Source organism: Cyprinus carpio, chromosome B22 (assembly GCF_018340385.1).
Source record: "Cyprinus carpio isolate SPL01 chromosome B22, ASM1834038v1, whole genome shotgun sequence".
Lineage (NCBI taxonomy): Eukaryota > Metazoa > Chordata > Actinopteri > Cypriniformes > Cyprinidae > Cyprinus > Cyprinus carpio.
The window spans coordinates 11360056-11417571 of NC_056618.1; the positions used below are offsets into that span (position 1 = coordinate 11360056).

The following is a 57516-nucleotide window of genomic DNA, read 5'->3' on the forward strand; positions in this document are numbered from 1 at the left end:
ATGAGCTGCCATCCTTTAAAAATGGAAACCATGGTTATCTGGGGATAAAAAAAAACAAAAACAAATCATAAATAACACTTCATAAACCAACTATGCATTAAACACACCTAACGTTAAACATTTTTGGCTTTAGAACATTTGAATACTAAAATGTAACCTTGTGCTATCATCACTTCAATCCAGCGCATGCGTCACAGTAAACATAAGCGAGCGCTGCACTGCAACTGTCTTTGCACAGTTTTTAATAGCCTGAACCGTGGCCAGAAGTTTTTGACTTTAGCGGTGTCCACTTTCCTGCTGAGTTTAGCTCCAACCTGAAAAGCACACCTGAACAAGCTAATCAAGATCCTCGTCTGTGGTCGCAAGGTTGAAGTTAAAAACTGCACGAAAGTATCTTCGGGCCAAAGTTAAGAACTTCTACACCTGTTAACATAGGCCTGGGAAAAATACTCACTGCAAAATGGAGGCTGGCCTATATGTGAAACTTCGACACACTTTCACATAATCATTCACCTCCGTCTTCCACCGGTTCACTTTTATTTGAATGAGCCATTTATTGAACAACGCGGCGCTTAATTGAGAATGAGCGTTAAAATTCCAGCTTCTGACTCGGCTTCGTCTCCTTATAACACAACTATCTTATTGTAGTTAACAATTCCATTAACATTAACAAGAAGGAAATAAAGGGAGACTGTATCTTAATTAATTTAAAACCGGAGCAAAATTAATTTATGAGGTTTGAACCGATGGCTGTGAAGCCGATGGTGCTTCACACCAGTGTTTTGAGGTAAATTTTGCTTCTAGTATCAGTGTTTGCTTACAAGGGCTACTCTAACAAATATAAATATTAACTGTAATACAAAAATATTTCCAGTGGAAATCATTTCCAAAAATGTTAAAACTTAACACCTTAGGGTATGAACGAGCAGAAATGGCGGACTCCTCAGTTAAAAAAATTAGCATCACTTGTCTCGACTCCTCCTGAGAGATTCATCTTCCTTAATCCACCAATGGGAATTCAAGGATGACGCAGCGCGTATATATGCCACCGGGGAGGGGAGGATGCTTTATGATTATTTGTTTTTAATGTTCCCTTCGGTAGATTCTAAAACCATCACAATATGGTGCCTACAAAATAAAGAAAAACTCCTGGTTAGTTTATGTTTTTCTTCACAAAATTGATTCGTCCAAAAAAGGTAAACTATAATGTAAGTAATATAAGTTTTCATGGCTAATGTACAGCTCAAATCATACATTGACTAGATATTAATATTTTTTTGACTACAGCAGTCATTCTCATGGGTCTTGACTCAAAAAGCTTTGTGAATGTATTTAGCAGGTAAAGACCTATAATTATAGTGTAATCTTTAGTTTACACTTCAGTCATAAAACATAGTTATAGAACCATTTAATAAAAAAGGTTCTTTGCATGCAGGGTTCTACATAGAACCATTTTTTTGGTAAAAGGTTCTATTGTGAAGCTACGGAACCCCAGGGTTCTATATAGAACCTTGAGGAACCCTTTTTTTTAAGAGTGTATACTCTGTTTGATGAAAAAAAAAACTCTTACTTGCATTGCATGCACTTTGTTGTTTCTGATGAGAGAATTTGCGAGAAGAGGCAGAATTGGAGTCAGCGGCGCACCATACTGAACAAAACACCCGGCGTTTCCTACGATGACGCCCGTGAGATGGCCTCTGCCAGGCCATTGCATTCATAAAGTCAATAGGATTGTGTCTGGTTGCGTATGATAACCTCGTACATGCTGGTCAGTAAAGTTTAAAAAGATGCCAAACAGAGTGCGACTTAAATTTAGAGTGCTCGCCGTCACTACTTCTCCTTTCCTTGTCATTTGATTTGCCATTGCCATAATGGACTTCTTTCTCTGAGTGGCAGCTCTCCGTGGTTTCTTCACGTATTCACGGCGCTCGTGCACAGTTTGCGGCTCTCTAAACTTCCTCAACCGCACCAGTTCGTCAGGTTCAGATTTCATTTGGTGTAGCGCCTCTAAACTCTCCTACACTCGGCTATTTATTGTCCTTTCATGTGGAGGTAGGTTCACTCTCTACAAGGTCCGCTGGCTGTTTTCCTGTAACGTAACCCCATGAGCAAAGCCTCTTTGAATATCCTCCTAGGGATTCAGCATGCTGCAAGAGCCGCCGCGCAGCTCGCCGCTGGCCGCTAACCTGGATGGGGGGTTCCGCCGGCCGTGGGTAACACGTGCGTCCGGCTAAAGACGTCATCACCATTTCCCGGGCCCATCTCCCCCGCTTCTTCCGTGCCATGTCAGATCAAGCCCCTCATACAATGGATGATAATGGCAGAGGCCTAATCCACAACGTTCTACTTATGTCGTTTGTATGCATACTTATCGGCCCCCCTGCTCAAGCTATTACTCCATTTGATGCGGTGCCCGACACGCGGACAGCTTTGACTGCTTCTCTATCACGAGGAACAGCGCCGACGTTCTGTTCACTGGGACTGAAGCCTTTGTTACTCAGCATCCTTACCCAGTGTGTTATCCGAAGGATTAACCAGACCTCGGATTCTCGGCCGACTGCCCAATCAAGAAAGTCATACACCACATACCTCCGAGGTCTGAGCAGCATGAAATAGGGATAACTGCTGGCGGCGTTTTAGTTCCCCAAGCATACCGCTCCAGACTTTGTGCTACTGTTACTTTTCGGGGGGACCGCCTGCCAGGTGTGGTAACCGTTTTAGGTATCACGAACCCCCTGTTACTTAACAGGCGGCCCCGCTATATGGGCTCTACGGCAGTCACACACTTCTGGGGGGGACCGCACAGACTTACTGTAATTCTGTCTTGCTCATCAGATAATCTATTGTATTATTTGTATATTATTTACTATTTATTTAGGTATCTTGTAAAGACCTAGTGTGAGAACACAGCAATCATTCATTATCATCATTGTTCAGTCATCATGTACAAGCAGGCGGGTGTGTCATTGTACATCATGGCAGGTGCCGTTGGCTGGCGCTTTAGTCTCACCACCTATCTTGCCCATATGCAATTGGTTAGCGTAAACATTAGTCTCACCCCTCTGCCATTGCAATTGGGTTTTGCGGACCTACTAAAAACAGTGATGACATTGATAAGCGACCAACGACCTCTTCAAACTACTCACCAGTGAGAGGAAAAAATCTAAAAAGAGAAAAAATCTAAATGAATCAGCAACCTGTAATGCTTCATGCCATTTTAATAAAAAGATGATTGGCAGATTCCCTTTGAAAACAATTAAAAAAATATGTTAGCCTAGCTCAGGGGACAAAAAAAATGACTTTGCGTAGCGACATGACACAACTAACTTGCGGTAGTGGACAGATGGTCGACAGTAGTTAAAATCATCAGGGTGATGCTTCCCTAAACCAGAAAAAACACCATGGTAGTGAGACAGGCTCTGGCCTAAAATGACTTTTAGAACGTGAGAGCTGATCTCTCTCAAACCATCCTTAGGAACTATATGTAAGTTAAAGTACTTATATTAATGTAGATGCCCTGTGTATTAATATAGAGCCAAGTAGTGAACACGATGCTAAAATCAAATTATGTATATGCTGAGATACATATCTGAGAAAAAAATTTAGTGTTGGCCGGAGGCCACCTGCCCACCCCCCTAGGCATGACAATGGCATTAATTAGCAGAAGGGCAGATCAATCGACTTTATTAGCTCTGTGGTGAATGAAAGCAACATTATAGTCAGCTATTCGACCTCACTCTTTCAAATCGCACTCAAGTCTAGTGTTGTTGAAACATGTCGTTACTAGTAGCCGCCATCAGATTAGCTTTTCCACTGCAGTTTAGCTACGCCCTTCAAATGTGGCGTGGAGGCGTATCGGACTGACTCGTTATATGTTGCCACGCGCCACTACTCATTAATGACCATGATATCAGCCATATCTTTTGCCAAGTGGCCTTGACGGCGGTCGTTTTAAATAAAGTTGTAGATGAAAAAATTGATACTGTGTTGGCCGGCTCGTTGCTGTACTTACAATTGACCTAAATATTAGTGCGTGTTAAGCTTGGTTGTCTGCTGTAGTCGCGTTAATCCAAGTGATGATGCTGGCCAGTAAGTCCCAAAGGCTGAAGCAGTTCTCTATGCCAATCAGTGATCTGCATTGCTTTAACATAGTCACATGTTTAGCTATTGAGACGCGCGCCCTTGGAATACTCAACCGAGATGGCGTGCCACCCGGTACCTAAAAACAGCTACCAGGAGGAAATTAGGTACCTGTGCCACAGTTTGGGAAAACCCCCACAAAGTAAGCCAAACCATTGCCATAACCATGCACGTTAGTTAGTTGGAAAAGCGCCATTAGACAGCGGGATAGGAACCGACAAGCAGAACACAAGACTGGGCAAATATCACACTCATCCACCATGAGCACTACAGCGAGGTGCATCTCTTTTACACTTCACAGCACTGTTTTTATAATTTTAAAACATGACTGATTTGTGTTGGCCACCCACCCCACCAACCATATTTTGTAAGCCCGTTTGCCCCAGATGACGACTGATTATTGGGCTGATCAACAAACAAGTGAAAACAGCATACAGTTACTATGGTTATCACTGTCAACTATCGCAGTTTACCTCCCTCAGTAGGAAAATCTCCTTTCCAGGGGGTGGCTGGTTTCCCCCTACTTATGTTGAGGTATATCTGATCACAGAGCGCCAAACACAAATTACACATGGGGAGCTTTAACATTACATCAATACTCACCATATTCTCTTATTTTTATGTTGACATGAAACGATGGATTGACATGGAAAGCTATGTTGCTGCCAGGTTTAGAATATACTGAATGATTTTGTTATGTTCAATTTTGTATACATGCATTTCAATAATATTAAGGTGCTCTAACGTGAAGAAACAGAGCGAGCCATATAATCATGGTAGACTTAGTCATTTTCATTGTTCAGAGGACTTTGCGACGTTTGTATGTTCCTTTTTTTAATTGGTCCTATCAGTATGAGATCTTCTTTTGTTCCCCATTAAGTCCACAGTTACTGATTCACTTTCACTTTACTGCTTAGGTTTAAGTTCTTTATTATGACTCGTGATATTTAATGGCCCAAGTCCATTTCTAACCCTAAGCCCTTCCCCTTTCCCCTACACCTCCTTGTTCGGTAGCAGCTGTTAACGTGGAAGCGATTATGGAAGGGAGTTTATGGGGCGTTGTATGTTATGTTGTTTACTCGATTCTCTTTGGGTGCGAAGGGTATTAGGGGGGAAGGGTGAAGCGCGCCAAAGACTTTGATAACCCTTCAAATTAAGCTTTTTTCCGGGATCACCACCTTTCAAACGAATAGGGAGTCTTGAATCTTTATCGTCGATCATAAAACTGGCTACCTAGCGCGTCAACATAGGCCTCCTGCCTGAGCAAAACAAAAGAACCAATAAATGCTAAGCACTATTTGGCATTAACAAATATTTCTAATGAAAGAGTCAAGATCATTTGTTTTATGCTTACATTCAAGTATGTAAATTCACTATTCCTACGACGTCACTGTTATTCAAAGGAATGTTTGCAAAAAAATAGAGTTGCTAAATGTCATATCATTACAGACTGCCCACGAACAAGCCAGGGGCATTAACCACCATAGACATTAGAGGCCCGGGCGGCTAGTTTCACCCCACGATATAGTTAGAAATCCCTAAACCACTTTTTACAAATAATTGCTAGATATTATAGAGATGCGGATGGAGAGCAGGAGGAGAGAGCTGAGAGATGAGTGTACTGTACTGTGCAGTCTCTTTTACAATAGTCGAGTTTATTTCCAAACACGCGATTTTATCCTCTCAGTTGCTGGAAATTTTATAATGTAGCTGATTCAGATGTATTTAAAACTGTTATTAATAGAAAATCATAGGCAGTTGTTTTGTGACAAGTTTCTTTGCATAGGATGTGTGCAGCAGTGTGATCTCTGATATGTGTGTTGGTGACGGGAGAGGGCTAAGGGGGTAGGAAGGGGAGTGGGACTTTTATTATAAAATAGTAATGTGAGTTAGGCAGAACACAACAATAAATGCACTAAATTATCAAAAGCCAACTATAAACCCAACCTCCACTTTTCATTTACAAACTTAGGTTGCCCTGTGGTCAATGTCCTAACCCCTATTCCCCAAACTCTCAATTTTTCCTATCACTTGTCTCTACATCGTCCTATAATAATATAAAGGCAAAAAGCCCCCCCAAAAGTTTTTGTACATTACCATGCCCCTTCTTTTAATAATCATGATAAGGCACAAACATGTTTCTAAACTTTGGACATGCAAAACAATGTAAATTTTCACAAAATCTAATGCAACTGGTTTAAAAAGTCTTGGAAAAGAAAAAATGTTGATTATTATCTATTTTTATCTAAAATTAATTATGTTAATTATAAAATCCATTTCAATCCTGTGGTTGGTTATTGGGTTTTAAAATAATTATGTGCAAATGAAAGGTAAGCCAAACAGTTTGGATGTTTTGTGTTCCACAAAATGAAACAACATAACAGTGGAATATAACAATGACAACATTTTTATTTTGGTGTGAACTAATACTTTAACTGTTACAATATTGTGCAATGATAATATTATTCACATAACTTTTATATAATTTAAGAGATTTACTGTTGGTTTATAAACGGAATGCACAAATGTTTCAAGTTCATTTTTGCACAAAATGGTGTTTGCCAAATTACTCCTGTCTATATAATTTAAGAGATTTACTGTTGGTTTATAAAAGGAATGCAAACATGTTTAATTCATTGTTGCACAAATGTGTTTGCAAGTATCTATTTAGATTGAGTACACAACAGTGGCTGTAATACACAATCACACAAATTGGTGAAATTCTGCATTTTCCTTATATTCAGAATAATCTACCAGTGTCAAAAATTAACACTTTCAATTCACGTGTAATGATCTAAAGCCTCAATACCAATATTAATAAATCGATGAAGAGGGGGACAGTAGTGAAAGTATGTTACTCTGCAGTAAAAGTACTTTTAAAAGTGTCAGTAATTTTACACTGTTAGTAATTTTGAAACTGAGTGTGTTTTCTTTCGAAAAATTAAGTAAAACTTTAATTTCATAACATAAGATATTACTTTTTACTGCAATACATTTCATATTCAAATATACTTATAATACTTAATGACACATTAGAATATTACTGTTTCACTGTTTTCAACTTTTGACTCTTACAAAGTACTACATTTTTTAAAGTGTCTTAGTTTATTAAGGTTTATTAAAAGGTTAAAAACAACCAACCAACAAACAGCTTTAATTTTATGAAAATGTAGTTGCAAGTAAAAAGTAAATGCACATTATGCTTTTGGAATGTAGAGAAGGGTAAAGTTTTACCCAAAGGAAAACACTCTTGAGTGAAATTTACTTGAGTAAAGTAAAAATACTTCACTACTGTCCATCTCTGATAAATAGGCCTATTTTCCACAAATCAACCAAAGATACCTGGAAAGAATTTTTCAGATTAAAAGAGGAAGCCCTCACAAAGGAAGTTTACGTTACAAAAGTTTAGGTTTCAAACAGATCCTGGTGTTCAGTGCACTTTGAAAATGTAAATTGTAAGAGCGCAATGAAATGTCATTTATTTAACCAAAAAAGAAGTAACAAAAAGTGCCTACTGTTTTGCCTAAATATTTCATAAATACGTTAAATAAATCAATAAGAAACGTGTTAATATTAGTTATGTAATTATATTCTACTCATTATATTCTTACCTGATTGCCATTTAACACATAGGCCCTTGAAATATAAAAATTCAAAAAGACATAAACTCTGAAAAGACGAGAAACTAATCAGCGGAAGGTTGGAAAAAGTGATTTTGTATTTGTTGAAAATGAAAAACTGCTTGCATCCATTCATTTTCTTTTCTTTTTAAAACAGAAAATAAAGAGGATGAGGGAAGATGGTGTGTGGTTTCTTCTTTAAGTGTGTATCTGATGAATAAGAGATACAAAGTCATTGTTTCATTATTTACAGCAGGTCTAATCCTATTATTATTAAAAAGACTCACAGAATATTATTTGCAACTTGTTTATGTAAATATTTTGTCTTATACTGACCCGGTTGGTCCCACCCTTCATTACACACATCTCTGAAAGTGCGTTATGGTTATTGTTTAGGATTTATTTTTTGATTGCATGCAAATAAAGAGCAGTAAGATAGAAAAGTGGTAAGTTTTCCATAGCTCTGCTGCTTCTTAAAGGTGTTAGTTCACCCAAATATGTTAAAATTATGTCATTAATTAACTGCACCCTCATGTCGTTCACAACCTGTAAGACCTCCGTTCATATTCGGAACACAGTAGTCTATAGATATTTAAGATTTTAGTCCGAGAGCCTTTCTGTCCCTCCTATTGAGAATGTATGTACACGGTATACCGTCCACGGTCAGGAAGGTAATAAAAACATCTTTCACAGTAGTCACAATTTGTGACATCAGAGGGTCCCGGTTAGAATTTTTGAAGAGCATCGAAAATACAAAACATTTTGGTCCATCAAGAAATATCAAAACTACGACTTTTATTCAGCGTGGACTTCTCTCCCGGGTCTTGTTATGAGCGCTGTTCACAGCAACATCCGGTTCTTCGAGAACGAACTCATCTCGATTGTAACAGATCTTTCTTGAACCAGTTAGTTCCACCAAATCGAACTGAATCGTTGAGATGAACGGTTCGCGTCTCCACTAAGCATATAATCCACAAAATGACTTAAGCTTAAACCTTTTTGTAATTCTTCTGGGCTGACACTCCTCTTGAGTTCAAAAGTAAACCAGGTATCCGGGGAGTACATTCATTTACTCAAACAGTTACACTGACTGAACTGCTGTGAAGGGAGAACTGAAGATATGACCCACCGAGCCGAGCACAAATAACGAATATGAAAAAGAAAAGAGTAAAGAAGTGGAGGATTCCAATTCTTCCTGGCTGCGCCTCATCGACTCCGTCCCACCGGCTCTCTGTTGGGATCCTTCCTCCCGCCAGCTCCACCTTGGTCCTCTGTCGCTCCGGCTCCACCGTGGATCTCCACCTCGGTCGCCAGAGCCGTTGTCTCCACCCTAGACCCCAGATCTTTGGCATCCCCCTGGCTCGTTGGCTCTCCGTTTCCGCCTCTGGCTCCTCCTCCTTGACTCCTCCCTCCTTTGTCACCCTCCTGGCCTCCTCCCGGATATCCGTCCTCCTCCAGACCTCCCTCCCAAGTTCCAACCCACGCTCCCTCTGTTGTTACTACAGTGTGAGGAGGCACACCTTTCGGGGGTGGGGGGGGGCGATATGTCAGGACTATGGACTGTTGTCTGTGTGTGTTTTTGCCCCCGTTGACCAGTTCTGTCTCACACTGATTGTTGATTTGATCCCAAGTGTGTGTCTCCTTAGTTCCCTTGCTTATCCTGGGTTTAATAGCCCTAGTTGAATTTATAATTTATGCATTTACAGACACCCATTTTTTATCCAAAGCGACTTGGCTGAGGTGCGCAAATAAACGCGGTCACTGGGACCTGCCCAGCTACAAGTGGATGATTATCTCCACCCTAAATTCAATTTAATGGAAAACATCTCATAATACGAGAGGCAGGAAAGATGTGTCATTTTAACGGGATAAATTATGTCGTTTTAAACAAGAAAACATCTCATATTATGAGAAAAGAGTGGGAGTTTTAATGACAAAACATCTCGTTTTACATGAAACGATGTTGTTTTTTAACAGAAAAAAATCTCGTTATTACAAGGAAAAGATTTTAACAAGAAAAGATGGTCTTAAAATGACGCATATCTCGGTTATTACGACATAAGAATTGAGTGGAAAAAAGAAATATTGTGTGTGGCAGCAATGCATCATCGTAGTCAATAAATCTTGGAGAAAGTATTATGGACTCCTCCGCAGTTTCTGAACAAAGCAACAGTTTGTACATTTGCAAAAAACACAAACTACTTTCCTTCATAAAAGAGCAAACAAACAGAAGTGTAGTATATTTGATAGAAAATAGACTACATTAGATAATACTCATAAGAGCACACATTAATAGATAAAACATCACAAAGTCAAAAACACATAAAAATTGATATACATATATATATATGTATATAGATATATATATATATATATATATATATATATATATAATTCTTGTATATTGTTCTTTGGTTATGAAACTTCATATTTGAGTTGATCTGAATCAGACAGATGAAACTGGTGGTCTTGAAGATGAACTTCATTAACTGTGAAAACAACAGATGATGTTTATTTTCCCTGTCAATTAAGCTCTCCTATCAAAATGCACTATTACAAGATGTGAAAACGCAAAAAAAAAAAAAAAAATCAAACTGATCCGAATTTTTTATGACAGACCAAAGTTTCGGAAGCAGTGTGTGTAAACGTGATTGACACAAACTGAGGTGGTTTTTTTTTTTCTTTTTCAAAATGAGTAAATTTTTGGACTAAAATTTTTGACTCAGTGTGCAATGGCCAATATGCTGATTAGGACTGATTTGTAAAGAAGCAAATGTATAGATCAACACATTATTGTGTCATGTTTGGTTGGTGAGTGATGTGGGACCCTTCAGACCTGAAAAAAATGCTGAATCTGAAGATAATCTATTTAGTTACTGTGATTTTTTTTTATTTTTTTTTTATGCTTGTGTAGAGAAATTAATTGAGTGAGTGAAACTGTTCCCTTATCATCAAAGCTACACTCGATGCTTGCGCTCAATAGCGCTAATGGAGAACATTCTTTTCTAGCTCTCCTCTCGCGATTAAAAGCACATGAGGAGTTACTAGGTGGTGACTCGTGTAGCGACGACAGATAAAAGCCTTAAAATGAGGTTTTGTACATATGATTTCCTAGGTGAGAGAGACGCTAGCAGGCTATCTCTCCCCTATAGGAGCAACATCGGTTCAAAAATAAAATAAATAGATAAAAATTTAAAAAATAAAAATAAATAAAAATGAATTAAATAAAAAAAAAAATAATATATATATAATACATATACAAAGACAGCAATTGCTCCCTGCAAGCTATGTAGCAACATCTACACTTGGATGGAAAGCATTTGCATGCTGTGGGTCAGACACTAGTTGCTGCCCTGCACACCACGGGTTTCTCTGCAGGCACATCAGGGTGATCTTCTTAAAGATCTGAGCGCCAGCAGGAAGGAGGACTTAATACGTTTCTCACTCACTGTGCTCAAGTGTTGTACGGGTGGGCTGCTGTGTGGTCAAAAAAAAAAAAAAAAAAAAAAAAAAAAGAAAATCCGGCTCAAAGAAAGAGTGTGGCGAGTTGTGCGCCCCCTGTAAGACTGGGGAGCCGCTTGTAGCACTTGGGCAGCCGCAGATGGAGCTGGACCAAAGTATGGTCATTACGACCAAAGCAAGGGCCTTAAGCTGTGCCCAGGACAAAGGGTGTGTTCCCCTCAGGGAGGGCCATGGAAAATTCCAACAGAAGTGTAGGGCTCCTTCCTGGCACCCTTAGGGGATCACTGAACAACCTCCGCCACCACCGGTGATTCGGAGGGCAGTGGCCTCCAATGAATTGTTACATGCTCTGTTGTCTCCTGCCACGTACCAGGACACCAGACATCTAACAACTCCCCCCCCCCAACAAACACAGTGTCAAAATTAGTGCCCTTTTCGGAGAAGCTGGCAGCGTGGAAGCTACTGCCAAATATCTCTCCCATGAGTGGAAAGAGCTGTTACGAAAGGTTACAGGATTCAGTTTGCATACGTCCTCCGCGTTTCAACGGCGTGGTCTCCACTTCTGTGGAAACCGGAACATGCATATCTGTTGACACAGGAATTGCAGACTCGGTTGGTCGAAGGGGCCATAGAATGTGTTCCCCTGCCAGACAGAGAGTCAGGCTATTATAGTCGGTATTTCTTGATTCCCAAGAAAGACGGGGGGCTGCGTCCAATCTTAGATCTTCGCGGGTTGAACCGCTGCCTCAGAACATACAAGTTCAACAGGCTGACAATCAAGATGATTGTTTTCTCAGATCCAATCAGAGGATTGGTTTGTGACAATTCATCTAAAGGACACGCATTTTCATATAAAAATATTGCCACAACTCAGGAGGTTCCTGAGGTTTGCTTTCGGGGGCGAAAGCTTACCAGTATCAGGTTTCTCCATTCGGCCTAGCCTTGTCATCCCGCACTTACACAAAATCCATGGATGTACTTCTGGCTCCTCTACGACTCCAGAGCATCCACATTTTAAATTATATAAACGACTGGCTGATTCTGACCCAGTCTCAAGAGCTTGCGCTTCGACATCAGGATGTCGTCCTAGCTCATCTTGAATCTCTGGGGTTGAGACTCAACGCCAAGAAAAGTGTTCTCTCTCCTGCTCAGAGGACAACGTATTTGGGGTGTGGTATGGGATCCGATCACAATGCGGGCACAGCTGTCTCCTGCACGTGTCGAATCCATTCTAACCACCCTAAAGAACATCAAGCTAGGCCAGAAAGTCACTGTTCATCACTTTCAGAAAAGTTTTAGGTCTCATGGCAGCTGCATCCCACGGGTGATACCTTTGGGCCTCCTGCACATGAGATCGTTTAAGTTGTGGTTCAGAGCCAGGGGATTTCATCCAAGGGCCAATCCCCAGAGGCAAAATAAGGGTTACGCGCCAGGGGCTTCGTACCCTATCTATGTGGTTCAGACCCCGGTTTCTGACTTGGGTCCCACTCTAGGTCCGTGTTGTTGCATCGCGAGATGCTAATGACAGACGCTTCCCTCATGGGCTGGGGAGCGGTCTTAGATGGCCGTCCAGCCCAGGGGGATCTGGAGAGGTCATCTTCTCGAATTGGCACATCAATTGCCTCGAAATGAAGACCTGTATTTCTGGCCCTGAAATACTTCCTTCAGTAGTTAAGAGGCTACCATGTCCTAGGTGCGGGGTGGATAACACATCTGTAGTCTCTTACATAGATCGCCAGGGCAGACTGCGGTAGCGCCGCTTGAACGAGTTAGCGCAGCAGGTTCTGTTTTGAGCACAGGACAAGTTCCTGTCGATTTACATTCCTGGGCATATGAATGTGGGAGCACACTTGCTGTCCAGACAAGCTGTGAAACATGGGGAATCGAAACTCCACCCCAAAGTAGTCAGTCCAATCTGGGATTGCTCTGCTCCCGGGAGTCCTAGCCAGGGTCCGTCGACAGGGGTCTCGCCTCTTACTGATAGCGCCCCGTTGGCCGACCAGAGTCTGGTTCTCAGATCTAATATCCCTCCTCGACGGCTCGCCGTGGGCGATTCCGATCAGGAGAGATCTTCTCTCTCAGGCACAGGGGACAGTATTTCATCCCCCGGCCCGAGCTCTGGAACCTTCACGTATGGCCCCTGAGGGGGACCAACTAAGAGATGCTGGCCATTCAGCAGATGTAATAGAAACTATTCTAAGTGCTAGGGCTCCCTCCACTAGAAGAACTAATGCCCTCAGATGGCGTGCTTTCGAGGGCTGGTGCAAGACACACCATGTAGACCCAGCTCACTGCCAAATTGTTTCAGTACTGGAGTTCCTGCAAGAGAAAATGTCTTCAGGCACATGCCGTAGTACTCTCAGAACTTACATGGCCGCTAGTTTGGCTTGCCATGTTTTGATTGACAGGGTTTCTGTGGGAAAGCACCATCTAGTTGCCCGCTTCATTCTTGGGGCTAAGCGGTTGAGGCCACCCACTAGAGCTACGGTCCCTTCATGGGATTTAGCCATAGTGCTCGAAGGGCTGGCTGGCACCCCTTTCGAAACATTAGAATCAGCGCCTGACAGGCTTCTGACTCTAAAGATGGTTTTTTCTTATGGCCATTACCTCTCTAAAGAGAATTGGGGATTTTCAGGCTTTGTCAGTCCTGCCTTCCTGCTTAGATTTTGCCCCTGTGCGAGTCAAAGTTATTTTGCATCCTCACCCTAATTATCCTCCGAAGGTTCCTTTCTCGACCATACATCCGGTCATTCTCGAAGCCTTCTGTCCTCCGCCATTCACGACAGCGGAGCAGGAAAGACTTCACTTACTGTGTCCAGTACATGCTCTTCAATTTACGTCCACCGCATTAGCCAGTGGCGTAAGTCAGAGCAACTTTTCACATGCCATGGGGGCCGCAACCGGGGGGCAGCTGCCACCAGGCAAACAATTTCACATTGGGTGAGGGATGCTATTGCCCTAGCCTATGAGGCGCGTGGTCAGACTTCGCCTCTAGAAGTTAGGGCCCATTCAATCAGGGGGGTTGCATCTTCAATGGCTTTAGCAAGAGGCGCGCCCTTGCAACAAGTGTGTGATGCGGCAGGTTGGTCCTCTCCGCACAGATTTGTCAGATTCTATCGTTTGGATGTCCATGCTACTCCGGGCTCGCATGTCCTTGAGTCGACATCCCAGAGTCATGTCTGAGACCTCTTCGATGTTGTGCGCACAAACTACACAACCCTGGGGGTCCAGACACTTACAGTGCGGCGGCGTTGGTATTCTCGTTCCCATTAGCGCTATTTAGCGCAGCATCGAGTGTAGCTTTTGATAAGGGAACGTCTCGGGTTACTTGCCTGTAACCCTGTTCCCTGAAAAAGCGGGGAACGAGATGCTGCGCCTCAATGCCGCACTGTCGACGTGCCTGGACGTCCCTTCAGACAAAGGGGGTGGTATTTTCTTCCAAACAATAAACATGCGATTTCTCCTCAGAGATCGGCCACAGAGTGTGTGACGTCACCTACCGAGGTTATTTAAGCCAATTCTTGGCGTGTTTGACACACATGCTTCACACAACCGGTCGAACAAAGAATGTTCTCATTAGCGCTATTGAGCGCAGCATCTCGTTCCCGCTTTTTCAGGGAACAGGGTTACAGCCAAGTAACCCGAGACGTCTTCTCACATGCAGTGCAGTGATATGGTTTCTCTCCCGTATGAACTCTCACCTTAAGTTGATCTTTATGTCTGAAACTCTTCACACACTGATCACATGTGTTTCTCTCCAGTGTGAATCGTCTCATGTCTTTTCAGGGTTTCTGATTGATTGAATCTCTGGTCACAGTGTGAACAAATGTAAGGTTTCTCTCACATTCATGCAGTTTCTCTCCAGTTCACTGAAGGTGTGATTGTGATCGCTGTACAGTGAGAGGAGCAGATCTGTCAAAAACAAATAATTAATTTTTTTAAAGAGTCGTTGATGAGTAGTAAAAATAATAAGTGTTGTAATATTGTGGGGTGGAAAAAGACAGTAACATAAAAATCAGTTTAAGAAACAAATATTCTGCTAATTGGCATTAACATAACAAAGATTTTTTGTTTATTGTGTTTTATATGAAACATGGTTTATTACAGAATAAATAGATACTGTTATGATAATTATATCTTGTAATGTCACAGTAGCTGGTCGTGTCATTTGCTTAAGTCTGTTAACACCAATAAAATGAGCTTAATGTGGCAATTTAGGGATCTGTCATCAGCATAATAAATGAGGTGAAAACAGGATCTATTGACATGTAAAGATGTTTTCTGTAATTTTTTAATAGGTGGTTTTAGTTAGTTATTTGATGCTGTAAAAACAGGTGATTGACCGTTTCTTTGAGTGAAGTAAGCGAAGCACCATTTTCACATGTACATAATAAATAAATACCATAATACAAAACAAGAACTTTAACAATATAAAAACAGGTGATTGACCATTTCTTTTGTTTTAATAGCTTTAAGATTCTTGGGAGATAAATAGTTGGATAAAAAAAAAAAAAAAAAAAAAAAAAAAAAAAATAAAGGATTTTGATGATTGAATATACTGCAGTGAATATGAAATTTTGCAGGAAGTAATAGGTTAATCATAAAATATTCATTCATTTTATCTTTTTGTATATTAAATAAGCCAAACAGTACATCCTTAAAGGGGCCATGAAATGTCTTTTTTTATTATTATACAGTACTGTCCTCTGAGGCCCACTTATAATGTTATCAAGATTCTTACATCAAAAACATCATAATTTATATAAAGTAATAGGCTATTTTCTGTCCTCAGCAGAATGAGTGGAAGTTAATGTGTTATTGTTTTTATTGGCTTAAGTTGAACGTTCATTGCTGATATTTGCACTCCGTTGATATTCTAACATTATAGATTAATTCCTTTTTGTTTTAAGCAGATTGATTGGTAGTTATCGAACGATGTTTTGGTTGGGTCAAAGCAATAGTGACCATGTAATGAAAAAAATTCACTGATGATTTAGTTGTGGTTGGTACAATAGTCTTTTAGTTTCAGTCTTTTCGAATATTGTTGGTTCGATTGTGTTTTTGTTTTTGTTTTTTTGAAAATTGTTTAGTTGAGATAACAGAACGAGCGTAACGTTACTGATGCTATGTGTTTCCTTGATGTAAATGAATGTGTGTTAAGTTTATGATGATATGGAACTGAGTTCTTACTGACGCGGTCTGCAACTTCATTAAAAATAAAGTTCATCTACTCTTTCCTTACACTGGGATCAGAAGGAAGGCAATGCGAAGACTGTTTATTTCCACAGACTGGCACTCCAGAGCATCCTGTTGTTTTCAGAGCCGTCTTTATCATTTGGTTTCTGCCTTTTATTTACAGAGATTGGGTCTATAGAGAATATTGTTGTTTTGATAGATGTTTTTTTATTTTTGTTTATTTATAGTAATAAAAAGTAACAATTCCTATCAAATCAACATTATATGTAAAAATAGATGTAAATGAAGAAAGATAACAACAAATGCTCATATAGAATCACTGTTTGGACATTTATTTGGGAGGTTTTTTTTAGTTTAGTTTTTCAGAGTTTTAGTTTTTACACAGTTAATGGTTCTGAATATACAGTTATATTACAGTTACAGTTAAATACATTATCTGCAAATGCAAATGCATATATATATATATAGAAATATAATTTTTTTTTTTTTTTTTAATCCAAGCACACAATACATGTATGACATGAACTTTAAGAATCATAAACTTTCTTTCTTTGTTGATTTAGATAAATCACTCAGAGGGGTTTGACCACACGGTTAGATGAACTATAGGTTATTTACAAATGATCCAAGCCCCTGATTCCTAGCCATTTCTAATATACATTTGATTAATATAACTACATATTATTAAATTGTACAGAAATTACAGAAGTATCAGTCCTCATCAGAGATATAAGCATGATAATAATTATCAGTAATTATTATAATTAACTGTTTGTGTTATTTAATATGTAATTTAATTATTATATGTTATAAGCATACAATGCCCAGTGTTTGTATTTCCCCTGTGTGTTTATGTTAATACGGCATTTATTTTTGTGTTCGTGAGATGAATAAAGAGCATCTGTTGTATAATTCATTATCTGTCTGGTGTCTATAAGCAAAAAATACAATATATTTTACAAGTAAAATATACACACAACTATTATTTTTACTGAATACTGTTTGTGTTAACCTAATTATCTAAGAAAGATAACTGATGCGAAGAGAACAGGGTTTAAATGTAAAATATGTGGTGACAATATTGATGGAGCGAGTTGATGTATGTAAGTGAAAATATTAATGGAAATAAACTGAAGCCTGTGTCTCACAGAGCTATTAATGGAGATAAACTGAAGCATGTGTCTCACAGAGCAAACGTGGGGATGTTAAACTCTCTAATTGTGGTTATTCCTGCAGATGTAAGCTTTTATTTGAGTAGTCTGTTCTCAGGGAAGAAGGAAACATTTTTCTGATCAGGTAGACTACAGGTTTCCAGTGTATATGTACAACACTTTAATATATTATATTAAAATCATAATACATAACTAATAACTAATTTTAAATTAATTGGCTGCCCAATATTTTTCACTCAACACTGTTATGGCACAATTTCCTTTTTTTCTATCTTCTCCTTTTTGAAAACTAAAGCATTTTTATTTAAATGGCAACAACCAGGAAGTGACATCATTTGAATGCTTTCTAGTGTATAAAAATAGTGAACAAGGTACAAAATAATGTAAAAAAGAGCTCAGATCATATTTAGTTTGATTTTCTGATGTTTATCAAACCTCCTTTCACTGACCATTTGATCAAAACAAGAAAGTTAAAGACAACTGAGTTTCAGGATTTGTTTTGTACCCTGATCATTGAAAGTCTCATCTATATTATTTATAGGTTTATGTTTTTTTTCCTACTACAAACACGGAATCTGATGAACGGCTTTATAAACTAATGGTTTTTCAGCTTCATTGATGAAGGATGAAGAATAAACACCAACCTGTTGAGCTGAAATTAATAATAATAATAATAATAATAAAAATAAATGTTATTATTTATATTTTCTCTCATTAATATTCATGCAGAGAAATATAGGGAAAAAAATGAAAAGACATCAAATATATATATATATATATATATATATATATATATATATATATATATATAATATTTGATGTCTTTTTCATTTTTTTTTTCCCTATATTTCTCTGCATGAATATTAATGAGAGAAAATATAAATAATAACATTTATTATTATTATTATTATTATTATTATTATTATTATTATTATTATTAATAATTTCAGCTCAACAGGTTGGTGTTTATTCTTCATCCTTCATGAATATTAATGAGAGATATATATATAAATGTAAGAATTTAAAAAGTGAAAGAAGCAATGAATTGTAACAAATTAAAAGGTGTTTGAGTGCCCCCTGGTGGTCGCAGACGCTTGGTATTTTGTCCCTGCGCGTCCACCGTAGTTCGTTAGAAAACAAGCGAAGCTACAATGGGTAAGTGCGTCTTTTTGCTCACATGTTTATTGGTTATTAAAATGTAATGAAAGTAATTAATATCATTTCTATGATTCTAACTTTTTGGTAATGAGTATATTAAGAGAAAAATATATTGTGTGTTAGATGTTTTGCATGTGACGACAATTATAGCAATGATTGCTGTAGTGTTTGAAAATGGAAACGGTGTTAATGTTCTTCCGCGAGACGCTTTTCTCATCAATCGCTTATGTTCTGTACATTCGTGTATATGATTGTTTTAGTGTTTGAAGCCAAAAGCTAAAGTATGAATCTGTGAGGGAAATTAATCGAAATCAATATCAAGGTTTGCTGATGTGATTCTAATGTTATTTAGCTTTCTTTATTTTTTGACATTTATGTTTGTAAAATTACTAATGGAAAGCATTCAGAATAATATACTTAGAATAAAATGAGATGATCTGCTGCTGATCCTGATCGTCTTGTTTAATGAGTGTTTATAGTCTGAGACTCATCAATATTATCAGCTGCTGAAAATCCTTTTTATTTCATGGTAATAGCTCCTGTTTTCAAATCATTCATTATACTGATCTCCTGTAAATTGCCAGTTAAAGTTCAATTCATTCTTAGCAGAGACTTTATCTATGCAGTCACTATTGTGATATCTACAACAGTGCTTCCCAAACCTGTACTGGAGGACCCCCTGCCCTGCACATTTTGTATGTCTCCCTTATCTAACACACCTGATTCCACTCATCAGCTCATTAGTAGCGACTGCAAGAACTAAATCGGGTGTGTCTGATAAGGGGGACATACACAGGGCAGGCACTGATCTACAAGATATAGATGTCCTAACAGCCTTTATTTCATTTGTCTATGTTAAACTGTTAAATGAATGCCAAAACAAAGGTAAAAACAAATGAACAAAACTTTAAACTCAAATGAAAGGAATTATGGAAACTATACTTCTCTTTATTCTTTTGATTTTATTCTTAAAATTGTAATATTTGCAAATATTAAATGTAAAAATCTAACAGACAAACAGAAACGCATGTGTGAATTTGTATTTGGATATTTTACTATAAATTGCAAGTAAATGTAAATGCTTAATATGTGAATTAGTAGAAAATCAAACTCAAACTCGAGAACTAAATCTGGTGTTTCTGTTTAGGTAGTCATACGAAGATTGGGAGTTCTTCTCCTCCCCTCCCTCAAAAAATCACACCTTCAGTGAAGCTCCTCCCACAACAATCACACCTTCAGTGAAGCCCCTCCCACAACAATCGCACCTTCAGTGAAGCTCCTCCCAAAACAATTGCAGCTTCAGTGAAGCCCCTCCCACAACAATCGCACCTTCAGTGAAGCCCCTCCCAAAACAATCGCACCTTCAGTGAAGCCCCTCCCACAGCAATCGCACCTTCAGTGAAGCCCCTCCCACAGCAATCACACCTTCAGTGAAGCCCCTCCCACAACAATCACACCTTCAGTGAAGCCCCTCCCAAAACAATCACACCTTCAGTGAAGCCCCTCCCACAGCAATCACACCTTCAGTGAAGCTCCCCCCACAACAATCAAACCCTCAGTGAAGCTCCTCCCACAACAAGCACACCTTCAGTGAAGCTCCTCCCACAACAATCACATCTTCAGTGAAGCTCCTCCCACTGCAGTTCATCAATAAATGCTGGAATATTCCCATCAGTCTACAAGTGAAGACGAGCATCAAAGCATCAGGAAGAAGTGAAATCTGCAGAGACAGCTTTTATTGAAGGACAGAGAGAACATGAGAGATCCAGAACCCTGCAGAATCAGACACACTGAAGAACAAACAGGTTGCTGTTTATTCTTCATCCTTCATCAATGAAGCTGAAGAACATTTAAAGTTATCAGCAGTTCATCAGATTTGTTTTTTTTTTGTAAAAATACCTTAAAAGTTGTAAAAAAAAACGAAGGGGAAAAATTAAACCAATAAATAATATAGGGTGGACTGTCTATCTCCAGTGTACAAAATAGGGACTGAGACTCAAATGTTCAAATGATGTCACTTCCTGGGTGTTGCCATTAAAAAATGCTTTAAAAAGGAAGAAATGGAATGGAAATTGTGTTGAATGAAAAATATTGGCCAGTTAATTAATTTAAAATAGTTATTAATTACATAATTTTCTTAGTATAGAATATTTAAGTTAATATTATGTTTATATATAATATTATAATTGTGGATTTGATTAAGCATTGAATAGTTTTTACTACAAAATCATTGGATCTGTGTCTGTTTTTTTAAATATAGATAATTGTACCTTATTTTATAAAAATGTGTCAAAATGATCATAATTTGGTCTAGCTGTTGTCTCCTTTCACTTCACATGATTTATTTATATTGTTACTTTTTTAACTGTAATTTCAGATCTAATGGAGGAGGAAAAACATGTCAAAACTGGAGAAAAAACTCTCTCACAGACTGAAAGTATTTCTTTACTGAAAAGAAGAGGCAAGAAAGGTTTCACTTGCACTCAGTGTGGAAAGAGTTTCAAATACAAACAGAGTCTCAAGAGACACATGAACATCCACACTGGAGAGAAACCTTACAAGTGTGATCTCTGTGGGAAGAGTTTCACACAATCTTCAAACCTTAAGAACCACTTGAACATCCACACTGAAGAGAAACTGCATGAATGTGATCAGTGTGGAAAAACATTTGCATGGGCTTCAGGTCTGAAGAATCACCTGAAAGTTCATTCAGATGAGAAACCACATTCATGTTCTTTGTGTGGAAAGAGATTTTCACAACTGGAGAATTTAAGAGTTCATCAGAAAATACATACTGGTGTGAAAGATCATATGTGCTTTGAGTGTGAGAAGACTTTTATTACAGCTAAAGATTTGAAGCGGCACCAGAGGATGCACACTGGTGAGAAACCTTTCAAGTGTTCACACTGCGACAAGAGATTCAGTCAGTCATCACATCTGAAATCACATGAGAGGATTCACACTGGAGAGAAACTGTATCACTGCTCTGCATGTGGGAAGAGTTTCAGTCATTCGTCTTCTCTACGGAGACATACAATAAAGTATCACAATAAGTAGTTTATCTCCAGGTCCAGCGTTTTCACGTGCTATGCTGCATCTCTTCCATATTAATCTGTCATAAGAAACATAATCTAAATTTGTCACCGTGAATGAAGTCCATCTTCAAGACCAGCAGTTTCTGTGAGAGTCAGATCAACTCAAAGTTCCTCCCCTAAGAACAATATCTGAAGTTGTATTCTTGTGTACAACTATGCTTTGTGATGTAAATTATATTATGCTTTATTATGACCTTCATTTTATGTTCAAAATTTTCTTCTAATGCATGTAAAAGGTTTTTCCAGGTTCAAAATGTTCTTGTGCACGAAGCTGAAAAAGAAGCTAATTTATTTTGAATTTAATCTTCACTGTTGTATTATAATAACTAGTTATTCTTCTGCTTAGGGTGTGTTTTACAAAATACAGGTGTGAGATATTCTGTCATGTAGGTTTACATCTGATCCTTCTTCACTTTTGTTCACTTGAGATGCTTTGTAGTCTTGTCAGTCAATGAAGAGAGAAATCTGTCTTTTACTTTATGTTTGCTTGAATTATCAAACTTTTATTGTCCACTTTTGTTGTCTGCTGATTTGTCTTGCATCACAAATTCATAATTTCATAATTCTAGTTCCATCTAAAAGCCATGAAATAGGCCTATTGCTTTTGGGGCTTAATTACATTTCTTGATAAAGCTTTTTAAACTACCTAATAAACTATATTCCCCTCACACCAGACTGTCTGTCTATCAGTAATTGGTTTAACATTATTTTAGTTTGATACATTGTGTTATAGATATTTTTGTTACAGAGTTTTGTAGTTTTAAACAGAATTTGGCATGTTTCTGGTCATCTACCATTGGTTTCTCCTCACGGTGATGATGTCATCAGTCGCGCGTGCACGCTTCAGTGTGGAGTTTTTTGAAGTGAGCTGTTCACACCTTTTCACGTAATTATAAACTCTGTGTTTTCTTTCAAAAATAAAATTTAAAACATTTTTACGGGGTCATTTCTGAATAGTTTGTATTGGTTTCAGTGCTATTTGTGTGCCTGGTAACATCTGTAGTTATCTAAAAAAGATTTTATTTCTCTTCACATACAAAACGAGAAAAACTATTTGTTGTTATTAATGTTGTTATTAGAAAAACTAAGTATATTTAGATTCATATGAACAAATCACAATGTCCGATAATGATAGTTGTCAATGTCTTTATACACTGAACAAACTCATAAAAGGCAACACTTTTGTTTTTGCCCCCATTTTTCATGAGCTGAACTCAAAGATCTAAGACTTTTTCTATGTACTCAAAAGGCCTATTTCTCTCTAATATTGTTCACAAATCTGTCTAAATCTGTGTTAGTGAGCACTTCTCCTTTGTTGTGATAATCCATCCACCTCACAGGTGTGGTATACCAAGATGCTGATTAGACAGCATGATTATTGCACAGGTGTGCCTTAGGCTGGCCACAATAGAAGGCCACTCTAAAATGTGCAGTTTTATCACACAGCACAATGCCACAGATCTTTCAAGTTTTGAGGGAGCGTGCAATTGGCATGCGGACGGCAGGAATGTCCACCAGAGCTGTTGCCTGTGAATTGAATGTTCATTTCTCTACCATAAGCCGTCTCCAAAGGCGTTTCAGAGAATTTGGCAGTACATCCAACCGGCCTCACAACCGCAGACCACGTTTAACCACACCATCCCAGGACCTCTACATCCAGCATCTTCACCTCCAAGATCTTCTGAGACCAGCCACCCGGACAGCTGCTGCAACAATCGGTTTGCATAACCAAAGAATTTCTGCCCATCTGTCAGAAACCGTCTCAGGGAAGCTCATCTGCATGCTCGTCGTCCTCATCGGGGGCTCGATCTGACTGCAGTTCATTGTCGTAACCGCCTTGAGTTTGGCAAATGCTCACATTCGATGGCGTCTGGCACTTTGGAGAGGTGTTCTCTTCACGGATGAATCCTGGTTTTCACTGTATAGGGCAGATGGCAGACAGCGTGTATGACGTCGTGTGGGTGTGTGGTTTGCTGATGTCATCGTTGTGGATCGAGTGGCCCATGGTGGCAGTTGGGTTATGGTATGGGCAGGTGTATGTTATGGACAACGAACACCGTTTGCTTCAATTCCTGGAAGCTGAAAACATCCAAGTTCTTGCATGGCCAGCATACTCACCAGACATGTCACCCATTGAGCGTGTTTGGGATGCTCTGGATCGGTGTATATGACAGCGTGTTCAAGTTCCTGCCAATATCCAGCAACTTCACACAGCCATTGAAGAGGAGTGGACCATCATTCCACAGGCCACAATCAACAACCTGATCAACTCTATATGAAGGAGATGTGTTGCACTGCGTGAGGCATATGGTGGTCACACCAGATACTGACTGGTTTTCGGACCCCCTCCCGGGACCCCCCAATACAGTAAAACTACACATTTTAGAGTGGCCTTTTATTGTGGCCAGCCTAAGGCGCACCTGTGCAATAATCATGCTGTCTAATCAGCATCTTGATATGCCACACCTGTGAGGTGGATGGATTATCTTGGCAAAGGAGAGGTGCTCACTAACACAGATTTAGAGATTTGTGAACAATATTTGAGAGAAATAGGCCTTTCATGTACATAGAAAAAGTCTTAGATCTTTGAATTCAGCTCATGAAAAATTGGGGCAAAAACAAAAGTGTTGTGTTTATAATTTTGTTCAGTGTATTAGTGGTATTTTTTTCTGTATCATTTGAGAAATAATTGGAATAGGCTACTTTTCAATAGAGCACTTTAATAGGCTTTCAGCATAAATTCTGACTCAAACAATAAGTTTCTTCCAGCAAACACTCAGAATAAAGTAATGATCTGCTGCTGATCCTGAATGTCTTGTTTAATGAGTGTTTATAGTCTGAGGTTTATCAATATTATCAGCTGCTGAACATCCTCTTTATTTCATGATAATAGATCCTGTTTTCACCTCATTCATTATGCTGATGACTTCAGATCCATAAATTGCCACATTAAGCTCATTTTATTGGTGTTATTAAAGCAGCAAGGTTTTTTTTTTTTAGAAGTCTTTTTTTTGTCTTATCAAATGATGGATGTTTTGTGTGATAAAACAAGGCAAAATTTGGGCTGTCAGTGAAAATTTAACTGACGCCTAACCAGAGCACAAGAATAGACTAGTCATCAATTAGACCGTTATTAAGTGACTACATATACGTCTAATAGACAACAACATAGCAATCCATTCAAATTAAATATACAGCTTTTATTAAGAAAAAATAACAACAACTTGGACAACTTAAGACAATACAAAAAAAAAAAAAAGAATTAATGACAAAATAAAATTTTATACATACAATACACTTAAATATAAACATTATGATTAAATTAAAATTTCAACAACTTAAGATAATAAAAATATAAAATTGAAAAAAAAAAAAATATATTTAACCTAAGAAATTTAAAAGAAAAAAAATCTAATACAAATCAAGAGCATATTAACACACTTAACATTAAAACATTACGGATAAATGACAACATAAAAAAAAAGATTAACCCTTTTGTTGGTTTATTATTTTAACAAATAAAACAACCAACAGTGAGCTTAAAGGAAATGATTAATTATTGGTTAATAATTAACAGTGGACCACCCCCCTTCATGTTGAATTTGGACATGAGGGAATTTTATTAAAACTCTAAAATATAATACCGATTGAGGTGGTTAACAATTGTGGACAAAGTTTGACATTTCAAAATGACCAGTAAAGGAATTATTTTTTAGAAATTTCTGATTTGCTTTGTTACTTGTTGAGTATTGACACCACAATGTTTGATTAATGTTTCACATTTTGTAGGCTTTACCTGTCCAGCATCCTTCTGGCACTGTCTTTGAGGTTTCTTCCTTCAATTCTGCACAACTTTGAAACCTGAATATCACATGTTAATATCAGGTGGGTAGTGTACAAGTGTTTACCAACATTGAACACTGATGCCCATTGACCTGCAGGTTTTCCATCACTAACCCTTTAAAACTCTTTAATCCAGCAGTTTAAGTTTTTCTCTAATAGTGCCCCCCACAGTCTGTCTCTGCCTCTAAAATTGTCTGCACAACTGACTTCATAACAACACAGTGATAGCTGCTGAAACTAAAAAGTAGCCCAATGCAAACATTCACCTCAAATGTACATGGAATAATTAAATGTTATATTGCCATTTTAAATCATTTGTATTCTTAAGCTTTACTATCAATTTGGAAGTTTCAAAATAAACCTTGTACATTGACAAAGATATTCTGTTTAATTAGCTCATGCTCTCTCTGTATCAAACAAGCCATTGTTCAGTCATAAATTCAATATAATAATTAAAATAAATGATGGACTTTGTCAAAAATCAAAACTTTAGTGAGAACATGTTTTGGAGAGTTTTTTTTTTTTTTTTTTTTTTTACTATTGCTGCCCAGATCTTTTCAATTTCCAACTGCTTTTCCAGATGTTGAAACTCCTCAGTTTCTCCAATTTTGGCAAATCTGAGCTGTACGCAGGCAGCTTACGCTCTTCTGTGTCAGCTGCGCCACAAGGATACGTTTTTATGTGTATTTACGCTTTGGTTTGAAAGCAAACAGCGCATCGGCGCAGTGCGGCTGACAGAAGAGCACTATGCTGATTTGGAGAGACACAGATGAGAGGAATTGTTGAATAAAGTTGTTATTTTTGTTTTCTTCGTGTACAAAAAGTATTCTCGTCGCTTCATAACATTATGGTTGAATCACTGATGGCAGATGGACTATTCTGACGATGCTTTTTATACTTTCCTGGACCTTGACACTTATTTATTTGGCAGTCTAAACTCGTTCCAAACCCGTAAAAGCTTCGTTCATCTTATTTGAAGATATTTTGGATGACAACAGGTAGGCTTGAGACTGTCCCATAGACTGACAAGTAAATAACAGTGTCAAGGTCCAGGAAAGTATGAAAGGCAAACACTCATTAAACAAGACATTCAGGATCAGCAGCAGATCATCTCACTTTTTATATAAGTATGAATATTTGTTGAAAGACTATAAAACTGTTCTATTAAAGCATAGTATGATCGTTTCATAAAATGATTCAGATTTTATATCTATAAACACAGAAACTAATAACATCAGTTTCATCAACCATTTTTTTTGCATATTGATCTAAACATAGTTTGAATTGCTAATAACTGCTTTCGTAGCAATAAAGTAACTAAAACACATCTTTTTGGTAAGTCCAGGAACTGACAGATTATAAAACAGTTAAAAATTCAGAAACCAGCACACATACCTCTTCTAAACAATTGCATATTTAAACGGTTAAGTTTCGTTTTACACAAAATGTAAACACGTGAAGTATCGCGAAAACTGCTCGCCTACCTCGTTGCTTAAATGTTTAAGTTCGTTTTACCAAAAATTTTAAACACGTGAAGTATGCTGCTCGCTCACGAGACTCGCGCTCAACGGTAGATCATCAAAAAAAAAGTGCCAAATACCAATTAAAATAACAAATCAACTATAAAACAACACATTGACGGACAAATAACTGTAACTGATGTATACAGCTGTTCAGTCTCAGTCAGGTGTGGGATGAAATAGTTATTAGGCACTTAAAAAATTGAGAAATTTAAAACAGCAAGTCCAAATTGCAAACATAATATTTCATGGTGCTAAAAATTATAAATTAAAAAAAAAAAAAAAATCCTGATGGAAATACAATCAGCAGACAATAAAACTTAAGGAAATGTTTAACTAAATGTATTAATAAAAATAATGATAATGTATAAATTAAAAATGTAAAACCAAAGTGTAAGTAGCGCACATCCCATATTAAGCCCTTCTTGTATGATTATTTCTTCATCTGTTTTCAGTATTATTTGTATATTTTGAGTGATTATTGACTTGTTTTTATTTTCTCTCTCTCTCTGTTTTCTTCTATTTATTTATTTTTGTTTTTTTTGGGGGGGGGTATACCTGCATGGTGATTGAACATGTCTAATTAGGATGACCACCTGTTACCTATAAAGAGTTGTATCACAGTCCGTGTAATATGTGAATAACGAAGACCTGATGGTCAAAACATTGTATTAAATTATTCTTCTGGAGCAATATCAGTGTGAGGACAATATGTTTGTATTTTTGCTACAGTTGGACTTTTTTTGTCCTGCAACTGAGCCCTGTGTGGGTTTGTGGATCTAATTCTTCATTCAGCCCAAAAGGTGACAACGTATTTAAAGTATAAATCAAAACTTTGATTCACTTTTTAAAAGTTTCCTCTCAAAATCTCCCCCTCTTGACGGTTTTTGTACATTTGCTATACCGATATACTGTAAAGACACAATGTAAGTGCTTTACAGTCTTTTGGTATAGAGAAGGTACAAAAACCTTTAAATGCGTTGTCACCTTTTGGGTTGAATGAAGAATTTGATATTAAGCCCTTCATGTAAAGCACTAACATTGTGACCCACTTTGTTAAAATGTGATGCTATAGGACTACGTTCAACTCCCGTCTTAATGTTACTCCGATGTTCAGTAATGCAGGTGCGTAATGATCTAGAAGTTTTACTGCCGTGAGCGAGACCACACGGACAACGAATAAATCACATGTGTAGATGAACAAGTAATTGTTCCATGTATATGTATATTATGACCAGTGTGTGGATGGCTGAAAGATTTACATTTATACGTAAAAGTACATTGGGCACAATTGCTGCATCTATAATTACCAGGAGGAAAAGTAAGACTGACAGGTTTCACTACACTAGACGGGAACTCCGATCTTACAAGCATGTCACGCAGGTTACTTTGGCGTTTAAGAACAACAACAAATCTTGAACAACAACGGGCAGAACTCTCCACTGAGATCAAAGTGATTAAGCAGAGGAAGTTTGCAAGGGACACTGATGACTATCAGCATGGAAGATTTATTTTTGGAGGGACGAAAACCAGATTTACATACTTCTCATCATAGCCGAGCCACATTTGAGGTCCCCCGTAGACGCCGACAGCCTGGGGAGAATAGGCTATGGGTCTTTTCAACATCGGGTGACTCTGAATCTGATGCTGCTGGTCGATGGCGGAAAAGCTCAGTTTTTTAAAGCGCACTCGGGCAGAAATGCCAGGTACGGATTGGAAGGCAAGAGGTTCAAAAAAAGATGTAAAAGGGGTAAACGAATGCGGGTCTTTGCTTCCTCCACGACTGACGATTAGCAATCAGAGGAAACTTTTATGAATTTCTCTGATAATTCACTTTCTAGTTCTTGCATTGTTGCTCTTAGTAAAGGACTTTCTTTTATTCCTACTACTGAGACTAATTACTTTGATTGACTTTGATAAGTTTATTAAATCTCTGAGACTGAGGGAATTCTTTGGTACAACTGAAATATCTACTCTATCTGATGATGCTCCTTCTGTTACTGTACAGCGCAGTGTCACTTCTGATTCGTCCAGCAGTCGTCTTCCTTTTAAAAGGAAGTCAACCTTTATTCCATTTTTGTAACAGGAATGCATCTTTGGACACTTACTGCAGGCTCGTTGAAGCTGATGTTGAGACTTTGTTAAAAAAAAAAATAAAAATAAAAAAATAAAAAACACGAGACAATATAAGACATATACATACTGGTAAAAAAAAATTATAGCCTGAATGCACTGTAAGTTGCTTTGGATAAAAGCATCTGCTAAATGCGTAAATGTAAATATAAAGCATATCATAATTTATCGAAACCGGAGAGGGATGCTTTAATTGATCTTAAAAGAGATTCTGATGTGGTTGTGCACCCTGCTGCTGATCTGTAGCTTGTGCTTCAACGAGCTACAAATTATGTGAAGGAAATTAAGAGACAATTGGATGATCGTGATTTTTTATGAACGTTTACCTGCTGGCCCTACTAGTAAAATGAAAACTTATGTTTATTCTAAATTACAGCATTTTAAAAATGGAGAATTCAGCAAAAGTGAATATGAATTTCTTAAAGTTGATTTTCCGGTTACACCTTTGATATATACACTACCTAAGGTTCACAAGAGCTTGGATACCCCTTTGAAGGGGCGTCTTATTGTAAGTGGCATTGGTGGCATTCTTTTGTGGATTACTTCATTGGAACTGAAGCCCATAAAAATGTTACAGCTGAAACTGCTGGTCTTGAAGATGAACTTTATTCACTTTGAGTTTAGATGATGTTTCTTTGTTAGGACAGATTTATACAGAAGATGCTTTATTTCTTGACACATTATTGTGTCATGTTTGGTGAGGACACAACGTCAGACCTGAAAGTGTTGGATCTGAAGATGATCTACTGACTGTGAATCTTTTTATGAACACGTAGATTAGATGATTGATTGAAACGCTTCCCGCATACAGTGCAGTGATATGGTTTCTCTCCAGTGTGGATCATCAGGTGCCGCTTCAAATGATCTGCTGTAATAAAGGTCTTCTTACACTCAAAGCACATATATTCTCTCACACCAGTGTGTATCTTCTGATGTAGTTTTAAACTCTGCAGTTGTGAAAAACTCTTTCCACACAAAGAACATGAATGTGGTTTCTCCTTTGAATGAATTTTCAGGTGATTCTTCAGTGCTGAGGACCACAAAAATGTTTTTCCGCATTGATCACATTCATACAGTTTCTCTCCAGTGTGGATGTTCATGTGCATTTTAAGGTTTGATGATTCTGTGAAACTCTTCCCGCACTGATCACATGTGAACAGTTTCTCTCCAGTGTGGGTCCTCTCATGTGATTTCAGGTCTCCTGACCGTCTGAATCTGTTGTTGCAGTGTGAACACTTGTAAGGTTTCTCTCCAGTGTGGATGTGCATGTGCATCTTAAGGTTTGCTGATTGTGTGAAACTCTTCTCACATTGATTACACTGGTATGGTTTCTCTCCAGTGTGGATCCTCATGTGAACCTCAAGACTATGTTTGCTTGTCAAACTCTTTCCACACTGAGTGCAGGTGAAAGATTTTTTGTCTCTGCTTTTCTTTAAATCTTTCTGTTTGGTTTGAGAGCGAGTCAAAGTTTTTTCTCCAGTTTTAACACGTTTGTCCTCCTCTTTATTCAGTTCTTCATGTTCCTTGTCTTCTTCAATCAACTCTGAAAGTAAAAAATGTTTAATTTTCAGTAAATCCTGAAAATGAACTCTGAAGAAACAGTGGAAAGTAGGCAATTGCTATATAAATATATTATAATTTTGATGCATTTTACATTACCTTAGAGACCCTGAAACTTTCCAACTACACTATTATCTAAAATAAATGAATTGTAAAAAAAAAAAAAAAAAAAAAATCCAGTTTATTAAAAGTGCCCTTAATATTTGCTGCTTCAACTGATTATTGTACAGCTTTTAATTTATTTCCTACTGCAACAAAATTAAAACTGCTTAAAGTGTATATTCTTATTGTTTTTTCAGTCTCATTGATGAAGGATGAAGAATAATCACCAACCTGTTTGTTCTTCAGTGTGTTTGATTCTGCAGGGTTCTGGATCTCTCATGTTCTCTCTGTCCTTCAATAAACTCTGTCTCTGCAGATTTCACTTCTTCCTGATGCTTTGATGCTCGTCTTCACTTGAAGACTGATGGGAATATTCCAGCATTTATTGATGAACTGCAGTGGGAGGAGCTTCACTGAAGGTGATACTGTTGTGGGAGGAGCTTCACTGAAGGAGAAGCAGATCTGCCAAAATTAAAGATGCATCATTTACTGAGTTTATGATTTTAAACTAATTCACAACTATTTAACTCTTCATGTTCACCTGTCTATGCATCTTGTAAATTAACTTTCTAGTAGATTAAATCGCAATGTGTTTTATACTCATTCACAAGTTGTATCCCTTTTTTATTTTTTTAAGAATTTAAATCACATATTTAAATTCCTACATTTATCTTATCTTTCATTTATATTGAGACAAAGAGACAAATATTGAGGGAAAAAAAAAACACAACCCCACACAATTAAATTACATAAAATAAATACAGAACTATAATTTTAGAAATTTGATACTTACCTATATCTTGTAAGGTCACAATAGCTGATCGTGTTGTTTGCTTAAGTCTGTTGACAGCAATAAAATGAACTAAATGTGGCAATTAACAGAAATAAACAATTAAAGCCGATTTTCATAAGATGATAACATTGATGAGTTTCAGATTATAAACACTCATTAAACAAGACATTCAGGATCAGCAGCAGATCATCTCAGTTTTTATACAAGTATCTGTGACAGTGGGTAGTGATTATTTGCATAAGAATATTTGTTGAAATACTATAAAACTGCTCTATTAAAACATAATATGATCGTCTCATAAAATACAGAATTTATATCTATAAAGAAAGACACTAACTTACATCACTTACAGCAACCACAATTGTTGCATATTGAACTAAACATAGTTTGATTTGTTAATAACTGCATTCATAGCAATAAAGTAAAACACATCTTCTTGGTATGTCCAGAGACTGACAGATTATAAAACCGTTAAAAATAAAGAGCATTCAGTACCAGCATCATCACTCCAAACATCTAAACAATACAAACGAACATATAATTCACTCAGATCTGAACATTTCCCCTCACATGTTCGTCGCCTGCTGTGATAAATGTTTTAGTTAGTAAGCACAGAAAAAAAGAAAAGAAAAAAAAAAACAATTCAGAAATTACCTCTTTGTTGCTTAAACGGTTAAGTTTGTTTTACAATAATGCAAACACGTGAAGTACCGCGAACTGCTCGCCTCACGAGACTCGAAGCTGGCTGAGCGCGCGCGTGATGACGTCATCATCATCAGCTTCTTCTTTCAGGTTTAATGGCGGTTGGCAACTCATCTCAAAGGTGCATTACCGCCACCTACTGTACTGGAGTTTGGGTATTAGAATGACATCAAATGAGAGGTGGAGGAGGAAAAAAAAAAAAAAAAAAATTCAAAGTAAAATTAAACATTTCTTGCATTTCCAGTAAACTTTACTTATCTTCCTTAGACTATATATTCGTATTAAATTCGTTCACTTAACCCAGTGTTTTTCAAAAATAAAATGAATAAATTGTGTATTCTCCCAGATGCTTTTCCTAGTAAATGTTTTGTTCATCCATTTGTGCCTTTAATTCTGCCCTATCTTCTTCATATTTGTTGAAGTCTAACAGTATATGCTTCAGTGTCTCTTGCACATTACAATAAGTGCATAATCCAGTGGGATGTTTTCCTATTCTGTGCAATCTTGTATTTAAACCAGTGTGACACGTTCTAAGACGTGAGACTAACATCTCCTCCCTTGGGCTTCTGCCCTTCCTCATGCTTGTGACTACTTGATTTTGTACACTGTATAAATGACGTCCTGTATCCGCTGTGTTTCAATATTCCTGCCATATTTTAAGTGAATGTTGCTTTATGATGGTTTTGACCTCTGCTCTACTTATTGGTATGTGTACATCTACTGTTTCATGCTTCGTAGAGTTTTTTGCTGGCATACCCACAACTTAATTTCCTTCCAACCCTAAATGGACAGGAACCCAAAGAAAGGAGACAGCCATTCCCTTATTATGAAATGTGAGATTAGAAACTGACAGATTATAAAATTTATAAATAAAGAGCATTCAGTACCAGCATCATCACTCCAAACATCTAAACAATCATAAGAACGAACATATTAACAACATTTATCGCAATTATTTCCGGGACAATATATCACACAACAAAAAGTTGTTATGATGCTGTTGGACAGATTAATATTCACGATGCCATAAGAACATTTTTGTCTAAATAGTTCCATAAAGAACCTTTATCATCTGAAGAACCTTTCTGTTTCTGTTTCTTCAGATTATAAAAAGGCAAGAAAGAGATGGTTCTTTAAAAAAACTTTGACTGAATGTTTTTTTGTGGAACCAAAAATGGTTCTTCTATGGCATCGCTTGAAGAACCTTTTGAAGCAACTTTATTTTTATTCATTTTCATGGTATCTCATGGGCAAAATAAATAAATAAAATAAAACAAAATAATAATAATAACAACAATTTAAGTACATTTTTCCTGCTTTCTCAGGTTTGACAAACCTCCCATTCTGAAACAGAAAACCCAGAGTTTCCCTCATTTCAGGGTTAACTTACTCAGAGTTTCCACTTAACCTCCTTTCTGAAACGGGACCCAGGAGTGGTTTTCTCAACTTTTAGCTCGATTGCAAATGTGATATTGATTTTATACAACTTTAGTTAAATAAACAAGTAATATTAACTGACTTACATTTTAGACAGATTATATCGTTTTTGCTCCATTTCGCTAACAAAAGTAGTTCCAAGCAAAGCCAAAGCAGAGCAGTCACGCATCTGCGAGCAACACACAAGTCTTTCGTTACTAAATGATACATTTTTGAACAAGTCAATAATTCAGTGAGCCATTTATAAAAAGGGTTACTTGCTTCATGTATTGAATGAATCAGCCATTTGAACGAATCGGTTGAATCAATGATTCACTCATTAAAACAGTGATTTGCCACCACCTACTGGTGGTTTAATTTTATATTTAAAAGTATCATTGCAATTTTTCCAACATTTCATTTTTGTATGTCAAAAATGTAAAACATAATCTAATAACATTATTTATGCATTTGGACAGATGGAGTTTGTTGATACTGATTTAATTTGATTAGTAACCACATGTCTTATTATTCTAACTTAATGTATTGATCACATATTAGAATTCAACGTAAATGGAGACACGTACATTTAATCAGTTTAGGAAAATATTGTCCTTCATAAAGTTAAAAAGTGTAACAGCGATCACTTTAAGGAAAATTTCAAAAATATATATATAACAAAAAGTATTCTTGTCGCTTCATAACATTACGGTTGAATCACTGATGGCAGATGGACTATTCTGACTATGCTTTTCATACTTTCCTGGTCCTTGACACTTATTTATTTGGCAGTCTAAACTTGTTCCAAACCCGTAAAAGCTTCGTTCATCTTATTTTAAGATATTTTGGATGAAAACAGGTAGGTTTGAGACTGTCACATAGACTGACAAGTAAATAACAGAGTCAAGGTCCAGGAAAGTATGAAAGGCAAACACTCATTAAACAAGACATTCAGGATCAGCAGCAGATCATCTCACTTTTTATATAAGTATGAATATTTGTTGAAAGGCTATAAAACTGTTCTATTAAAGCATAGTATGATCGTTTCATAAAATGATACAGATTTTATATCTATAAAGACAGACACTAATAACATCAGTTTCATCAACCGATTGTTTTGCATATTGATCTAAACATAGTTTGAATTGCTAATAACTGCTTTCGTAGCAATAAAGTAACTAAAACACATCTTTTTGGTATGTCCAGGAACTGACAGATTATAAAACCGTTAAAAATAAAGAGCATTCAGTACCAGCATCATCACTTCAAACATCTAAACAATACAAACGAACATATTATTCTCTCAGATCTAACATTTTCCCTCACATGCTCGTCACCTGCTGTGATAAATGTTTTAGTCAGTAAACACAGAAACAAAACAATTCAGAAATTACCTCTTTGTTGCTTAAACGGTTAAGTTCGTTTTACAAAAATGTAAACACGTGAAGTATCGCGAACTGCTCGCCTCACGAGACTCGACGCTGGCTCAACGCGCTCAACGGTAGATCATCAAAAAAAAGCGCCAAATACCAATTAAAATGACAAATCAACTATAAAACAACACTTGACGGACAAATAACTGTAACTGATGTAGACAGCTGTTCAGTCTCAGTCAGGTGTGGGATGAAATAGTTTATTAGGCACTTAAAAAATTGAGAAATTTAAAACAGCAAGTCCAAATTGCAAACATAATATTTCATGGTGCTTGTGATGGCCAAAGATGTGGCCACACCCAAGGACGGTAATTGAGAACACATATGCATACATGTGGTCTTCTTTCTGAGTGGTTTACACATTATTTTTAGTATTTCATGATTTAAATATTGTTTGTAGGTACCTTGGTTACAGATCATACTATACCCGTATTGCATAATAATGACTGACACAGATTTGGTAATTTTCATTTGTTTTATTTTCAATTGTTAACGTTTATTTCTTTTAAGTTTAAGTTGCTTACGTGGACAGAGTGGAGGACGGCGCTGGCTGGGATGCTGCACGTCAGTGGAAGTCCGTTCCCAATAAAGGACTGGCTGGCGTAAGGTGCCACCATTTTGTTCTGTTGGATTGATCCATGTTGCCAATTAGCTGGGGGGGATTGAGGGGGGGGGGGGGGGGGGGGGGGTTTGTCTTGTTAAGTTTGGTTCTGTTCAGTTGACCTTTTTTTTGTTTGAGGCCTAGGCCTGACTTTATTTTCATTCAGTTCTAAGTTATTTACTTTGTAACTTTGTTTGGCATTTAATAAATGATTTTCTTTTTTCAGAGATCCTGCATTCTTTGCCCTTGACTGCTTGGTGCCTCACATATGGTGTCAGAAGTGGGATCAGCGAAGGGTGCAGGTTTGCCAAAATTTTTTTATTTTTTTTTGGCCTTCCCCTTTCGCCCCTGTGGTTTGTTGAGCGATGAGTCAGCCTGGAAGGAAGGGGCCACCAAAGGCAGCGCTAATGGAAGCAAGGGAGGAAGAGGTGGAGATCATGGTGGATGAGCAGGAAATAGTCGCAGAAGAGTCAGGAGGGCAGGAGCCAACGCTTGCAGATCTGACAAGATTGTTCCGAGCACACATGGCGCAAATGGATGCTCGAGAAACCGGGAGGGCTCAAGAGTAAAAGGAGCAAGAACGGCGATTTAAGGGACTGCAGCATCAGTTTGGCCTGCTTCAAATGGAGGTGCCAGCTCGTACTTCACACACTCCTGGTCCAATTGTTGCGAATTTATATCCTGGAGTTATGCAGGATGGAGACCCTGGCAGTAGTCGACCACTCGCTAAAGGAAGTGAAAGGGAACTTCGAGTGGAGCATGATAGAGGTTAGTCCCTGATTAAAGACCTTAAATTAGAGAAATTAAATGACTCCGATGATATAGAACACTTTTTGATAACTTTTGAAAGAATTGCGGCAGCGTGTTGTTGGCCTAAGGCTGATTGGGCGTTCCGCCTGATTCCCCTATTGACTGGTAAAGCTCGAGCGGCATATGTATTTATGGATATTGACGACTCTCTTAATTATGATAGTGTGAAGTCAGCTATTTTGAGGAAGTACGACATTAATTCAGAAACTTATCGATAAAGATTTCATTTCCGAGAAGTTGAATCATCTGAGAGTCCTAAAGAGCTGTATGCCAGGTTGAAGGAGCTGTATGGGAAGTGGATTCGACCAAAAGAGAAAACAGTGGAGGAAATTGGAGAAATAATTATTCTTGAGCAGTATCTCAGAATGCTCTCTCCTGAGCTCCAGGTATGGATCCGTGAGCGGCGAAACTGCTGCCGAAGCTGCATCATTAGCGGACGTGTTTGTTGCTGCCCGGGGAAGGAACCAGCCATGGAGTTGGCGGGGTGGCAGAGACTCTCGCAAATCCCAGGTCTATCCTCCGTCCCAGTACCACTCCTTTGTTAAGCCTCCCTTAGGAGGAAAGTTTGACTCCGTAACATCAGTTAAGTCTCCTAAGAAAGTGCCTATTTGTTACTTGTGTGGACAGGAGGGTCATACCAAACCTGTTTGTCCGAAGAATGTTGGCAAGCTCTCACAAGTGTGTTATGTGCCTAGAGCTAAGGCAGATCCTATAAAGCCTGGACTGTCCTTAAACATGACCACTGTGGAAGTAAATGGTAAAGAACTCCCTGCGCTAATTTATACGGGCAGCGACCAGACTTTGGTGCGTAGACAATTTGTGTCATCTGCCTTGATTAATCCTTGTGACAAGAAGTCAATTTGCTGTGTTCACGGGGATGAAAAGCTGCTTCCTACGGCTGATGTGTACATCAAGGTGAAAGGACAAACTTATCTTCTGGATGTGGGCGTGGCGGACGAGCTACCATTTCCAGTGGTCTTGGGTCATGATCTGCCGGTACTCTGGGACTTGTTGCAGCCAGTTCCCTCATGCAATATGGTCATCACACAAGCTAAAGCAAGCACAGGGGAAGAAGGGAAACAGATGCTTAGAGCCCTAACTTTCTTTGACAATGAGGTAGAAACTGTGGGATCTGCAAAGCCCAGGAAAACTCGTCAACAGAGAAGGTTGGAAAAAATTAAATATAATGCTGCTAACATGCTAGGTGACTCTCTTTCAGATTTTTCCCCAGACTTTAAGCTGCCTACTAACTTGGCTCAGTTACAGCAGGAGGATGCTAGTCTTGTCCCTTACCTGGAAAGGGCGAGGCCAGATGATGTAGAGAATGAGATGGACTGTGATGTCATGAAGGAAAGATATCTTCTTCAACAGGGGATACTCTGTCGTCAGCTTGGGTCTGTGACACAACTGGTGGTACCCCGGTGTGTCCGCAAAGTTATTCTTGTCCTGGGCCATTCAATTCCCTGGGCTGGCCACCTAGGGAAGTGTAAAACCCTGGCTAGGATTAGAAGACACTTTTATTGGCCCGGCTTGAGGGCAGAGGTAACGCAGTATTGCAGAAGTTGTCCAGAATGTCAAAAAGTCTCTGCATATAGCCCTGGTCGGGTTCCACTCCAACCGCTTCCAATCATAGGAACTCCCTTTGAAAGACTAGGAATGGATGTTGTCGGACCTGTTGAAAGAAGTTACACAGGTAACCGATTTATGCTTGTGGTAATGGACTACGCTACAAGGTATCCGGAAGTGTTTCCTCTGAAGTCAATCAAAGCAAAGTATGTGGCGACTTACCTTGTACAATTATTCTCCAGAGTTGGGTTTCCACGTGAGATCTCGACAGATCAAGGAACAAACTTTATGTCTACCCTGGTGAAACAGGTTTACAAATTGCTGGGCATCAAGAGTTTAAGAACAACTCCTTACCACCCCCAGACAGATGGGCTTACCGAAAGATTCAACCAGACCCTTAAACAGATGCTTCGCAAGTTTGTCTGTGATTCGGGTAGAGACTGGGACCAATGGCTTCCCTACCTTCTGTTCGCCTATAGAGAAGTGTCACAATCATCTACTGGTTTTTCGCCTTTTGAACTCCTATATGGACATGAGGTAAGAGGTCCTCTGGCTCTGCTTCGAGAAATCTGGGAAAGGGATCAAAGAGGGGATGAGCCAATGAGTGTTGTGTCCTATGTGGTGCAGATGCGAGAGCGTCTGGAAAAGATGTCGGCATTGGCCCAATCTCATTTGGCTGAGGCGCAAACGCGCCAGAAAACCTGGTATGATCAGTCTGCTCGTGAACGCACTTTTGAACCGGGTCAGAAGGTACTGGTGATGTTGCCCAGTAATGAAAGTAAACTGTTGGCCAAATGGCAAAGTCTGTTTGAAGTCCGAAGGAAACTTGGACCCACCACTTATGAAATTGTCACACCAGGTATGAACCGCCCTAGTAAAGTAGTGCATATTAATTTGCTGAAGGAGTGGATTCCTCGTTCTGAGAAAGAGTCGCAAGTTCTGATGATTCGACATGTGATGGAAGAAGACCTAGAAGAGCAATATTTGCCTCAGCCGGTTGCAGAACATGTTAATTTGGATCATTTGCCAAAAGATCGCCAATCACAAGTGAGAGCCCTTTGCCAACCTGACCTTTTCTCTGAGTATCCAGGAGCCACAACATTGATTGAACATGAGATAGTGTTGAAAGGTGATGCTGTTGTGAAAAGGATGAGTTATCGAACACCTGAGCGGCTACAAGCCTCCTTGAGGAAAGAGGTTGATCTGATGCTAACGTTGGGAATCATTGAACCTTCTAAAAGTGAGTGGTGCCACCCCGTGGTTTTAGTTCCGAAAGATGGAACTTTAAGATTCTGTATTGATTTCCGATACCTGAACTCTGTCTCTAAGTTTGATTGCTATCCAACCCCCCGTATCAGTGACCTAATTGACCGCTTGGGTCAAAGCAAATATCTGACCACCATTGACCTGGCCAAAGGATATTGGCAAATTCCTCTCACTCTTCAATCTAGAGAGTTGACTGCTTTCAGAACCCCATGGGGGCTGTTTCATTTCAGGGTACTTCCCTTTGGCCTTCATGGGGCTCCAGCCACTTTCCAGAGGCTAATGGACCAGATATTGCATGGTTTGTCTTTTACGGCCGCTTATTTAGATGACATTGTTATTTACAGTGACATGTGGGACCAGCACCTACAACATCTTCAAAAAGTTCTGCAGCGTCTCCAACAAGCTGGCCTCACCATCAATCCACTGAAATGTGCGGTGGCCCGAACTGAAATCGAATATCTGGGCTACGTCATTGGTAAAGGGGTGGTCAGACCCCAGGTAAAGAAGGTCGAGGTCATTCAGCAGTGTCGTTTACCTCAAACACGGAGAGAGTTAAGATCATTCCTTGGTATGGCAGGGTTTTACAACCGCTTTATCCCCAATTTCTCTGGCAGAGCAGCTGCCTTGACGGATATGGTGGGCTCAAGATGCCCCAATCGACTTCAGTGGTCTAAGGAAGCAAAGATGGCGTTTCGAGACATACAGAGTGCCCTGGGGGAGGAACCTCTGTTACATAATCCTGATTTTAATAAATCGTTTATTGTGCAAACAGATGCTTCGAAGCGAGGCATTGGAGCCGTGCTACTGCAAGGGTCACCTAAGGGACGACAACTGGTGGCTTGTATTAGCCGTAAACTCTTCCCTAGAGAGGTTCGGTATTCTACCATCGAAAAGGAACGCTTGGCTATGAAATGGGCTCTGGATTCCCTAAAATATTATCTGTTGGGGAGAGAGTTTATTGTGGAAACTGACCATAAAGCTCTACAGTGGCTGGAGAGGATGAAGGACACAAATAGCAGAATTACCCGATGGTACTTGGCCATGCAGCCCTTTCGATTTGTTGTCCAGTATATTCCAGGGAAAGCTAATGCTACGGCTGATTTCCTCTCTCGGTGTGTCAGTGAGGTTCCTGAAGGGGAGGGGAATGTGATGGCCAAAGATGTGGCCACACCCAAGGACGGTAATTGAGAACACATATGCATACATGTGGTCTTCTTTCTGAGTGGTTTGCACATTATTTTTAGTATTTCATGATTTAAATATTGTTTGTAGGTACCTTGGTTACAGATCATACTATACCCGTATTGCATAATAATGACTGACACAGATTTGGTAATTTTCATTTGTTTTATTTTCAATATGTTTCTGCCATAACTTACTAGTTTGGGTGCACACTTTCTAGTGGTTGTTGGTATATTGTTAACGTTTATTTCTTTTAAGTTTAAGTTGCTTACGTGGACAGAGTGGAGGTTGGCGCTGGCTGGGATGCTGCACGTCAGTGGAAGTCCGTTCCCAATAAAGGACTGGCTGGCGTTAGGTGCCACCATTTTTTGTTCTGTTGGATTGATCCATGTTGCCAATTAGCTGGGGGGGCTGGGGGGGGGGTCGTTTGGGGGTTGTTGTCTTGTTAAGTTTGGGTCTGTTCAGTTGACCTTTTTAGTTTGAGGCCTAGGCCTAACTTTATTTTCATTCAGTTCTAAGTTATTTAGTTTGGCATTTAATAAATGATTTTCTTTATTCGGAGATCCTGCATTCTTTGCCCTTGACTGCTTGGTCCCTCACAGTGCTAAAATTATAAATTAAAAAAAAAAAAAATCCTGATGGAAATACAATCAGCAGACAATAAAACTTAAGGAAATGTATAACAATGTATTAATAAAAATAATGATAATGTATTAATTAAAAATGTAAAATCAAAGTGTAAGAAAGTAGCACACATCCCATATTAAGCCCTTCACAGACCATATTGCTACAACGACCCGGTCCTGTAGATTTGCCTTATTCAACATTAGGAAGATTAGACCCTTCCTGTCAGAGCAATCCACCCAACTTCTTGTCCAAGCTCTTGTTCTCTCCAGACTGGACTATTGCAATGCTCTCCTGGCGGGCCTTCCTGCATGTACTATCAAGCCTCTACAACTGATCCAGAATGCAGCAGCGAGGGTTGTCTTCAATGAGCCGAAAACAGCCCATGTTACTCCTCTCCTCATCAGGTTACACTGGCTACCAGTAGCCGCTCGCATCAAATTCAAGGTACTGATGCTTGCCTACAAAACGACCACTGGCACGGCGCCAACTTACCTAAACTCACTAGTTCAATCTTATGCACCCTCCAGAAGTTTGCGCTCTGCAAGTGAACGACGCCTTGTGTTGCCATCCCAAAGAGGTTCAAAATCACTCTCACGGACTTTTTCCTGGACTGCTCCCAGCTTGTGGAATGACCTCCCGATCTCAATTCGAACAGCTGAGTCTTTACTCATTTTCAAAAAACATCTAAAGACTCATCTTTTTCGCCTGCACTTAACCTACTAATACTAGTACTTACCCTTTTTTCTTTTCTATCATATTCCCCCCAAAAAAAAAAAAAAAAAAAAAAAAAAAAAAAAAACTCTGGCTACGTGTTCTGTACTAGACTAACTGAGACTTGTCATAGCACTTGTATACCGTTGTTGTTCTCGTTGATCTGATTGTTTCTACTGTTCTCATTTGTAAGTCGCTTTGGATAAAAGCGTCTGCTAAATGATTAAATGTAAATGTAATGTAAAATGTTCTTATATGATTGTTTATTTCTTCATCTGTTTTCAGTATTATTTGTATATTTTGAGTGATTATTGATTGTTTTGATCTTTTCTCTCTTTCTCTGTTTTTTTTATTTAGATTTTTGTCTAATTAGGATGACCACCTGTTACCTATAAAGAGTTGTATCTCAGTCCGTGTAATATGTGCCTAACGAAGACCTGATGGTCGAAACATTGTATTAAATTATTCTTCTGGAGCAATATCAGTGTGCTGACAATATGTTTGTATTTTTGCTACAGTTGGACTTTTTTTGTCCTGCAACTGAGGCCCTGTGTAGGTTTGTGGATCTAATTCTTCATTCAACCCAAAAGGTGACAACGTATTTAAAGTATAAATCAAAAACATTCACTTTGTAAAAGTTTCCTCTCAAAATCTCCCCCTCTTGACGGTTTTTGTACCTTCACTATACCGTTATTCTGTAAAGACACAATGTAAGTGCTTTACAGTCTTTTGGTATAGAGAAGGTACAAAAACCTTTAAATGCGTTGTCACCTTTTGGGTTGAATGTATAATTTGATATTAAACCCTTCATGTAAAGCCCTAACATTGTGTCCCACTTTGTTAAAATGTGATGCTATAGGACTACATTCAACTCCCGTCTTTATTATTGTTACTATGTTGTTTAGTGATGGTGGTTAGTGATGTTGTAGTTTTTTTGCTGTGGTGGGCGAGACCACACGGACAACGAATAAATCACATGTGTTGATGAAGTAGTTGTTGTTTGTTTTTTTTTTTTACGCCCAGCGTGTGGATGGCTGAAAGATTTACATTTATACGTAAAAGTACATTGGGCACAATTGCTGCATCTATAATTACCAGAAGGAAAAGTAAGACTGACAGGTCTCACTACACTAGACGGGAACTCCGATCTTACAAGCATGTCACACAGGTTACTTTGGCGTTTAAGAACAACAACAAATCTTGAACAACAACGGGCAGAACTCTCCACTGAGATCAAAGTGATTAAGCAGAGGAAGTTTGCAAGGGACACTGATGACTATCAGCATGGAAGATTTATTTTTGGAGGGATGAAAACCAGATTTACATACTTATCATAACCGAGCCACATTTGAGGTCCCCCGTAGACGCCGACAGCCTGGGGAGAATAGGCTATGGGTCTTTTCAACATCGGGTGACTCTGACTCTGATGCTGCTGGTCGATGGCAGAAAAGCTGTTTTTTTAAACCGCACTCGGGCAGAAGTGCCAGGTACAGATTGGAAGGCAAGAGGTTCAAGAAAAGATGTAGAAGGGGTAAACGAAAGAGGGTCTTTTCTTCTTCCACGACTGACGAGGAGCAATCAGAGGAAACGGTTATTAATTACTCAGATAAGTCTCTTCAACGTTCTTGCACTGTTGCTCTTAGTAAAGGACTTTCTTTTATTCCTACTACTGAGACTAATTACTTTGACACTATGATTGACTTTGATAAGTTTATTAAATCTCTGAGACTGAGGGAATTCTTTGGTACAACTGAAATATCTACTCTATCTGATGATGCTCCTTCTGTTACTATACAGCTCAGTGTCACTTCTGATTCGTCCAGCAGTCGTCTTCCTTTTAAAAGGAAGTCGACCTTTATTCCACTTCATAACAGGAATGCATCTTTGGACACTTACTGCAGGCTCGTTGAAGCTGATGTAGAGACTTTGTTAAAAAAAAAAAAAAAAAAAAAAAAAACACGAGACAATATAAGACATATTAGATTAGATTAGATTCAACTTTATTGTCACTGCACATGTAAGGTACAAGGCAGCGAAATGCAGTTAGCATCTAACCAGAAGTGCAATAAGCAGTAAGTACAGAATATACAAGGTCTACAATATGTACAATAACTATACAGATAAGTATTATGGACAAAATTTACAGATTTTAAATACTATCAGCATGATATACAGATAGGTGTACTATGAACATATTATACAGATGAATATGTGAAGTGTATGTACACTATAGGCAGAACTATGAACATATGAACAATTTAAACTATTGCACTGGAAAGTAAAGTGCATAGAAAATATTCAGTGTGCAAATGGATTATTCAGTGTTCCTGGATGAACAGACAGTAGTGCAAGTAATAGCAAGTTTGTTGTTTTTTGCTTGTTGTAAATAAATAAATAAATAAATCAGTCAGATGTATTGATGAAGTGGGGGGGGAGTCTGTGTGTATGGTGTGGGGGGTGTCAGAGGGCAGAGTTCAGCAAGGAGACAGCTGTAGGGAAAAAGCTGTTCCTGGATCTGCTGGTCCTTGTCCGGAGGCTCCTGAAGCGCCTCCCGGAGGGCAGGAGGTTAAACAGTCTATGGTCAGGGTGAGAGGAGTCCTTAAGAATGCTGCGAGCTCGACGTACACAGCGTTTCCTCTGGATGTCCTCTAATAGCAGGAAGTGGTGTCCCCTATGATGCGTTGGGCAGTTTTCACCACCCTCTGCAGTGCTTTGCGGTCAGCCACCGTGCAGTTTCCATACCAGACTGTGATGCAGCTGGTCAGTGATGCTCTCGATCGCACACGGTAAAAAAGTTCACCACTATGGCTGAAGACAGCTGGTTCTTCTTCAGTGTCCTGAGGAAGAAGAGGCGTTGGTGAGCCTTCTTGACCAGGCTGGAGGTGTTTGTGGTCCAGGACAGGTCCTCCGTGATGGTGGTTCCCAGGAACTTGAAGCTGGAGACACGTTCAACAACCATCCCGTTATGTGGATGGGGTCATGCGTGCTTCCATTCTTCTTCCTGAAGTCCACAATGAGCTCCTTTGTTTTACTGGTGTTAAGGAGCAGGTTATTGTCAGCGCACCATGTGGCCAGGTACTGTACCTCTTCCCTGTAGGCAGTCTCATCGTTGTCACTGATGAGGCCAATCACCGTGGTGTCGTCTGCAAACTTAATGATGGAGTTGCATCCATGCACAGGTCTTGCAGTCATGGGTGCTTTAGAGGGAGTAGAGAAATGGGCTCAGCACACAGCCCTGTGGTACGCCAATGTTAAGTGTGATGGTGGAGGAGCAGGTGTGGCCAGACCTAACATGCTGAGGCCTGTTGGTCAGAAAGTCCATGATCCAGTTGCAGAGGGAGGTGTTAATGTCCAGGTCTCCAAGTTTTGTGGTCAGCTTGGAGGGAATGACAGTGTTAAATGCTGAACTGAAGTCAACAAACAACATCCGTACATATGTGTTGTTACTGTCCAGGTGTGTGAGTGCAGAGTGCAGCACTGTGCATACTGCATCCTCTGTGCTCCTATACATATACATACACATACTGGTAAAAAAAAATTATAGCCTGAATGCACTGTAAGTTGCTTTGGATAAAAGCGTCTGCTAAATGCGTAAATGTAAATATAAAGCATATCATAATTTATCGAAACCAGAGAGGGATGCTTTAATTGATCTTAAAAGAGATTCTGATGTGGTTGTGCACCCTGCTGCCGATCTGTAGCTTGTGCTTCAACGAGCAACAGATTATGTGAAGGAAATTAAGAGACAATTGGATGATCGAGATTTTTTATGAACGTTTACCTGCTGGCCCTACTAGTAAATTGAAAACTTGTTTATTCTAAATTACAGCATCATTTTAAAAATGGAGAATTCAGCAAAAGTGAATATGAATTTCTTAAAGTTGATTTTCCGGTTACACCTTTGATTTATACACTCCCTAAGGTTCACAAGAGCTTGGATACCCCTTTGAAGGGGCGTCTTATTGTAAGTGGCATTGGTGGCATTCTTTTGTGGATTACTTCATTGGAACTGAAGCCCATAAAAATGTTACAGCTGAAACTGCTGGTCTTGAAGATGAACTTTATTCACTTTGAGTTTAGATGATGTTTCTTTGTTAGGACAGATTTATACAGAAGATGCTTTATTTCTTGACACATTATTGTGTCATGTTTGGTGAGGACACAACGTCAGACCTGAAAGTGTTGGATCTGAAGATGATCTACTGACTGTGAATCTTTTTATGAACGTGTAGATTAGATGATTGATTGAAACGCTTCCCGCATACAGTGCAGTGATATGGTTTCTCTCCAGTGTGAATCCTCAGGTGCCGCTTCAAATGATCAGCTGTAATAAAAGTCTTCTTACACTCAAAGCACATATGATCTCTCACACCAGTGTGTATCTTCTGATGTAGTTTTAAACTCTGCAGTTGTGAAAAACTCTTTCCACATGAAGAACATGAATGTGGTTTCAGCTTTGAATGAATTTTCAGGTGATTCTTCAGTGCTGAGGCCCACAAAAATGTTTTTCCGCATTGATCACATTCATACAGTTTCTCTAAAGTGTGGATGTTCATGTGCATTTTAAGGTTTGATGATTCTGTGAAACTCTTCCCGCACTGATCACATGTGAACAGTTTCTCTCCAGTGTGAATCCTCTCATGTGATTTCAGGTCTCCTGACTGTCTGAATCTGTTGTTGCAGTGTGAACACTTGTAAGGTTTCTCTCCAGTGTGGATGTGCATGTGCATCTTAAGGTTTGCTGATTGTGTGAAACTCTTCTCACACTGATTACACTTGTATGGTTTCTCTCCAGTGTGGATCCTCATGTGAACCTCAAGACCACGTTTGCTTGTCAAACTCTTTCCACACTGAGTGCAGGTGAAAGATTTCCTGTCTCTGCTTTTCTTTAAATCTTTCTGTTTGGTTTGAGAGCGAGTCAAAGTTTTTTCTCCAGTTTTAACACGTTTGTCCTCCTCTTTATTCAGTTCTTCATGCTCCTTGTTTTCTTCAATCAACTCTGAAAGTAAAAAAAAAAAAAATTTTCAGTAAATCCTGAAAATGAACTCTGAAGAAACAGTGGAAAGTAGGCAATTGCTATATAAATATATTATAATTTTGATGCATTTTACATTACCTTAGAGACCCTGAAACTTTCCAACTACACTATTATCTAAAATAAATAAATTGTAAAAAAAAAAAAAAATTATACAGTTTATTAAAAGTGCCCTTAATATTTGCTGCTTCAACTATATTATAGTACAGCTTTTAATTTTTTTCCTACTGCAACAAAATTAAAACTGCTTAAAGTGTATATTTTATTGTTTTTTCAGTCTCATTGATGAAGGATGAAGAATAATCACCAACCTGTTTGTTCTTCAGTGTGTTTGATTCTGCAGGGTTCTGGATCTTTCATGTTCTCTCTGTCTGGGAGGAGCTTCACTGAAGGTGTGATTGTTGTGGGAGGAGCTTCACTGAAGGAGAAGCAGATCTGCCAAAATTAAAGATGCATCATTTACTGAGTTTATGATTTTAAACTAATTCACAATTTTTTAATTATTCATGTTCACCTGTCTATGCATCTTGTAAATTAACTTTCTAGTAGATTAAATCGCAATGTGTTCTTATACTCATTCACAAGTTGTATCCCTTTTTTATTTTTTAAGAATTTAAATTACATATTTAAATTCCTACATTTATCTTATCTTTCATTTATATTGAGACAAAGAAACAAATATTGAGGAAAAAAAAACACAACCCCACACAATTAAATGACATAAAATAAATACAGAAATATAATTTTACAAATTTGATACTTACCTATATCTTGTAAGGTCACAATAGCTGATCGTGTTGTTTGCTTAAGTCTGTTGACGGCAATAAAATGAACTAAATGTGGCAATTAACAGAAATAAACAATTAAAGCCGATTTTCATAAGATGATAACATTGATGAGTCTCAGATTATAAACACTCATTAAACAAGACATTCTGGATCAGCAGCAGATCATCTCAGTTTTTATACAAGTATCTGTGACAGTGTGTAGTGATTATTTGCATAAGAATATTTGTTGAAATACTATAAAACTGCTCTATTAAAACATAATATGATCGTCTCATAAAATACATAATTTATATCTATAAAGAAAGACACTAACTTACATCACTTACAGCAACCACAATTGTTGCATATTCAACTAAACATGATTTGCTAATAACTAAATTCATAGCAATAAAGTAAAACACATCTTTTTGGTAAGTCCAGAAACTGGCAGAATATAAAACCGTTAAAAATAAAGAGCATTCAGTACCAGCATCATCACTCCAAACATCTAAACAATACAAACGAACATATTATTCTCTCAGATCTAACATTTTCCCTCACATGCTCGTCGCCTGCTGTGATAACTGTTTTAGTTAGTAAGCACAGAAAAAAAACAATTCAGAAATTACCTCTTTGTTGCTTAAACGGTTAAGTGTGTTTTACAATAATGTAAACACGTGAAGTACCGCGAACTGCTCGCCTCACGAGACTCGAAGCTGGCTGAGCGCGCGCGTGATGACGTCATCATAAGCATCTTCTTCTTTCAGGTTTAATGGCGGTTGGCAACTCATCTCAAAGGTGCATTACCGCCACCTACTGTACTGGAGTTTGGGTATTAGAATGACATCAAAGGAGAGGTGGAGGAGAAAAAATATGAATAAAAAATGTATAAACAACAACAACAAAAAAAAACTTTCAAAGTCACCTTAAACATTTCTTGCATTTCCACTAAACTTTACTTATCTTCCTTAGACTATATATTCGTATTAAATTCGTTCACTTGACCCAGTGTTTTTCAAAAATAAAATGAATAAATTGTGTATTCTCCCAGATGCTTTTCCTAGTAAATTTTTTGTTCATCCATTTGTGCCTTTAATTCTGCCCTATCTTCTTCATATTTGTTGCAGTCTAGCAGAATATGCTTCACTGTCTCTTGCACATTACAATAAGTGCATAATCCAGTGGGAAATTTTCCTATTCTGTGCAATCTTGTATTTAAACCAGTGTGACCCGTTCTAAGACGTGAGACTAACATCTCCTCCCTTGGGCTTCTTGCTTGTGACTACTTGATTTTGTACACTGTATAAATGGTGTCCTGTATCCGCTGTGTTTCAATATTCCTGCCATATTTTAAGTGAATGTTGCTTTATGATGGTTTTGACCTCTGGTCTACTTATTGGTATGTGTACATCTACTGTTTCATGCTTCGTAGAGTTTTTTTGCTGGCATACCCACAACTTAATTTCCTTCCAACCCTAAATGGACAGGAACCCAAAGAAAGGAGACAGCCATTCCCTTATTATGAAATGTGAGATTAGAAACTGACAGATTATAAAATGTATAAATAAAGAGCATTCAGTACCAGCATCATCACTCCAAACATCTAAACAATCATAAGAACGAACATATTAACAACATTTATCGCAATTATTTCTGGGACAATATATCACACAACAAAAAGTTGTTATCGTGACAGGCCTATCTGATACTGCTGGTCGATGGCGGAAAAGCTCAGTTTTTTAAACCGCACTCGGGCAGAAGTACCAGGTACAGATTGGAAGGCAAGAGGTTCAAGAAAAGATGTAGAAGGGGTAAACGAATGCGGGTCTTTGCTTCCTCCACGACTGACGATTAGCAATCAGAGGAAACTTTTATGAATTTCTCTGATAATTCACTTTCTAGTTTTTGCATTGTTGCTCTTAGTAAAGGACTTTCTTTTATTCCTACTACTGAGGCTAATGACTTTGACACTATGATTGACTTTCATAAGTTTGTTTAGATCTCTGAGACTGAGGGAATTCTTTTGTACAACTGAAATATCTACTCTATCTGATGATGCTCCTTCTGTTACTATACAGCGCAGTGTCACTTCTGATTCGTCCAGTAGTCGTCTTCCTTTTAAAAGGAAGTTGAACTTTATTCCACCTCATAACTGAATGCATCTTTGGACACTTACTGCAGGCTCGTTGAAGCTGATGTTAAGACAAACAAAGTGTGTTAAACAAACAAAGATAAGAGACAATATAAAGCAGGGCTCAACTCTGAGTAGGCTGACTCTGAGTTTAGCGCGTGCACCATGACTATGAAAAGCCATGATCAATGGAGAGCCGAAATGACGATTCACCATGGCAACAGCTCCCGCCAAAAAGACGTCTGCATACTTCAGACTCAATACAAGTTTAATTCTTATCACTGCTATAATATCCCAGGTGAAAACTGGCAGAATGGTAAGTTATGGAAGTAATACACTCTTAAAAATAAAAGTGCTTCACGATGCCATAAGAACATTTTTGTCTAAATAGTTCCATAAAGAACCTTTATCATCTGAAGAACCTTTCTGTTTCTGTTTCTTCAGATTATAAAAAGGCAAGAAAGAGATGGTTCTTTAAAAAAAACTTTGACTGAATGTTTTTTTGTGGAACCAAAAATGGTTCTTCTATGGCATCGCTTGAAGAACCTTTTGAAGCACCTTTAGTTTTATTCATTTTCATGGTATCTCATGGGCAAAATAAATAAATAAAATAAAACAAAATAAAAACAATTTAAGTGCATTTTTCCTGCTTTCCATTATTTTGCTACCCTGCTGGTTTGACAAACCTCCCATTCTGAAACAGAAAACCCAGAGTTTCCTTACTCAGAGTTTCCACTTAACCTCCTTTCTGAAACGGGCCCCAGGAGTGGTTTTCTCGACTTTCAGCTCAATTGCAAATGTGATATTGATTTTATACAACTTTAGTTAAATAAGCAATATTAACTGACTTACATTTTAGACAGATTATATCGTTTTTACTCCATTTCGCTAACAAAAGTAGTTCCAAGCAAAGCCAAAGCAGAGTAGTCGCGCATCTGCGAGCAACACACAAGTCTTTCGTTACTAAATGATACATTTTTGAACAAGTCAATAATTCAGTGAGCCATTTATAAAAAGGGTTACTTTGCTTCATGTATTGAATGAATCAGCCATTTGAACGAATCGGTTGAATCAATGATTCACTCATTAAAACAGTGACTTGCCACCACCTACTGGTGGTTTAATTTTATATTTAAAAGTATCATTGCAATTTTTTCCAACATTTCATTTTTGTATGTCAAAAAAGTAAAACATAATCTAATAACATTATTTATGCATTTGGACAGATGGAGTTTGTTGATACTGATTTAATTTGAATAGTAACCACATGTCTTATTATTCTAACTTAATGTATTGATCACATATTTGAATTCAACGTAAATGGAGACACGTACATTAAATCAGTTTAGAAAAATGTTGTCCTTCATAAAGTTAAAAAGTGTAACAGCGATCACTTTCAAAAATATGCTGATTGGAGTAATTCCTGATAGAGCACTGATGAGACTGCTTCAGAATAAATTACATTTGTCCCCCTGACAAGTAACTTTTTTACTCGGACAAGTGAATGATTGATTTACTTGTCCAAAGGACAGCTTAATGTCTTTTTTACTCGGACAAGTTAATACCCAATATGAAAATTATGTCATTAATGACTCACCCTCATGGTCGTTCCAAACCCGAGACCTCCGTTCATCTTCGTGAACACAGTTAAGATATTTGAATTTAGTCCGAGAGCTTTCTGTCCCTCCACTGAGAATGTGATGTACGGTATACTTCCCATTCCAGAAAGGTATAAAAATCATCTTTCAAAGTATCCAGTGACATCAGTAGGGTCCGTCTGAATTTTTTGAATGCATCGAAAATTACATTTTTGGTCCAAAATTTATCAAAAACCGACATTATTTCAGCATTGGCTTCTCTCCCCGGGTCTGTTATGAGCGCGTTCACAGCACATCCGCATCGCGAACGAATCACTCGATGTAACCGGATCATCTTGAACCAGTTTCACCAAATCGAACTGAAATCGTTTGAAACGGTCTTGCGTCAACAATAAGCATTAATTCACAAATGACTTTAGGTGAACTTTTTTTAACATGGCTGACACTCCCTCTGAGTTCAAATAAACCAATATCCCGGAGTAATTCATTTACTCAAACAGTACACTGACTGAACCGAGCCAGATAACGAACGAAGATTGACTCGTTCTCGAGTCAAGAACCGTTTCTGTCGGAATGTTTTCCGATTCGAGAACCGAGGAGCTGATGATACTGCGCAGTGTGAAGCAGACTGACACACAGCGCCTCTGAACTGAACTGGTTCTTTTGGTGATTGATTCTGAACTGATTCTGTGCTAAATGTTATGAGCGCGGGTAAACCGAAGGCTTGAATCAAGGGCAATCATCGCCAATGAAGTCATTACGTCGAGCGCAAAAGAACTGGTGAACCCCCGTTTTTCCGGCAACCGGTTTATTGAATCAGAAAACGAGTCCGAAAGAGAACCGGTTCGTGGAGAAGAACATAACTTCCCATCACTACCGGTTTTCCCGAAAACGATGCAACCGATTTCTTGATATCGAGAACGAGTCAATGTTTCGTTCGTTATCTGGCTCGGTTTCAGTCAGTGTACTGTTTGAGTAAATGAATTACTCCGGGATATTGGTCCATTTGAACTCAGAGGGAGTGTCAGCCATGCTAAAAAAGTTAACAGCTTAAGTCATTTGTGGATTAATGGCTTATTGTTTGGACGCGAACCGTTTCAAACGATTCAGTTCGATTTGGTGAGCCTGGTTTTCAAGATCCAAGGATCCGGTTACATCGAGTGATTCGTTCGCGAACCGGATGTGCTGTGAACGCGATTCACTCATAAAAGACCCGTGAGAGAAGTCAATGCTGAATAAAGTCATAGTTTTTTGATATTTTTGGACCAAAATTTCATTATTTTCGATGCTTCAAAAAATTCTAACGGACCCTCTGATGTCACATGGACTAATTTGAAGATGATTTTATTACGTTACCGTAACAACCTATGGACGTGTATTCCGTACAATGTATTGATCACATATTAAATTCTCGTAAATGGATGGACAAGATTTAATCAGTTTAGGAAAAATACTAAATCTAAAAATAAAAATCTTATACTTTCAAAAATATGTTCGAAAGAGTGATTCCTGGAGGTCTCACGACTGTTTGGAATAAATGATTTGTCCCCCTGTCATTAAATGACATAATTTTGATTTTTGGGTGAACTATCCCTAAGTGAATGATTGATTTACTTGTCCAAAGGACAAGCTTGTGTCAAAGCTTAATGTCCAGCCCTGTAAAGCATATAATAATTTATAGAAAGTGGAGAGGGATGCTTTTATGAACGTTTACCTGCTGGCCCTACTAGTAAATTGAAAACTTATGTTTATTCTAAATTACAGCATCATTTTAAAAATGGAGAATTCAGCAAAAGCAAATATGAATTTCTTAATGTTGATTTTCCGGTTAAACCTTTGATTTATACACTACCTAAGGTTCACAAGAGCTTGGATACCCCTTTGAAGGGGCGTCTTATTGTAAGTGGCATTGGTGGCATTCTTTTGTGGATTACTTCATTGGAACTGAAGCCCATAAAAATGTTACAGCTGAAACTGCTGGTCTTGAAGATGAACTTTATTCACTTTGAGTTTAGATGATGTTTGTTTGTCAGAACAGATTTACACAGAAGATGCTTTATTTCTTGATGCATTATTGTGTCACGTTTGGTGAGGATGAGACGTCAGACCTGAAAGTGTTGGATCTGAAGATGATCTACTGACTGTGAATCTTTTTTTTTGTGAGTAGGTTGGTTGGTTGATTGATTGGATTGCTTCATGCATTGAGTTGATTTGTATTTTTTCTCTAGTGTTTATCATCAGGTGCCGCTTCAAATGATCTGCTGTAATAAAAGTCTTCTTACACTCAAAGCACATATATTCTCTCACACCAGTGTGTATCTTCTGATGAACTTTTAAACTCTGCAGTTGTGAAAAACTCTTTCCACACAAAGAACATGAATATTGTTTCAGCTTTGAATGAATTTTCAGGTGATTCTTCAGTGCTGAGGACCACAAAAATGTTTTTCCACATTGATAACATTCATGCAGTTTCTCTCCAGTGTGGATGTTCAAGTGTTTCTTAAAATTCGATGATTCTGTGAAACTCTTTCCGCACTGATCACATGTGAACAGTTTCTCTCCAGTGTGAATCCTCTCATGTGTTTTCAGGGATCCTAACTGACTGAATCTCTTGTCACAGTGTGAACACTTGTAAGGTTTCTCTCCAGTGTGGATCCTCATGTGAATCTCGAGACTCTGTTTGTATGTGAAACTCTTTACACACTGAGTGCAGGTGAAAGATTTCTCGTCTCTTCTTTTCTTTAAATCTTTCTGTTTGGTTTGAGAGCGAGTCAAAGTTTTTTCTCCAGTTTTAACATGTTTGTCCTCCTCTTTATTCAGTTCTTCATGCTCCTTGATTTCTTCAATCAACTCTAAAATTAAAGTAAAAATTGTAAATATTCAGTAAATCCAGAAAATGAACTCTGAAGAAACAGTGGAAAGTAGGCAACTGCTATATGTTTACAAGTTTATATTATCATTTTGATGCATTTTACACTACCTTAGTGACCCTGAAACTTTCCAATTACACTATTATCTAAAATAAATTTTGTAAAAAAATAAATAATTACCAAGTTTATTCAAAGTGTCAACATTATTTGCTGCTTCAACTATATTATTGTACAGCTTTTAATTTATTTCCTACTGCAACAAAATTAAAACTGCTTAAAGTATATATTCTTATTGTTTTTTCAGTCTCATTGATGAAGGATGAAGATTAAACAGCAACCTGTTTGTTCTTCAGTGTGTCTGATTCTGCAGGGTTCTGGATCTCTCATGTTCTCTCTGTCCTTCAATAAACTCTGTCTCTGCAGATTTCACTTCTTCCTGATGCTCTGATGCTCGTCTTCACTTGTAGACTGATGGGAATATTCCAGCATTTATTGATGAACTGCAGTGGGAGGAGCTTCAGTGAAGGAGGAGGAGGAGATCTGCCAAAATTAAAGATAAATCATTTACTGAGTTTATGAATTTAAACTAATTTTAAACTAAGAACTATTTAACTCTTCATGTTCACCTGTCTATGCATCTTGTAAATTAACTTTCTAGTAGATTAATCACAATGTGTTTTATACTCATTCACAAGTTGTATCCCTTTTTTCTTTTTTAAGAATTTGATTCACATATTTAAATTCCTACATTTATCTTATCTTTCATTTATATTGAGACTACAAGACACAAATTGAGGAGAAAAAAAACACACAACCCCACACAATTAAATGACATAAAATGACAATAAATACAGAAATATAATTTTAGAAATTTGATACTTACCTATATCTTGTAAGGTCACAATAGCTGATCGTGTTGTTTGCTTAAGTCTGTTGACAGCAATAAAATGAACTAAATGTGGCAATTAACAGAAATAAACAAATAAAGAGGATTTTCATCAGCTGATAATATTGATGAGTCTCAGATTATAAACACTCATTAAACAAGACATTCAGGATCAGCAGCAGATCATCTCACTTTTTATACAAGTATCTGTGACTGTGGGTAGTGATTATTTGCATAAGAATATTTGTTGAAATACTATAAAACTGCTCTATTAAAACATAATATGATCGTCTCATAAAATACATAATTTATATCAGGGCTGCATAATTAATCGTATTTTAATCTCGATAACGATATCCACCTTTCTCGATTAATTAAAAATAATCGTCACGATATTGGCTGGCTCATTTATCCTGAAACGTGTTTTAATTTGGCATTTGCATTATCTTGCATTGCCTAACGAGGTCTTCAACTAGCGTTCATGCTTGTGGTTGCCAGATGTGAAGAGCTTTAAGCCCCAAACAAGAGCTTTTCCTCCTTTAAGGATACACTTTTCTGCCCGGTGTTTTATTTTAATGTGCGCAATCTGGCAACCCTGTGCGTTAAACTAGCGCTGATCCTATATGTAATCATAGAGTTTTTAGTCTGCTCTCATCTGTACAGCGAGAGTTTCAACCATGTTTAAATGTTTCCCCTAGTCCAAGTTTGGAATTCCTCACATATCCATTTACCTCCTCTGCCCTATGCATCGTGCCATCTTCCTCCCTTATTCCATCCCTTTCCTCCTTCTTCCTGTCCTCTCCCTCCCCTGACACTCCTTTAGCCCACCCCTGCCCCCTTTCCTCTCCTCCCTTTCCTCCTTCCCTCTCCTTTCCCCTGCTTCCTTCCTTATTTCCGCCCTCCCTCCTACTCACACCCTTGCTATGATTCGTTGCCTCTTGCTGGGACGTCCTTCTCCCAGCACCTCAGCATCTATCCTTTTAGTTTGATGATTCCCTGTAGCACTTTTAACTCCTGAAGCACAAGTGTCGACTTCTGACATTCCTCATGTGCCTTCCGATGACAGTCCCCTGTCTAACTCGATAACCTTTTCCTACATCTGAGTCCTTGTCATTAATAAAGATTCTAAACTCTTGTACTCCTCCTCCTGAGAGTTGGATTTTTTTTTGTGCATTTGCTCGCCTGTCTGTTGAGCGACATCCCGACTTCCTCTTTCCTGGCCTCTCTTGACTATCTCCTTTCCTCTAGGTTCAGTCAACTCAAGTCAGAACCTCCTTTAAGTCCGTGGAAAATCGCGTGTTTTTCAAAAGGGAGACCCTTCAACTAGCTAGGTTAAGGGCTGATCTTGCAAATCCTAAATCCCCTAAGCAGATGAATAATGGCGTGAACACAATTATAACCTCCATTACTCTGATCAGGCAGTTTTAACCATTACCTGGCAGCTCAAACCATGGTCTATGCCATGTCTTCCTACCATTCCTCGATCAGACCTACTAAGTCCTGCCTAGTGAACCCAACCTAATACTCCATTAGAGTCACATTGATAAAGTGGGAAGAGGAGAAACACCGTCAGCTGTTTTAGTCGCTGTGGTGAGACAGATGGTGGTGTCCTTTGGAGCTACAAGATGCAGGCCGGAACAGCATCTTAATTCCAAACATCTAAACAATGGGGACACACCATAAGAGTCTGCTCTCATATAGATCGGCTTTTCCCTCACAGGCTCGTCGCCGCTGTGATATGCGCTTTCATCGAGAGCTCTTGGAAAAAAAAAAACTCTTCAGAAATTACCTCTTTGTTATCTTAAACCCCTACCTGCTGACTATCACTTTCCTCTTCTCTCTTCCTCTCCGAACTGGCTCCCTCCGCACGAGACTCGCGCTGGCTGAGCGGGGCGCGTTGATGACTCCTCATAAGCTCTCTTCTTTCAGGTTTAATGGCGGTCTGGCACTCAATCTCAAAGGTGCATTACCGCCACCGTGTACGTGTCCTCTGAGTGTGGGGTATCTCCTCTCTGGGACTGGTTTTAGCCTCTGCAAGAACTTATTCTACTTTCTGTCATCTCTCTTTCGTTCTCTCACTCTTATTCTATCTCTTTCTGTTTCTCCTCCTGATCTACCGCT

The 57516-nt window shown here is 38.4% G+C and overlaps 3 protein-coding genes across 7 annotated transcripts; 1 reads left to right on the forward strand and 2 right to left on the reverse strand.

The window, feature by feature from the left end:
* Positions 1 to 18716: 18716 nt before the first annotated feature.
* LOC109072764 (zinc finger protein 239-like) lies at positions 18717 to 22515 on the forward strand. Of its 2 annotated transcripts, none has more exons than XM_019088974.2 (2): positions 18717 to 18745; positions 21126 to 22515. In XM_019088974.2, exons 1-2 carry the CDS (start codon positions 18742 to 18744, stop codon positions 21803 to 21805), a joined length of 684 nt encoding a protein of 227 aa, XP_018944519.1. In that variant the 5' UTR covers positions 18717 to 18741; the 3' UTR covers positions 21806 to 22515. The 2 variants fall into 2 exon arrangements, with proteins under 2 accessions (XP_018944519.1, XP_042604640.1); XM_042748706.1 differs by lacking the exon at positions 18717 to 18745 and adding an exon at positions 19967 to 20553.
* Positions 22516 to 29926: 7411 nt separating this feature from the next.
* On the reverse strand, positions 29927 to 32600 carry LOC122134207 (zinc finger protein 239-like). Its single transcript, XM_042748695.1, has 4 exons — positions 32449 to 32600; positions 31795 to 31863; positions 31233 to 31446; positions 29927 to 30882 (listed from the first exon to the last, which is right to left on the reverse strand). The coding sequence occupies exons 3-4, from the start codon at positions 31279 to 31281 to the stop codon at positions 30083 to 30085; spliced, it is 849 nt and encodes a 282-aa protein (XP_042604629.1). The 5' UTR covers positions 31282 to 31446; positions 31795 to 31863; positions 32449 to 32600; the 3' UTR covers positions 29927 to 30082.
* A 13551-nt stretch (positions 32601 to 46151) lies between these two features.
* On the reverse strand, positions 46152 to 55889 carry LOC109072769 (gastrula zinc finger protein XlCGF49.1-like). Of its 4 annotated transcripts, none has more exons than XM_042748699.1 (4): positions 55393 to 55885; positions 54848 to 55049; positions 53876 to 54491; positions 46152 to 46407 (listed from the first exon to the last, which is right to left on the reverse strand). In XM_042748699.1, the coding sequence occupies exons 2-4, from the start codon at positions 54894 to 54896 to the stop codon at positions 46308 to 46310; spliced, it is 765 nt and encodes a 254-aa protein (XP_042604633.1). In that variant the 5' UTR covers positions 54897 to 55049; positions 55393 to 55885; the 3' UTR covers positions 46152 to 46307. The 4 variants fall into 4 exon arrangements, with proteins under 4 accessions (XP_042604633.1, XP_042604630.1, XP_042604632.1 ...); XM_042748696.1 differs by lacking the exons at positions 53876 to 54491; positions 54848 to 55049; positions 55393 to 55885 and adding exons at positions 47455 to 47578; positions 47908 to 47976; positions 48540 to 48684 and having other exon boundaries at positions 46152 to 47107; XM_042748698.1 differs by lacking the exons at positions 53876 to 54491; positions 54848 to 55049; positions 55393 to 55885 and adding exons at positions 47455 to 47529; positions 47908 to 47954; positions 48540 to 48641 and having other exon boundaries at positions 46152 to 47107.
* Positions 55890 to 57516: the final 1627 nt, after the last annotated feature.

What these genes read in the sequence shown, in the direction of transcription:
- LOC109072764 (XM_042748706.1), top strand. Translation starts at nt 20,505, where the DNA reads ATGAGAGATCCAGAACCCTGCAGAATCAGACACACTGAAGAACAAACA. An exon ending in ACACACTGAAGAACAAACAG is followed by an intron (nt 20,554 to 21,125) that starts GTTGCTGTTTAT and finishes CTGTAATTTCAG; the next exon opens with ATCTAATGGAGGAGGAAAAA.
- LOC109072769 (XM_042748697.1), bottom strand. Translation starts at nt 54,896, where the DNA reads ATGAGAGATCCAGAACCCTGCAGAATCAGACACACTGAAGAACAAACA. An exon ending in ACACACTGAAGAACAAACAG is followed by an intron (nt 47,108 to 54,847) that starts GTTGCTGTTTAA and finishes TTTTACTTTCAG; the next exon opens with AGTTGATTGAAGAAAACAAG.
- LOC122134207 (XM_042748695.1), bottom strand. Translation starts at nt 31,281, where the DNA reads ATGAGAGATCCAGAACCCTGCAGAATCAAACACACTGAAGAACAAACA. An exon ending in ACACACTGAAGAACAAACAG is followed by an intron (nt 30,883 to 31,232) that starts GTTGGTGATTAT and finishes TTTTACTTTCAG; the next exon opens with AGTTGATTGAAGAAGACAAG.